The 71,513-nt window shown below is 47.5% G+C and overlaps 5 protein-coding genes across 5 annotated transcripts; 4 read left to right on the top strand and 1 right to left on the bottom strand.

The window, feature by feature from the left end:
• Positions 1-11,596: 11,596 nt before the first annotated feature.
• Positions 11,597-11,930, top strand: EsH8_XV_000005 (DNA-binding protein; the record flags this gene model as incomplete). The annotated part of the gene is made up of 2 exons (XM_083274046.1): positions 11,597-11,629; positions 11,685-11,930. The coding sequence occupies 2 exons, from the start codon at positions 11,597-11,599 to the stop codon at positions 11,928-11,930; spliced, it is 279 nt and encodes a 92-aa protein (XP_083120578.1).
• A 5,154-nt stretch (positions 11,931-17,084) lies between these two features.
• EsH8_XV_000004 (uncharacterized protein) lies at positions 17,085-18,514 on the bottom strand (the record flags this gene model as incomplete). Its single annotated transcript, XM_083274045.1, has 3 exons — positions 17,085-17,289; positions 17,921-18,150; positions 18,473-18,514. The coding sequence occupies 3 exons, from the start codon at positions 18,512-18,514 to the stop codon at positions 17,085-17,087; spliced, it is 477 nt and encodes a 158-aa protein (XP_083120577.1).
• Positions 18,515-20,615: 2,101 nt separating this feature from the next.
• EsH8_XV_000003 (uncharacterized protein) lies at positions 20,616-21,746 on the top strand (the record flags this gene model as incomplete). Its single annotated transcript, XM_083274044.1, has 3 exons — positions 20,616-21,017; positions 21,072-21,571; positions 21,629-21,746. The coding sequence occupies 3 exons, from the start codon at positions 20,616-20,618 to the stop codon at positions 21,744-21,746; spliced, it is 1,020 nt and encodes a 339-aa protein (XP_083120576.1).
• A 21,506-nt stretch (positions 21,747-43,252) lies between these two features.
• Positions 43,253-44,987, top strand: EsH8_XV_000002 (uncharacterized protein; the record flags this gene model as incomplete). Its single annotated transcript, XM_083274043.1, has 5 exons — positions 43,253-43,382; positions 43,477-43,609; positions 44,006-44,141; positions 44,604-44,610; positions 44,899-44,987. The coding sequence occupies 5 exons, from the start codon at positions 43,253-43,255 to the stop codon at positions 44,985-44,987; spliced, it is 495 nt and encodes a 164-aa protein (XP_083120575.1).
• Positions 44,988-52,281: 7,294 nt separating this feature from the next.
• On the top strand, positions 52,282-52,917 carry EsH8_XV_000001 (uncharacterized protein; the record flags this gene model as incomplete). Its single annotated transcript, XM_083274042.1, has 1 exon — positions 52,282-52,917. The coding sequence occupies one exon, from the start codon at positions 52,282-52,284 to the stop codon at positions 52,915-52,917; it is 636 nt and encodes a 211-aa protein (XP_083120574.1).
• Between the last annotated feature and the right edge of the window lie 18,596 nt (positions 52,918-71,513).

Raw genomic sequence — 71,513 nt, 5'->3', positions numbered from 1 at the left:
AGGGATTCAGACGACTATGAGATGCAGATGTAGAAGAACATGGTCATGTGGTGTCGTTGCAGGTGGTTGGTTATACAAAGAGATACTCAGTCCGAATTTATGGGCACAAATGCTCCTCGGGCGCTGCGCGTCACCGCCATAACTGTTCAGGTGAACTTGAAAGAAAGAGCTGGAAATACTTGAAATGCTTTATAGATAGAGTTTTGCCCGAAGTGGGAAATAACTCCAAGGTGGTTGACGCAGCATTGGTATGAAAACACACACACCAGTAATGCGAAAATCTGACGTGGAAAAAAACCCAAGCATTCGTATACAGCTCAGGAATTTTTTATTTAGAACACAGCGATTTGGCCCAGTCTGGGCAATGCTGGGACGGAGGAACATTGTCGCACATTACACTTCTGCCCAAAACCACACTTCTATTGACTTGCATATTTCCTGGAAGCTTTGTTTCTATTAAATGCCCCCTTCCCCAACAATCGGCTTCGCAGATGCAACAGCTCATTATAGTATTCAAAGGGACTCTCCAGAATGAGCCGTAAAAAGCATGGTTGCGAGGCATGTCTTGTGATTTTCCATGAGCCCCCATCCCCCTGTGGCCGCTTGCTTGGTGGATTCTTCTGCGCAGAGGGCACATCCTACACCTCGGCGACCATATTGTGAGCACGTCTTCAGTATCAGGTACGTACAATCAGCTACCAGCAATAAGGGTAAGTAGTAGCTCGCCATCATGATCTCGGGCCCGCCCCGCAGTCCTGTTCTGACTCGAACCACATGCTGCCGGCCCGCTTCGGGAAGAAGCGCTAACTTGACACTCCGATTATCCATGGCAATTTACGTACTTTCTTGGCTTTTCTCCTTACGTTCCTTTTATTCTTCAATCGTTCACACCCAAAGACGAACAGAGCCAGCAAGTAATCATTAACAAACCACAATGAGTACACCTTTGTCCACGTGCCAGGTACTTGGCAACGTTTGTTGTCAAAAGACGATGTTTTGTAGAGCAAAATGTGGTGACATTTCTGACATTGCCGCCTACACAGGTCAGCCGTCACACAATGCCGGGAATGCCACTCAACCAGCCAATATGAAACGAGTGTAGGTGATGCCGTGCTGGAGGGTTGCGGATCGGCTTTTAAACTGGATGCAGCTTTTGTGCCATGTTCGGGGTTCTGGACGGTGCTGTGAGCAACCTGATGTCGGGCTGCGAACTTTTCAGGGGTCCGCGCGTCCACAACAACCAAATGACGCTGCATTGTGGTTGAGGTTCAACCGTGGAGGCCACAGTTGAGGGAGTCTGTAGCATCATTTTCGGCGTTGCGGACCAAGATGAGAGATGGGAAGAAGAGGAGACCGAGAGTGGCAGGCAGGTCAACAAGCGTCTATACCTATACCACCAATGCAAATAGGACGTACTATACCACCTAGCGGGCTTTTGGCTATGAGAAATGTGTAATTTGTAGGATATCCAAGGGAGCCCATCTTGGAACCCAATTCGGGGAACCGCTTGGGATTTACCCGAACTCTTTGTCCCCCGCGCGTGCAGCATTTCCACATGATATGACTGGTTTCCACCCGCCAATGGACAATGTAACAAGATTAGAGGTGATATCTCCAAGGGGCAGCTCGGTAGGAAGTTCTAGTTTCAGTCTTGAAAGGCAAGCAGGAAGTGCAAAATCAAAACTAGGGAAAGACATGATGTTGTAATAAAGTTGGGTTCCGGCGGCTAGGGCTTGATTAGCGTGGAGCTAATTCATCCGGCCATTCCAAGATAAGATACTGTGAGAATTCATACGGAAAGTCTAGGTTAGGGGCATTAATCCATTCTGTTCAGTGTAGCCCATCTGGCGTCAACGTTTTGGCACCAGGGCCAGTGGGGGGAGGCTGAGAAGCTAGAGATTTAAGTGATGGAGACGAGGAAGATAAAGTTTGGGGCCGATCATTCTGATACGCCGAATAGTATAGCTAACTTAGACCAAAGGTCAAGGTCGATAGGATGATGCATTTCGACTAATGCAGGAATGCGTACGCCGGAGGCAGATATATCTTGATGCAAAACATTCCAGCACTCAAACTTCCACCGTGGCCCTATCTAAATAAGAAGCAGAGCTTCGATGAGCTAGGCTAGAGCCCCAATCATGAATCTTGCAAGGGATTTATGGATACCTTGCAGCAATCTGTCATTTTCAGTCAATTTATGAGGAAGATACAAACAGTCCTACACAGGTTATACCTGATCCAATAACCGGGCGTTGATCTTTAGCGCATTTCCTGTAGCGCGATGTCGTCTTATGTGGATGCTGGAAGAATGTTTTGTCCAGACTGTAAACTACAGTCGTCACTAAGGGGGGCGTCTCTGGAGATCATCCCAAGCCTAGACCGCTGAATTGTAACGGCATCGCATTTTGCGGAGACCGCCCTTTTAATTCTGGGGGTGATGAATGCAATAGACATACGTTTGCTAGAGTCGTGTCAAATAGGTGATGCAACATTAGTTTCCAAAGAAGGAGAGAAGACGAGAAACCCATACACTTGAAAACATTAAACACTCACTCGCTAATCTAAAATATTGAGGACTGGTTCATCTTCACTGTGCACTAGAGGTCCAAGTCAGTCTGACTCGGAAGAGTCGTTGAATTATCCATCGCGAAGCCTTTCTCTCTCGTCTTGATCGTGGAAGGGAATAATTGACTCACGCATCAATCACCGATAACCATCTCGGTAGCCTGATTTCTTTATCTCAAAAGCTTCCAGGAATACGTCATGTTACTTTGCTCCTGAGTACGTTCGTCTTGCTGCTTCTGTGCAACCAGTTAAACTCAAACCAATGTGTCCGTCAATGGAAAGCCCTGGAATGAAGCACCTCTCAACGGACACAATGATGAACTTATACCTCATGCTTTTTGTACAATGCGCGAGGTTTTTTTTTTGCAGCGTGTGAAGCCTTGTTGGGAAGTCGTCAGTGTATATGGAAGCGAGAACGGTCTCGATTCGGGTACCGAAGACGACGTTGATAAATCGGGTCCAGGCCACGACTTCATGGCAGATGCCTTGACTGCGCAGACGGAGCCAGTGCTCGTGCCGGAGGCTCTCCTAAAAATTGAGACGGCAGAAGAGGTCGGCTTGGTTGGCAGAGACCGCAGCCTGGATGAGATACCGCACCAATCTCTGGGTCAGCAAGTCATATTCCTCGTCAGGTAGCAGGATCAGTATCGTGATGGGGGCGCGCCGAGGGGCAATTTCTTGCTGGGGAGTTTCCTACACGGGGATAACGATGGAGGGCGTTGCATGTTGCTCCGCGGTTTCCTGTGTGTCGTCAAAGCCTGTTGAGACATTGTTTTGTAGTTTGGATGCAGTTGAATGCTGTGTGTGTGTTTAAAGAAAACAAAAACAAAAAGAAAAGTGTAAAGTAGAAAGAAAATTGAGTCTAGGAGCATAGCACGAAAGGTCTGTAGATGTGGTGGGTATCGCCTGCTGTTTGGATAAAAATCAGGTAGGTTTAAGATAAGAAGAAAAGAAAGCCAAGCTTGCACAACCGGTTCTAGTGAAAAAGCCATTATAACTCTTTAACACATTTTACGTGCGTGGAGTTGCGTGAGTAGGTGTGTTGAGTAGGGGAAACCTTGCATTTTGGAGAGGCAGCCGACAATAAAGTGAAGCTTGATCCAGTGCGTCGTCAATATGTAAACAGAACAACTAATGTTCAATTCTTTACAACAAACTTTATCAAGTATGGGAGCTGAATAAAGAAGAACTCAGTCGATGCGGACACTCGGGCGGAGTCTGACCCTGGGTGGGGGGGGCTTGACGAAGCTTCGGTCTCACTTCACACCTCTCTGCCGGCCGGTCGCAATGATAGAACCTGCCGGTCTGGCCCGGTGATACACATTATCTCCTAGTCATTCTTACAACATCTCTTTTCAACATGCACATTGACTAACCCTCTACCTTCCTGCCTGCTTTTTTTGACGTTTTTATTTTTTTCTCTTTTTCTTAGCCCTTTTTTCTTTTCTTCGGTCACTGACATAATGTCAGCTTCACCCTACGCTACGCCTGTCACGGCATCGAGACCCCGCCCTCGCAATATAAAGGCAAATTGCCTAGACTAACACACCATTTTTAACATCGTCAGCATAACTTTTTTTCATTTTCAATCAAGGACGAATCACATGTAAGTCACCGTGAACGACGATAATATTGACAGCATTGTGGACATTAACAACCATTATGTTTTCTAACTTCGGCCGAGAACCTCGCATCCACTTCCAGAGGCAGCCGGCTTTCCCAGCCTCTCCAGCCCCACCATCACCGATCTCGCAGTCAACTAAGCTAGAAGTGTCTCAGGACTTTTGTCGGAAATAAAGTTCGTGGTCAATTCCTGCGCCTTTTTATATTTTTCCACAATGAACTGTCAATATTCTCACCACGAGCGTCTCCTATAGAGGGAGGTTGGTTAACGTTCTACCCTTACAGGTCTTAGCCAACTACTCTCCCGTCATTCCTCAGGACGCAGAGATCGGTTCCGTTGCATAAGATGAGAGCCTGCGACGAATTATCCCCACTAGAGCTGGCCATGTATTCCTGAAGACACAGGCCAATATCCTCAAGGGCGTGGGGAAGCAACGGTCTAAATTGAAAGAGACACGTGACGCCTCAACCACCTCGTGTTTCTTAACATCGAGTGCTCCAGCTCTTTGTGGACTCTAGACGACGTCAGAGCGGGCCCCAGGGACAAGCAGTGTCTCTTTCCGACAGCCTTACGCCACCTTGTGAGAATCACAAGGCTTGTTGAACTCCACTCGCTCTGAAAAACGGGCGGAATTCTGCGCCAGCTCCCTAAGGACGATTTTAACGACAAGCAAGTGCTCTCCATGGTCAGTTCGATGCCGAAGAAGCTATGGTTTGAGTCGACAACGGCGGTTTCATTGTTTCCTTGACGGCACGAGGAGTTGTGGGAGTCAACTTCATAGCAGCGCGTTTCATGGTAGTGATGTAATGTCCATGGTGAGGATACAACAGGGTGAAGGACGCAATGGCTTTTATTTGCAAATAGGTATTCATCACTGCTAGAATTTGCCCTTCCTTGCTTCTAGGGTCTCCATCACTTCTTTAAATCTTCCCACGGGCTCCTTTGCTGCGTCTGCGGATTGATTCCAGCGTTTGAACCAGCTCTAATCGGAGATAATACCGGGCCATATATCATTTAGAAAGATGACGCGCGGCTTAGCCACACGTACGAGGCCTACGAGTCACAGGTATGTCTGGTGGTCAGTGACATACAATTCATGTAAAACTCGGGGAAACATAGCTGAGCGAAGAAAAGAGCTGGTGAATTTCGTTCAAGACCTCTGGCGTATCCCTTTGCCAACACATGCAAGATGCCGGCCCAAAACTCACTTCCCAGTATCCCTGAGATGATGTCTCCAGACATTGAAGAGATATTCAAGACCTGAAAGGGGTCTGGTCACTGCACCTAGCCTCACCTCACTTTTTATGACATCGATGTCTATATTTTATCCTCCAGTAATACGCCGACTACTTGGCCTCCCAATGGTAAATAAACACATTTCGGGTTCGTATCCCGTAGCGATAAACTCCTTCTCACTTCATGCAGACCTCAGCCGGCATTGAAAGAGACCTGAATCGCCACTAACGTATTATCGGCATGTTGGTCTCGGCCAGGCACCTGATGGCTCCAGCCGACTCTGCACCCTTCTGCTTTTTCCAAGTCAGAGTATCCCCACATCACGATTTCTGTTCCGCTTTCTTCACTTGGACTGCCCATGTTTCGTCAAAGTGCTGGGAACAGGTTATTCTCGATGCTCCGGGCCCGACGATCCGCTGGGAAAACACGGTGACAACGCACCTTCCTAGACATTCTTCATTTGGTCATTAATGGAACGACGAAACTTACTTGGACATAATTTAAGACATTCCCATGATAATGTATGTGCAATATATAAGAAACGGCGCCCAACAGAACGTGCATCGGTCATGTTCACATCTATCACGTCATACATGACAATGATTCACAGCGCATTCGCCTACATACTTCTTGCAGCCGTGTTACTGCATAGCTCCTGCATATGGGCCACAACCTTTCGATGCCCAAGAGCTCAGTCAGGCAGAGTATCAAACGCGTCATGATGTGAGGTACGATGATGGCCCTGCCGTCTTCCCCAGTCACTATATATCTGCGGTCAGTCCTGTGTCCCTATTTACCACTCTCACTTCAAATCGAGGTTGCGATTGGCGAACCCGTTATGGTTGATATTAATTAGGGGAGATCAGGGATGATGGCTAGCCCATCCAGGGTTGATTCGAATCGGCGGCTGTTTTAGTAACAGATCAGTATTGGTTGACTTAAGGGACACTGGCCCTCAACTCCTGTCGTCAGCTGCCTAGTCTTCGAAGCCTAAAGCGCGCGGGAACAATGAACCTTCATTCTTCTCCAGATATGGTTGAGCATTGTCAATTTCCCTGGTATTTTCTATACTGTCTGTCTATTCACTTCCGAAGCCTACAACTCCACTACCCTTCACCCCCATGTGTCCCAGTCTAACTGACATAGCGCATGTTGAGCAGATGCTCACTGCAGCGCCAGATGTTGATGAAAACCCATGTTCGGTTCCTGAAAACCGGCATGACTGCAGAACCCGACGCTTGCAAGCCTGGGCTGCATGACCAGCAGCAATTACTTGATTTGTGATGAAGAATCGCGGAAACGCCCAAGATCAATCTTCAACTATCCGCCAAGCTATCACACACCCCCGAGAACATTGTTCATTGCGTCTTGGAAACATACAGAAACTTTCACGAAATGATACCTAGGCAGCCGAGTAAGGTCAACGTTAAGGCTGATGGCGATTTCGGGTTGAAGAATTATAGTGGACCAGACGGAGTGCGCGGGACCTAGGAGGTCCGCCGGAAACACGAAGCTGGATCACATTATGGCGTATTAGCAGCGACTACAAACACACAGCATGAATCAGCTGTCGAGTCATGTCTATGTCTTTGCGAATTCACATGCCCTTTTGTATGTGTCTGTCACCTAAGCGCATCCATTCACGCACATGTCCCGGTGTATCCCTTCCATGGCAAGTAGTTGTCGGCCGGCACCTAGCAAAAGCCTTGGCTGTGTTGAGCTCGCACCGACGACCGGCCGGCGCAAAACATATATGTATATATATATATCTTCCTTTTATCGAGTGAACGTCAATACCTGGACAGCGCAGTCGAGAAAAAGACAAGGAATATCGCCTCAAATGGGACCGCCATGTTTGGGCCTGCCTTGATGACACTGTTGGAATCACAGGTTACCCGTACGGGAAGTAATCGAACGTAAACAAAAGGTCAAACTGGTACTGTATTCTGGTGGTTATATATGTGTGTAGAAGAGAAAGTAGGTAGGTTGGCAGCAGCAGCAACAGTAGTGTAGATATTGCTGTTGACGGCCCGGAGGTTGGATCTCCGGGTTCCGCTGCCGCGGCCGTTGCCGCGGCCGGCTGCTGCTGCTGGCCAGTTCCTTGTATTCTGGCTGAGTAATCCAACAGACACACTCCAGCAGCGTCGTCAATTTGTTGTACTCGTGTTCCCTAGATTTGACGTCTGTTCTGCTTTGGATCCTCGCATCGTGATTCGACGTCTGTTTTATTGGAGTCGCAACACAGGACTTCGTAGCCGAGGAGGAGGTCAAGGATCCTTAGGAGGTGCTTCGACGCATTTGATGTATCGATCCCATTGTGTGCGAATAGATCTCATTCGTGCCGAGGGCGGAGGAGACCAACTAAATTCATCGTACAAAAATTATAACTCACCAACAAACAACTCAGGAAATAACAGTTTCTAGGGCTGACTCGATAGTCAGCAAGACAAACACTCCATACAACTGCCTGGTTGAGAGCCGGGTTGCGAGGGCTTGGTCTGAACCTCCATATCAAATGACTTTGTTGCTCTGGTCAATCGAGAGGTACAAGCAGCACCCACACGAAATAGGGATTTGATTGGCTTCGGGATTTTCCGACCGGATTTTTCCTGCGCCAAAACTGGTCGGAACGGAATAATCGACCCACTCGGAAGTACTCCAAGATAATGGCAGCTTGCAAGGATTGTCAAAATGCAACAAGCAAAAAGAAATATAAGAATTTCGTTGAAGTTGGGAAACGGCGGCGACAGGCATCGCACCGGAGGGGAGCCGAGCCGCGATATGCAACAATAACGGGAGGCATCAGCTGCGAGGCAAGTCGTGCCAATGCCGATGCCTATGCCGTATGTGCGCGGTGGGATACGCGAGTGATGTGTTGGTGTTGATATTGCCGTGATGAAGCACGGGAAACGACAGATGCGACCGGAACAACTATCATGTAATCCCCATAAGAAAGCATTTCAGAAAAACCCTGATGAAATGTTTACATAAGCTCGGTCAAAACTGGCTCTGGCTTTTGCGGTTCTCGGGACGTCACGGCTGGGCCGACGAAGCCATACTTCCTTTTTATCGTCAACCACACAAGCCCGGCTCGATGCTCAACGCGGCATTTTCCCTCCATGACGAGGCCGTCAAAGACAGTATCGCTACAAGTCCCTAAGATCAATAGATTGATAAAGCCGCCCGTCATGACCATCCCGGCCCGACAACTACGCAACTGTAAGACCAAATCCAGCGCAGTTCATCTCCGCCTCTATCATCGACTACTGTCAAGAAAAGGTAACTTGAAATCATAATCTCAATTTCGCGATCGTCGGCATTTCGCGTCACCGCTTCTCAATCTCAATCTGGACCCGCTCATCTAGAGAAAGTGTATCCTGTATTGGAGTCCCCGTCCCTCACCGACGCATCACGTCGAGAACAGTGAACCGAGATCGAGCGACTGCAGCACCGGCGGCGTTGTTAGAGTTCGCCGCCGCCGGGAAACCGAATAGTTTCATCATAGAAGGGGAGACACAGCCCTTAGCATGGCAGGTTGTGTGCTTTAGCATAGACTACGTGTGATGTGATGTGATCTGCTGACACCAGGAAAGCAAAGCAGGAACTGGTTATGTGAGGAGTGCGTCCAGTTATACGTATAACTAACTACATAGTAAAAGTTATTGCTAAACTACAAGGGCTAAGTGGCTTATCTGCGACGGCTCCTGTTTCCTCGATTTTTCATGATGAAAGAGCCCGCCGCTTTTCCTTTAACCTAAGTGTCTTGGTCTCGATATTTGAGATTGCCGCATCCGCTAACAACGCCATCAAGTACGTTCAGACAGCCCAAACCCTCCTTAAACGAGCGCATGACTGGAATGCCGTAAACACCGTCTACTTTGGCTCCCGTTATGTGCTCCGACTTGTGGATCCCTCGATGCGCCTGAGAGGCAAGACTTGGGAGGCGGTTGCTGGTTCCCCTTGCACTGGAAATCTTCTGTCCTTGTGCCCTGCTGCCGCTCCTCCTTTGGCCAAAATGATTTTAACGTGTGAGATCTTGCAATACGTCTTCTATAGCCCTTTCAATACCTGAAGAAGTCGTTCTGGTGTTTATTGTTTACGGCATCGTACACATAAGTCGATGAGTCCTATCAGAACCGTCTCACTTTCCCTCGTCACCAGTCTTGCCACCTCCAAACTTGAGGCACTCCGCTACCACAAACACCAAGCATACTCCATCCATCGAACACCATACCGTCCGACATTATTCTGTCTCCTCTGTGGCCCATCTACGTATTAAAGAGCTACACCGTATTGCATATCTATAGCGCGTAAGATTCTCCTCTTCCTTCTTCCTTAGCTTGGTGTCAACGGCAACAACTTGGAGGACGATCTTAAGAGGCCTGAAACAGGCTGCATTAAGCGGGGAAACCTCTTCTATCAACTGGATTATGCTTGCAAGCCTAATTTGACATGTCGTTTAGATATATTGTAGCAGGACATCAACCACCTACCCACTCAACCTTGATGCCTGCTGGCGTCGTCTCTGTTGACATGTTTGTCCCGTCGGAAACCCACTAGACTGACCATAATCACCAGACACCACTTCACAGCACTCACCCTTCTTATACGGCAACGAACCGGCGATGGCAGACGTTACCGCACATATCTTGAAGTATTTACGCCAACCCAACCTATGTGGGAAGCTTCGGGCGAATCTGGTAGTAGATCGCGACTGTGGGAATCGTGTGTCGGCTTATTCCGCTCTGTGTTTCCCTTCATGTAGTTCTTCATGCTTCCCTTTTGGTTCGTTTACATCTCCCCTTTTTAGATGGCCTGTAATTTCTCATGCCGAGTAGACCTGAGGGTGTAAAAAGGGAGCACTTAAGGGGAAGGATACTTGCAACGATGACCACCACATGGAGTGATTCATCTCATTAAATGGCGAGGAACCTTATTTGCTCTTGTATATGTCGTGGCCTTCACTGGTACAAGACTTCCTGCGCCGTATGGTTGTTTGATACCGTGGTTAACCATGATGAAGTGTGATGAACTCGTGCACAAACGAGAATGAAGGACCGGTTTGTACTGCACTTTTAATTTGTATGGACAAAAGGATATGTGATATAACCATCTCCGAACCAAGGCAAAATGTACTCCTTAGAGAAACACCGGCTTGTATTGAGGTTTCTTTACTTAAAGGAGACCTGTCTCTCAGGATATTGGGATTCGGGGCGTTCATGTCGCTAGACAGGCCGAGTGACACGCATTGAACGAGCCATTAATCACAGGGTCTGCAAGAAAGTGCGTTAGAAAAAGAGATGCAACAAAACTCGCCATCTTGATGCTAGAAGCTTGGATATCGATGAAATTTTAATTTTGGCTCGCTCGAATCCTGTTGCGGCCGGCCGCTGCGAAGAGGCTCTCGAGCGGATTTGTGGAGCAACGTTAGCTGGTGTCTGGATGGATGTTTTGGCATAGCACCAATAACTCCGCCATCCGAACCAGACTGAGCTTTTGGCATGCAGTTGTGATTGGGACGAAGTGGGACGGGGAATATAGATGATTGAACAGATGGAGAAGAATGTCCCCTCAGAACACCACCTTGAGATGATGGAGGATCAGGATCGGACAAAGAAAACTCTGACGACGGTGCACATTTATCTAGAAGAAGAGGCGAATGTGATAATTTCCAAGCTGTGTGTGATAGAGGGAGAATGAACAAGCTTATATATGTGTGCAGGTGTGTGTGTGCGTGTGTGTGTGTGGTGCGTGGCCCTTGAGGGGTTGTGGAAAAACCGGCTCGAGTTTCCTCTAAACCAGAAAAGCCAGCCAGCCTAGATTCTTCAATGATGACGTCGCTGGTGGATTATCCCCCTTCACCATGAGACGCGGGAGGAAACACTGCTTCATTTCATTGGCTCACCGAGTACCCGTCAAATAATCCATCCCGCCTCGACGCTCACCCGAAGCTCATCGAGGCAGCTGAGGACATTTGTGAAACCAGTCTTGCTTAAATTATTGCCAAGAGAAGTTGTAAAATGATCTGAGTGGTGTTGTAGCACATCCGCAGTATCATGACCAGCGATGGCTACCAAGACTGCGTTGTGATACCTCCGGCCCTACGACACAACGGTGATAAGAAGATGACTTGCACTCGAATACTACCAGGACCACAGAAAGCAAAATTTCATGCTCGTTTGCGTGGTTCGAAGTGTTACGGTAGTATGCTTGTTGAGTGTATGCATGTGTTAGAGTCAGGCGACAAATCCTCAACCAGATCCTGCACCCGGAGGCGGCCGACTGCCTGGGCCGCATCGGCCTCGTCAAGGAACATCGCGTACAGGACGTCGAGAACCGACTCATCATGCTCGCCCAATCAGGCCAGCTGCGCAGCAAGGCCACCGAGACCCAGCTGAAGGAGCTCCTCTCCGCCGTTGCCGAAAAGAAGGAGGAGGAGGAGAAAATTGTCGTCAGCAGACGCAAGGGGTGGGACGGTGACGACGACGCCCTGTTGGATTTATGAGCGAGGTGTTGCCTAGTGGACCGTGGAACATCGAGCACACATTCTCGCCCTCATGCTGGCGGGCAGGCCCTTTGCGGAAAGGAAAGGGCACGAGGTCGGACGGGGCACCGGTGAACGGCGACAGGTGGGTCCACCCCGCCCGCTGGCGTAACCTCATCCGCAACCGCCAAAGTCGACGGGCGCGATTTGGACTCCCGATGAGATGTCTGGGACAGCATAGATACGGTACGGTACCGACTGGCGACATGTGCTGTAAGAACCAAGTCTAACTTGCCGCGTGTGTATTCGATCGTCTGAGCCCACCTCCCTGTGTGTGTGCTGAGTTGCGTCTCAATCAGGCCCCGTTTTAGCCGCTATGGGCGAGATGTTAGCGACTGCCTCAGCCGCGACAGCAGTGACTTCTAGAATACCTGCAAAACTTGGGTCGCTGTGGAATCTGGCTGCTGAAGGACTGAAATCGTCGAGCACCCGACAGATATCTTGACTGAGGCCGAGGGTGAGGCTGCGGCTGGAGGATGAGAGCCGATAATGAAACAATTTCGAACAGCACCAATATGGGAGCCTCCAGACCCCGGGTCATTGCGTCCACCTAAACGTTAAAGTTCTGAGTCTGTGTGAATCCAAATACAACTACCAATTTTTGGGAGAAAATTTAAACCGATTGATAAAGTAGGTTTACTGTGTATTGGAACTAAGTTAAGACGGACAGACGGCAAACACGGAGAAAGGCCATAAGTAGTACTCAACGCATGAGACACCACGGTTGACAACGATATCTTCTGCCTTTGTCCACGCCTAAAAGTACACAACACTACCATTAGGGGTGTGCGTATTATATCGCGGCAGGAGAATATAATAGACTTTACTTGGCTGGCGACTTTACTTGGCTGGCGAATTGTATTGCTGCGGTATCTTGTTTGCATCCATTAATAAATCCACTTCATCCTTAATGCCCGTATGGTATACCCACCAGAAATAAAGATACTATTATGCTGGTATTTTTAAATCAGCAGCTAGACTTAAGAAACCAGGATGCATGAGATAGGACTGAAGATTTTTCTAAATGCATCAAGATTAGCTAAAATATAAAAGAATAGTAGAATTGCAGGGTTGGGGTTAGGGTCAAACCTATTTATTGGCTCCAGCTAGAAATCTTTCAGCTGCAACTAAACATTCTTTGATTGTTGAAATTCTATAAAGAGACGAACCGCTGATAATATCAGCATGTGTCTGGGCTGCTCTTTGGCGCCAGGTCTCCCAGCTTGCAGCTTGTTCAGACCTTTCACCTAACATGTCATCTGATACCATCACATCTCACCTTTACAGACGGAAAAGTTCTGGAACTATCCACAGTATGGATATCTAACAAGGAGAGAAGACATTGTGTCGCACGGAACTATAATGATGTTAATTAGAATAGCGCGGTGAAGAGAATTTATCCATTGAGTTCTAATCTGGGACTTTATGTGATTCATATCGCCTGGGGCTAGGGGAACTGGCTGATAGAAGAGTCAGCCGGCCGTGAGCCTGGTGATTGTCATCCCGTCACGGTAATATGGAAGTCTGACGGCGGTCTGCTCGTTAGAATGTGCGATTCACCAATTAGCCAACATGCTACATGGCTATGCCTGGGGCGATCATCGAGGACTCCAAGAAGAGTGGATTTCCCTTCTGCCGAGATTGAACAAGGTCATTCTTGCTTCACATATTGTGAGACGTCATGTGCATCCATCAATGTCTTCAGAGGCATTTCGGGTGGAGTTGAATTCCCTGTCATTTTAGGCGACTTTTCCAACTTGGAGAAGAAAGCTGACAGGATGTTGACATCCGAAAACTTGTGACAAAGCTGAAGAATTGGGGGCGCTTGCTTGACATCAACCATCAAAATTATTCCGTATATCTTATTTGTCGACGTGACAGGAGCGTTTTCATTCAAGGTAATGGTAGATGTGGGATCGCTCACCGGATCAATATGACCGTTTGAATGGCATTTTTTCATTCCTTAGCGGCTTAGAACGATGGACGAAGGCTCGAATATAGTTAAAAGGCTCATACGTTGCCATTGACATCTTAGTGACACTAGGCCCACCTTAATACTCCTAGTTGCGGCTTGCCTCTCCAAGGGGTCCTTGTCACAGTAGAGCAGGAGACCATCGCAATTCTACATGGCGCGGCGTAGCTGATGGGGATGCGTAACGCCGCATTCATTTCCCTCATCAGTTCTCCGAGTGACATGGCGGAAGTCATAGGGGATCTCCTTTATTTCATCGTTGGATAGCGCGCCAGGATCGACTGGCGGAAGACGGGAGTACGCTGTCGCTGGCGGCGATGCGGCGACCATAACCATGTCATCCGCACCATGTTAACGGCTGAAGCTCCGACGTGAGATATGCATTAAAGGGGTGGCAGAAGATGAAGATTCCGAGCCTGATCAATATCCCGAGCAAGAACTCAACGGCTACGATGACGTTCCCACCACAACAGTCGTCGGCCACGCCCATCCAGGAAGAGAGAGGAAGCATTTGCTTGACACGTGCGTAAATCACCCTGTAAAGAGTTGTAGCTCAGAAGACTGGTTGATTGATCTGGCGTCGACTCTAATGTCAGGGTTGAGTAAAAGACACGACGAAGAATAGAATGGTCGTCATCATCAGTCCTGTAAGGGCGTCCAGGGGAGATACCATATATAAGCCTGCTGGGAGCATAGAGTACTGAGCCCAACCATCATCACTAGCTATCTTATCTCGTTCTTCTCACACTATAGTTTCCATCACTTGACCGACTACCCTCACTTGTTCTCAACCGAAACTGCGCTCTTTCATTTTCATGCTGACTTCACTATCTTAGGGGCACCAACGTTCAGGCCGAGCATGTCGTTCCCGATAATGATAAAAGTAAGCTCGCTACGATTAGTACTGTCTCAACTGCGACTGGTCCACAAGCAGCGACTCAGACTCTCGGCCTGAAGTGATTCTCAAGAACGCCTGTATGCAGTCTGGGATGAAGCCGCCCACAAGAACAGGGAGTGCTGGCTCGGCTCCGGGGACGGCGGGCGGGCTGTTATCGCTGTCAAAATCTTGAACAACTTTGCTTCGCCGAACGACTATGAGGAAATTCTCAGGCACCTCAACTAGTGTTCTGTCAACCTCTAGACGATCCGCGACAACAAGGCCACAAGCCATGTCTTGGACTCTGATGGACAAGATGATGGCCTGCTTGGGTCTCAATCTATCCCATAGGCCGGACTGCGAAATTAAACAACGCTTGTAGCAAAGTGAGCCGAAGGAAGTAGATGACGGAGGCTGGATGAATGCCTGTAGTTGATTCAGGCTTACCCAGCCCTGGCGTGTGCAATCTAGCAAGACTTCCCTCTCCCAGCATCGCTAGCCATTTCACGCGGTAACCCAAGGAGAAGCAAAGCAGTATCACACTGCAGAATGCGATTACAGGTTCCATCAACTCTGGGACTTAGGCAAGCAAAATCTGTTGCTCGGCATCTCCCACTCCGCTCGGGCAACCCTAGCCAAGACTGCTTTGCCTTGCTCTACCCACCCCGCGTGCTCTAAAATTGCGGTGCAGCTTGCAGTCTGTAGCCAGGATTGAGGCAGAAGAAGAAGAAGAAGAAGAAGAAGAAGAAGAATAAAGTTTTGTTGCGTGACTTCCACAACGGCTGTCTATATGCCAACACTTGTTTGTAGTGCCGCCTTTAGGAAACATTAAGCGATGCTGAATGGCACTCAGATGCCGTGGAGACACGTCTCTAGACCTCAACAGACGCTCGTCTTGATTGAGAACAACTAATCCACTCCCTCGTTCAAGCATTGTCTAACCCACTAGAAGCCGCACATGTGCGTAAAGGTCGGCTTGGTTGTAGAAGGCATGGCGTCGGTCTTATAGGCGCTGGCGAAGACGACACACGGTTTCTGCCAAGCTCCCGAGCAACGAACGTGGACTGGGTGGGCGGGCACGCCTCTTCCAGCAACGGACAACACCACTCGTCGCCTCTGCCGCTCTCTTGGATACTTGGTGGCAGATATGGTCGAGCTGGAAGCGCCGGTTGTTGCGGTTCCTCTGCCGCGCCATCAATTGCCCTGCTCGTTCCTGCCACCGCCGCCGCCGCCGTATCTTGCTATCTTGCCGACACCCAACACATCACGAAGCCCATGACATTTCTCGGCGAACTACTCGCTGCCGCGGAGGATTGGGCATCAATTCCTATAAATCAGCTCTTTGCCCTCCACCGACCTCTTCTCGTCAAAGGGGACACCCTTCCTCTGATGCATGGCCGTTACACCCGCGAACGCCTTCGTGACCGATTGCGACAGCAGCGATGGACACGGCCTTGGCCCCGATGACAAGACTCACACTCTCGCGCTTGCCAGCCGACTCGCCGCAGAGCTGCAACATGCAATAGCCGAAGCAGAGTTCATTCGATCCGACTCCGTCTTTGCTTTCCCTCTTCGATAGCAAAACGCATAACGCAGTCTGCCGAGGCTGCCATGAGTGTCTGGGGGAGCTTCGTCTCGAAATCGTGCTTGGCTTCTTATGGTCGCCCAATGTCCTTCAACATCTCGAATAGGTTTACGACCAAGTCCAGCGCGTCAAAGACGCCTCTGTTGCCGACTCCTTCTTTTTTTCCTGCCCGGTGCACAGCCTCGGCCATGTCGTCGCCACCTCTGAAGAGGGGGGACGAAAGGCGAAGGCGACGACGATGACGAACCGCCCATCGTCGCATTGATCCGCCATCCATCTTGCAGTATTCGGCACCAAACTCGACAGTCATCTCGACCTTGCTAGAGACCTAGACCTCTGGGATCCTTTTGCCCCCCAGAAACCAAGCGGCCCAAGACGAAAGCCCACCGTGCACGGCACCCTCGTTTTGAGGCGCGCCATGGTCAGCAAATGGAGAGGTCAGGTCGGATGGCATACGGTATGCGCCCGCGACGTCCAAAAGGGGTGCGCGCGGTAGCCGCGCAGCTGTCGGCAATACGGCTCAAAAGCTCTCTACTCCCAGCTGCTCGATGCCGTCATGGCGTTTGTGTCGGTCCGGGACCTGTGCTGGGCGTCCGCAGGCGTCGGGCCATGGTTCCACCGCCCTTGTTCGATAATCCATGCTTAGCATAGAGCCACTCGTTTGCTATAGACCCCATAAAGTTACTCCATTGCGACCCATGTCTCGTCTTTTGAGCCCTCACGGTCCTCCTCAAGCTTGTCGCATATATTTTGCCTCTCTTCCCCAAGCTTGCCAACTTCCTTCAACCTGTCGTCGGTAAACTCGCTCATCTCCTTTGTCTTGTCCAGCAAGGTCGCCAGTCGAATCGGCGAAGGGTGTGCAATTTCCGGGTCGTCGGCGCCGTTCCTGGTCGTCTTCGTTCTTGGTCGTCTTATGGTCCGAACCACCCGCCCGCTCCAAGACTGGTCATTCCCGCCGACATTCCCTTGTGCAATGATCCCGCCGGGACACGGCGCCACAGCTTCGGATCAAGCTCTGCAGGCGGGTCTCGGCAAGTTGCCTTGAACAAGCGCAAATGATCTTCCGCGCCATCTCCGTGCTACTGTCGGTAGGAAACGAGTCGAACAACCCGATAGATGTTCGCCCTGCACTGCTCCGTATCAATCGTCGCGAGTGCCCAGTGGCTTTCGCAGAGGTGAAGCGGTAGGATGATGAAGTTGCTCTTTGAGAGGTGGTAAAAGCAGACCTCGGCACACGACGTAGTTGTCGTCCACCATTTTCTTTCTTTCGAGAGACTCCACAACAATTACTCCATTAGCGCTGGCCATTTCTGACGTATCGCACATCCAATATGGTGCGTGTATCAGTTGGCTGCCCCGGAATCCAAGTATCATCCTCGGTGATCTTCTGGGCGTCAGAGGCCGACACGGGCGGCGAGAGATTCAGCCGCGGACATTTCTATGAGGTGCTCGTCTTGTATTGGTCTGACATGGTGCCGTTTTCAAGATGAGCCCCCCCCCCCCCCCGTTTAACCCACGATAGGATGTCGAGTAGACCGTGTCGTGCACGTCCGTGTTCGCTGCGTTGGCGTCCGACGTGGCGTTGATCAAATTGATATTCTTGAAACCGCCAGCCTGTCTCCAAGTCGTGGATCTCCTCAGTGTGGGTCTCGAAGTCGTCGAAAACGGCGTTGCCAGCAATGGAGGCGTTGGGAATAAAGTCGCCGATGACGAAGTCGTTGGGAATGTAGTCGATAGCCTCATCAGACTGCCCTTCGGGTAACTGGCACTCTTCCAAGGACGAATATTCTTGTGCTCGTTGCGCCGGATTGTGATGCCCCCCTGTACCCGTTGTCGGTGTCGCTGAAAAGGGACTCGGACTCTTCAATCTCAAAGGGTGCGAAGGTGCTGCTTGGGGAGGGGGGGCGGGGGGGTAGTGGAATGGGTGAACGGGAGCTTTGGCGACGGTGGGAACTGAGAAGGCGAGCCACCAACTACCTCTCGACCTCTCTCGAGTCTGATCAACCTGTCTGTCAGGCTTGTGGCGTACTTGGTCGTCTGTCTTGACCGACGGGGGAAAGGGCACTGACGTGGGTGCGGGATGGGATGGTGTCGAGAAAGCCAAGGTACATGAGGCAGACTTGTTGCGCCCCAGATGTCGCGCGCTTTTCGCAGCTTGGCTACGGTGCAATAGTTCGTGACGGCAAACTCGTCGTCCGGAATGGCAGAAAGTAGAGCAGGAAGGATTTCGTCGGGAACACACGAACGGAGGGTGGCGAGGTCGAGCGACAGCGGGTGATCAACGAATGACGCTTCAAGCTGTTGGAAGCGAGGCCAAACTCGGCCTTTTTTGTGGATGAAGTCTTTAATAAGCTCGACGATCTGATTGTCACATCATTCGATTTGGACCGTCTCTCTATGAGAGGCCGAGGCGGTCATGGATTCGGGGAGTTGCGCGGATGTCGCCATGCATTTGTGGGAGGACTGCTGCTGGGGTGCGCTCTTTGTTGTTGTTGTTGTTGTTGTTGTTGAAGGTCGACGCTGGGCATCAAAAGGGCGGAGGATGCATGTGTGGGAGATGGGGGAGAGGGGGTTGGTTGGTGTTGGTTAGGTAAGACAGCATGGTGCTGCAGGGCGACCAACTCACAGCAGCTGTGGCCCGACCCCGACCCTGACAGACAGACAGCAAGGAGAGAAGGCGTGACCCGGCGCGTGCCGGCCTTCCTCACCGGATGTGATCTGACGTAATCTGCGAGAGAAGAGCCCCAGCTCCTGCTGAGGAAATGGCTATAGGTAGCAAGTGGGTGGTTCACGGCAAGTGTTGGGGTGGAGTCACATGGTGCGTGTGACGCGTGGGACCTGCGATATGTGAGAAGGAGCAGGAGAAGGAGGAAGCAGCAGAATGCTCTGGCGAGTCCGAGTCCGTCTTGTTGCTTCCTTTCGAGTACCCAACCCTCTCATCCAAGTCGAAATCCCCATTAAGCGGGGCTGTATCTAAACGGATAGATGCATGTTGAAATTTCTAATAGCCGTGATTTCCGTATAGCTGGTCTGCATGGGGTGTGATGAGACCAACCACTCGGTCTGTTGTGGCTGCCTTGGAGACCCCCACGCTGGACTGGGCGTTCTCAAGCATGTCGGGTCACCTTGCTGGGAGCTGCATCACCCGCCACGAGACTTATCAACTCTCCCCCTTTTGACGTCGACGGTGCAGGGTTGAAAGATTCTGGGCTCTTGCGTCGGATTGGCGGGTCTTTCTTTTGGAGGTTTGCGGCTGTGTGATGTTGAATGTTGAAGAATCAGGCCATGGTCGAAGCAGCAGCAACGAATTCTTCCAACCAGATTTCTATCGTTTTCTTCTTTTTTACACTGGCTGGCGTGGAAAACGCCCATGTTGGCTTACCTGAGAAACTTGGTCGCCGGAGCGGTTGTCACAAGGATGGATGACGAGTTGTTCTTGGGCTGACCGTATGTTTTGAATCGTTTGCATCTTCTTCGTCTTGGCGAGTGACTCAACGGAAGTTTCAAATAGTGTTTGTCTCCACGTATGACATCGCCCTTCAAGGGAGCGACACACAAGTTCAGCTGGTCGAGGCGTCGTCTCTCATCCGGGCTGATGGATATCGGAACATGCGTAGTATCGTGCTGCCAGGAAGGACGGCGAGCTCAAGTAACCATCTGCAGGCAGGCAGATATCACCGGCACCAAGTACTAATGGCGAAAAGTCCCGGGTTTAAAGGGCAGGAACGGAGAAAATGTTGCTCGGCTGTTGCTTGGGAGTTGGCTTGGCTTGGCTTGACGATACTGAAGCCGAGCGAGCTACTGCGATGCGGGTTGGTTGGCAGCTGGACAACTGTGCGGTGATGACATAAGATAATTAATTGGTACCGCAGCGCACCGCCACGATTAGCCACACATTCACCCCCATCGTGATTTGGTAAGCGTTCGCTTCGCTTCGCTTCTCAGTGTAAGTGAGTGAGTGAAGTGCACTCACTCATCTTTTGTACTCGTTTGTTTCTTTTCTTTTCTCGTCCACCCCTGAACGAACATCTTCTCTTCTTCACCTTTGTCCTTTTCCTTCATCAAAGCAACAGCAGCAGACACTTGTCTATTTATTTATCCCTCCTGCACCACACCACATCACATCGCATCACACAACCCAAGAATTAGTGCCGTCATCCCGTGACCACTTCTTTATACTCTGCCGAGCCCAATCAACTCTCCAACAAGGCGATGTCGCGCGATTCTTCAATCACGACCACGACCAGTAATCCGGCTTCCATCGCTGACATGGATCACGAGCAAGATCACGAGCAAGATCGCGAGCCCAGCCTAGGCCTCCTTCCCGAATCCGTCACCATGCTTCTCTCCTCCTCCTTGTCTTCCTCAGCCTCCTCTGGAACCCTCGACAACGACTGCACCGAGGCCGAGTCCCTTGACCCTCCCGGCTCCTACAGTTCTGCCGTGGCCTCCATCGAAGCAGCCGATAAATCCGACCCGCACCCCATCGTCATACGCCTCCGGCCTGCGGACCTCGCCCGCATTGAGGATTACATCCACAATACCGCCGACGTTTCGCGCTTCTGCTACGATTTCCAGGCCGAGGAGTGCCATCTGGAAATGGCTGAGACTGCAGTCCATCATCTCACCCAGCGTGCCGTCGAGGCCCTCGTTGCCGGCGCCATCTAGGACCTGGCCCTTCGTCTCGAGGGCACTGCCGCCGCCGCGCGACTCCGCCGCGTCCGCCCCTTTGGGACAATCACCATCACGTTCCCAAACATCTGGACTGCCCAGCCCGATTTCTCGTTCCGCGAGCTTGGCGCTTGCTTCCCGGCCATCGTCGCCGAGATCGCCTTCGCACAGTCCACCAAAAGCGTTGAGGGCAAGGCCCGCAAGTGGCTCGAGCACGCCGTCGTCGTCGCCGGCAGCCGCACTCGCGCCGTGCTCATCATTGACATTGCATACCCCAAGGCCGACAAGGCCACTGTCAGCCTCCTCGTCACAGACAACAAGACCGGCAACTCATCGTGGGCCATTCATCGCCAGACCATCTTTGACGACGCCAACCACATCCAGCCCAGCGGCTCGGTCGCCCTGTTCGCATCCGACTTTTTGGGTTCCCTCGATGGCCTCCCCTCCGAGATTATACGACAGTCGCCGGCTCAGCAACAGCTCCCAATGGTGCCCGGGTAAGTTGTTCCGCCCCCTGTTACTATGTTCCCTTTCAAATAACACTCGTGCCCCAGACACGCCCACACCTCCATCTCCCTCGAGGATCTTCGCCTCGCGCTGTATGACGTGTTCTCGGTGACCAGAGACGTAGAGGAAGCTCAAGCGCCGCTCGCCCAGGCCAAGCAGGAGTGAGCGCCCACTACCCGAACGAGCAATTCTCCATTACGCATGACCCAAGATGGTCTTACCCGCAGGGCACCACATCAGCGTTTATGCCTGATACAACATTGAGGATCCCGCCACCGAGTCCGCCTGGATCCTTATCTCATTCAATTGGGCCCAGGAGAGCCCCTCGACCAGCTCTTTCTTTCTCATTACGCGTCCCGACATGCCGATTTCGATGTAGCCGAGCAGCGGGCCGCGGCCCACGGCGGCGGTAGTTTGGGGATGAGGTTTGGCGTCTGGAAAACAAAAAAGAAATATAAAGAGGGTTTGGCGGTGATGGTGGTGTGGTATGGTATGGTATGGCATTGGCAAGGCGTCGTTTGTTTGAGTAGATACCCCGCGAATTTCACATCGTCTGCGTCCTCTTTGAACTTGCCGTCATCCAGTTTGCTCCTGGTCGGGCTTGGCTGTGTAAAAAGTGAGGGGAATTGCCTGGGTTTGAAGCAAGAAGTCAGACCAACCATGATGCAAAGATGGCTTCGTTTGATCGAGATACAGATGCTTGAGAAAACGGAAAAGCAGCGATTGTTTTCTCACTAGCCGGTACGTACCTATGTCTTCCCAGGCACCCCGACCGAGCCCATGTGTTGGTTCCATGTCGAAGTCGATCTTGAGCCTACCTAGTTATTTGCTGGCTGGTTTATCAAGCCAAGGGTTACAGTTTTCTGGCTCGGCGCGGGGGGGCGGCAAGGGTGGCGCATACTAAACCGAGCACTTCCTCACTCCAATCCGACTCGTCACCTCGTCCATTTAGCCTCGATTTCTTTCAGCGTATTCTCCCCATTAAGCGCCCAACCCACCTGGCCCAAGAGCCCTTGATAAGTAATCAGCACAACGGGCGGGGCGTGGCGGAGTGCATGCAGGAAATACTGGCATGTTTGTCGACCGTTGGAGGTGATAAGGGCGGCAACAGGGACCTGTGATATTAGGAAGCAAACACGATTACCGGACCGGGTCTTCGAGACCGAGCTCCGCACCCCCTCTTCAAAGGGCTACCTCCTCCACATACACTATCCCTGGACAATCACCCCGCGCTAAAGCGCCACTTGCTACGGCGCTGGCAGAGCGTTGGTGAGCTGGGAGCTGAGCTGGGCTGCCCGCGAGGGTGCGGCTGGCCGGCCTGTTTCCACTGCAGAGATTGCTGCGGAATCCGCCATGGAATGATATCAGGCTCCTAGATTCTAAAAGCAAAAGACAACCTGCATTGTAGTGAAACGGGATCCTAGCAATTTGCTGCACTTGAACCCCCGACGGGACGTGGCCAGCACACCGATGGTTCGCGTATCGCAAATTCAGCAACCACGGACAAAAACTCCGCGGGGAATCCAACCACGTCGTCGTACGTGGTTCGAGTCCGACAGCTGAGGATTAACGGAGTACCAGGTTAATCCTTAAACACCTATCTCCGATTACCCCTGATTGCCCTGCCGTCGTACGTGCTGTTCAAACACTCCGGATCGTTTCTTTTCCCCCGCCAAAACAAGGTTGTTGTTGGTTGTTGGCTTACACGAAAACAACTCACGAGCTTGCTCTTGCCACTAGCTCCGTCTAGCGATGTCGGGAGCTATGTTCTTTCTTTTTATCCTCTTGGGTGCTGACTGACGGCATTTTTGCCAAGATGCAGTGAATACCAGTCCGATTCACTCCCAGACAGTTTCGTCAAATAGAATGTTTCAAACACATGAGTTTTAGAGAAATACTGGAGAAAATCAAAATGGCGCCAGTCAGCACTTAACGATAAGGTGACGTTTTGGGTTCGCCTTGAGCGAATGCGACGAGACTTTGCGCCCACATGGTGTTCATCAAGCTTTTCGCGCTTGGTGCCGTAGATAGCTGTTAGCCAATATGCAAAGCCTGCCGTGCCAGCTATTTATGAAACTGAGGATGTTTTGATTGTACCACGGCGGTATTTATGCTACCCTAACGCTCTCATCTTGTCACTGGAAACGCTGATATTTGTCAATTGCTGGCTAAGATAATCATTGCATAAAACGACAGATAACTCTTTTCCGTATTCATTCCCCTTTTACAGGTTGGTTTCAATGGCCGTATTTGGAACGTCTCCTCAGCCAGAGTTGTGTAATATTCTTTTTCCGAATCAGCGGCTGAGATAGGCTGGAGATAGTATAGCTGACGTGTCTCGAGAGCTTGCTGTCCTCTCTTTTAGCGACATTAAAGGGTCGCTAATTGCCAATTGTCATGCCAGTATACTAAAGAGCACTCTTGCTTGTGAAGCGTGTGCCTGGAACGCTGTTGCATGGAAGGCCGCTTCAGGAGGTACAACAGTTATGCACGCTACAAGGGCGAAATTAGCAATTGACGATGTCGTCTCTGAGCAGATAAGAGCTTCATAAGTCATTCCCTATCGCAAGTCGCCCAGGAATTTCCCTTGCAGCGTTGTCATCTTATTAGCGTCAAACCCAAACGCCTCCTCAGCTGCCACATCAAATATTCCCATCCAGTTAATGGCGTCGCCACTCCATGAGGATGTTGCGGCCGGGGAACCGCTCCATGATGGTTACAATTTTATCAAAGTTCGTTAATCGTAACCGTTATCCTACAGAAATTGCGAGTTTGCAAGACCAATAGTAGCATTAATATTTCCCCAGTTGAAATAGTGAAGCTCAATAGTGACTTGTTGATATCTTTATGGATAGGTTCTTCTGAAGTTCCAGGAGCTAGACTCACTATTTGTACTACAGAGTTCTGTTGGTACTGGGCTGAAGGATGGGCTCCCGCTAATTCAGAAGTGCCTCAGAAAGTGAGACTTGTCTGTTTGGCTCACGCCCCCCCGGCGGACTCCGGACGGAGGGGAGAGCTACAGCTTTAGCGTGGTTAACAACGAGCTCGGAAGCCTTCCGTAGGCCCCGCCCTGTCAGTTTTCACCGCGTGGAGGCTCGCTCTGACCCCTTCATCAGGTGGAGCAGCTGCACGCTAAGTTGCTTACTGTGGTATTACGCATATGCAACGCGCAGTTTGACAGCTGGCTTCGCTGATCTCCAGTCCAAGAAGGTGATGGGGCGCTACGTGTTGCAAGCCACTGCAAAATGAACACTGACAGCGTACCTTGACTATCCTAATCGCTCAAGGAGAGGACTGGGAAATGGTCTGCGGCCACAGCGTAATGATGCCGCGTCTATCCGGTGACTTGGCCTGGTTGTTCTACAATGTATTCCAAGGTGAATATCAGTAGTGTTGGAAAGTGATTATACATCGAATGTCAACGATCCGTTCAACTTACCTCATGTTGAATCCGCCCTTTCCCCTAGGAAACCTGCCGCCGCGATGACTAGTAAAAGAATCACCAGTAATTGTTAATCAGCAGACTCGGCCCGAATTCACACTAGAGCGAACGCACCAGACCGGGAGGGGATGGGAACTGGTTTGCAAGTGAAGCTGTGGCCGGATTTAAGGGGGTGGCCTTGAGGATGCCGGGAAGACGCTATTTTTGCTAAAGTGGAGAGAATGCCAGGCGGATTCCCTGCTAATATGTGTATTTTGGTGCAATAAGAAATATTTACGTGCAACGTTTGATTGGAGGAATGCCGGGCAAAGTCAAAATGGCGTGTTACTGCACCCGGTGGGATAGATCGCAGAAACGAAATCGCGATGCGAGAACCTAGCTGGGAGTGAAAAGTGTATTCACCTTCTTTCAGTTTCGTGTGAGCCATGTAAAACTTCGTGCTCTATGTTTGGCTGACGTATCAAACCTCCTATCAAAACTGTCGTCAACGGATTAGCCCGCCTGAAGTGAAACACCGCTGCCTACTGCAAATTATAACTTTTTGTCGTCAAGCGCTTCCCGTCATTTATAAACCAAGTTCCCCTCAAGCCCCTAACCGTTAAATTCCAACGATGTAGATCGTGTAGAAGAAGTTGTCGCATATGATTGATATGAAGGTTCGATGGGTCTTAGTACGCTGGCGCATTCAAGTCGATATTGGGCATACATATGTAGTTCACGCAAGGAGAAAGACCATTGTCATCGTCGTTGAGGTGTAGTCTGCAATTATAGGCGTTTTTCAGGTGATTCATCGGGGCTGACACCGTTGCCAATAAATAACCCGGGTTGGTTTTGGCGATGTTTATGGGGAACGGATGCGCGGCAGGTGAGGCAGTGAAATTTACTCCTCCAGCAACAGCAGATGTCTCGTGCTCCGGAAGCGACACTCCGATCGTTCCCCCCTTGACAAGCTCTAGGGCAAGGACAAGGTCGTCGATCGACCTAAGCAAGCGAAGTATTTCAAAGGCCTGGGACTCTGGTGCAGACCTAAGAAGTTTAAGCACTTCTCGAGAATTATGTGGCAATGCCTCAAACTGCTTGACATTCCTCTCAAAATAAGAGCAATCTTTTGATCGCTTTATACACGCCACGCAGTGTCGACGTAATCCATCACACTATACCAAAGAACTCTATGTGATTAGTAAACATTGTAAACTCCGAGAGGAAATGTTTGGGAAGCTAGAACGGGATAGTCAGGTTGTCCTTACGCGTGATTTTCTCGTTATACAGGGGTTACAGGCAACGGCTGTTACTTTCCTTCTTTTCCTGACTCATTGGGCTTGAAAAGAGTTGTGTGGAGATTCACGGCCATCCGTGGACGGCAAAAGCGCCCTCAATCTCTTCAGCATCACCAAGGAAGTGAGTGTAGTCTAGATAGCTAAGAAGGGGAGCAAATCCACAAGCTAACTACCACAGGTAGATGGAGTGATTATTGTGAGGTGAAAGATGATTAGAAGCCTCCCAAGCCAGGTCGGGTGACTGCATCCACACGCAGGTAACAAAAAAAAGGGGGTCACACCTTATCAGGACTTAGTAGAAATGAGCGGGACGAGTCGGACGTAATTCAATAGATGGAGATGGCACCGGCATTAATGGCTGCATTAGCGTAGCAGATGAAATCCGACTAGATTCCGATAGATCCCGACATATTGAAATTTATCTATATAAGAGTGTTAGCTAGAAGGATAAGACCATTCTTTCATGTAATATAGATATACTTCTGTAGGGACTTACTTTTTAATAACTCTTTTAAGTTTTTAATTAGCTTGAACCGTATTATAAATAAGTTTAATTAGTCTATACTAATCTTAGTAAATAGCTATGTATTAGTATCTACCGGGATAGAAGCCTGTAACTACTTTTTAACGTAGTGAAACTGACGCTTAGGTATTGAATAAGTAACAAGTAAGTAGCGTTTCTATCACGATGCCCTCACTTAGGAGAGCTCACTTATTAATAAGGATGTCATGGTGTGGCGTTTGCCACGTGCGTCTATAAGTGACAAACTCACGGCAGTAGTATTTATTCGAGCCTTCTGCTGTATTCCACTTAGATAAAACATAAGATATTTCTCCCTATAGATCTCTTATGCCTGCTGTAAATACACTTGTGACAGTTTCAGAATGTAAGCAGGTTCTAGACATTAAAAAGTTACTTTGTTAGAGAAGAGTAGGACTTGAATTTTGACTTTAGTCTATTGAGAAACTTCACATTAATTCTTAAATATTGTCTAACTATATAATTAGAGTTTACTAAAGGAACTATGCAGTAGGGACAATAGATATATAGCGCCAAGAGTTACCTATTTATACTTAGAGCATTCAAACCAACCTCCTTTGCTTCTTATTCATCTTGAGTTTTACGTAAATTTCTACTACTCTAGCACTCCTCTAACACCTTTGTAATAGGTAAAAGAACGATGCTTATGCTGAGATGGCCGCGCTAGGTCAAGCTTTAGTTTATAGGTATGCTTTCTAGTGATATACAAATGCCTCCTGTATAAGATGAGAAGTTGCCTTTAGCGGAATGCTTCAAGACTTAGTGTAAGCTCCTTAAGGGCCCTATCGAGACTCAACTAAAAAAAACCCTAGCATGTCGCTCGGGGTCGACTATTACTACTGGGGGCTGTAGATAAAAAACCTACCTTCCTTTTAATAACTTTCTTGCTCTTAAAACAACTCTAGAGTTAGCATAGCAAATTCTACAAAGCTTTAGTAACTAAATTCAACAAGGATAAACATCAATATATATTATCTAATAGTCAACAGTGTTTAAAAGAGTCGTACCTTGGTAGGTGCAGGCTTTAGGAAGTAGGAGACTCCTGTTGGCTGTAGATTAAACGCCTTGTCGAGACTATTAGCGTAATACAGCCGATTCAAGATGTCATCCAAGGCACTGCCTCAGCTTGCCTAAAGCAGCTCTAGCTCGAGTCGGCAGCTCGCGTGCGACTTTCTTACGTCGCGAAGCTTCTGTCCTAGAACCTATTTCGATAAGAGGCCCTCAGGGACTAAGTAGTTGCGTTGTACATTTGAAGCCATGCAAGCTCGACAATTAGGTCAGACATCATCAAACTGTTGGAAGTTTCAGCTTAACTTGTTGTGTCGTCTACTATATGGTTGTGCTCGCATGAAAATGAAAGACGGGAAGAAAAACATATCTGACCTTAACCTTTCGGTTCCAACAGCCTTGTGAAAGAATTCGTTGTAGACAAATTAAAAAATATTGATATTATTTATTACTTACTGTTGTATGTAACTACAGTTTGTACTTTTTTGTGTCTTGATACTGTAATGGTTGCGAAATGTTTAGATAGACTAGAGACAACGTGCGGTAATATTAGTCTAAAATAGAGAAAATTTGAAATGATTAGCTATTGCTTAGGTAGAACTTGGAGATGAAAACAAGGATGATTCAAGCCTATCGTTAATCAGCCAGCAGGGTCTAATAAGAGTATCTAAGTATGTAAAAGTCTGCTAAGTAGGTAGGGAGTAAGTTTTTAAGGGAGGTAAAAAAGAAGGCGAAATAGTGTATACTTGCAGTTAGTAAATTGGTAAAGTAAAAATAGATTAAAGGTAGATTAATAGTTTTACTTATAAAGTAACTAATAGGTTGGTTTCTTCGTGATTATATTTAGATTAGCTTAAGTCTAGTATTTCATTTTATATCAAAACGAATGCTTCAACGATAGTGAAAATGCCTAAGAAGCACTATCTCTCAAATAACAAAATCTTATTGTATTAAAATCTCAATCTACTAACCTAAAGACACTCTTAATCCTCTGTTAAACTTAAGGGTAAACCTAACAAATAGAATAAGCAAACTCTTAAACTAGTAGCAGCGAGTGACTAGTATTAGCCTATAGTTATATAGAGGGCTAGGTGCTCATAATTGGAAACTAGAGTTATAAATTACATCATCTCCAATGCCAAACCTGGAATGTGGCGGTCTCATGCAGTTGATTCAGTGTTGACATGTGCCGGCTTCAAGGGACCATTCAGACATGTTTTTTCAGTGCGTGGCCTGCACCTAATAAGGACTTATGCACGTCCTTAAACTTGTATGACGGATCTAACAATTTGTACAACCCTTTCGCTATGTAGAGTGCCATCTGGGTAGTGTTTTTCTTAGTAGACAGACTTTGCTTATCCTAGTCGGACGGCATCTTGATACCTAAAAGATCTGCACTTGCTTATGCAGGCTAATACGATGCGACAGCGACCTTGCCTCTTTTGTGTGTGGTCTGGTTAGCCTGACTCGAGTTAACGCATCTTAGTAGCTTCGCACATGTGATACCGTGCTAATGCGGGTTTGTAGGTCAATTGTAGGCGTTGATACGGTAGAGATAATGCTGGGCAATATGATGGAAACAGAAGGCTTAGACAGTCACAAGCGGGTAGGAAGCACAAGTGCTAGCCACAGAGAAGGCCGTGCTTGTAAAGAGCATAGCGAACAATTATAAAATGACTTTCTAGCTAGGCCTCCATTGGTCTATATAACAGAACTTGTATTGCAATGATTTTGAAGTTGTTTCCATTAACTGACAGGTTAGGTAAGTCATGGATCCAGGGACACAACGTAGGTGTGTTTCTCTAGCAATAAGCGAATCCGCTGTCCATTCCTCTACAAGAGATACTTTCAATATCTACTGTTTGTATTAGTATAGCTCGTACTCCATTGAAAAGAAAGAATCTGGAGAGTCATAGCCCTACAAGCCTATTTCTAAATCTTGGTAGTGACATTACATAGATACTTACATGTGTAAATGAGGGAAGCAGGCTGAAAATAACTCCCACAACACCAGAGAAGATACCATCTAATCAAGACCAAAAGAGACTCATTTGACCTAGGTCCAGGTGTAGCCAGCCAAAAGGTCTTCCTGAGTAGCTAAATAGTTCCCAAGCGACTTAATACCGTATTTGTAACCGGGATTTGCCAATACCCGATCTACTCACTAGGTAGATGAATCAAGTCTGACGATCGGGACTCTAGGGACTATCGCAGCTAAAATGAAGATCTTCCATAGCTTACCTGGTCTTGGAAGACCCTCAAGTCGAGGCACCCAACCAGGACGTGTTCACGCACAAAATCCCTCTTAGCTTGTCAAATGCGTTCCACTAGTCTAACACTAGCAAAATCGCCCACTCTTAAGTCAAGTACAGTCTTAGTGCTACGGCCGGCATATGCATTGGGTCTTCATACGACTAGGATTAGAGCCAATGCTGAGGCAGAGACTGCGATTTACGCACTAGATCTCGATCTCTGGTTCTCTCTCAGGCAGAAAGACTAGAAGTTTAAAAGCCTGACATCCCTTCCTAGAAATATCCTGTCTATCATCTCAACACCCGTTACAAAAGTCAGCAGTAGAAGTTCTCGACCTTTTCGTTCTACACAACCCCCAAACTATTGATTCTACACAGCCACAACTTGTATCACTATGGATCGCTATCCTTGCATAAACAAATTCAAACATGGCACCAACTGCCCAAACTGGGTTAACGTGCACAACACTCGTTGTGAGGATTGTGTGATTGTGAGTTTGACAAGAGTTATAGAAAAACTTTAAATTGACTCTGCTAGTACAATCGATAAGCACACGTAACAAGCTTTTGGCACTAGCAATGTGTGAAAAAGGGCTACATATTCTAGTGCAAACGGGTGCTTGGGAGTAAGTTCAGGGCAAGGAAAGAGGGGGTTACGCAAGTGCAGTGAAGGCGGATTGCAGTGGTGTAGGCCATAGGGCGGCAGGTTGACATGTAGTTATTAAGGGCGGTAAGGAGTAGTACCCTTTAGGGGTAATAGGGTATAAAAAGTAGTAGGGACTGTCACTATATAAGCATTCAATTAGGCGAATATTTCTAGACATTTTAAATCCTATCCATTAAACTTCGACCATAAGGTGACCGACCGCCTTGGTTGCAACGCATCACGGCAGCACGGTCGCGCCCAAGATGCTTTAGGGGTTCAATTGGCTAAAGCATCCTCATTGCAAACTCTGAAAAGTCATATCCCTAGAGTTATATAGATGGTAGATGGGATTCTCGCCAGGGGTCGTCATTCACTTCCATTGATGCCGCTTCGTTGGCAACTGTGGGTTGTTGCATATGTTGCCGCGTTCAAAATGCAATCCCTCATCAGCTACGTGACGCCTTTCTAATGGTTCAGAACGTTGACCCTGGACCAAGCTTTTCGCTGAGAGAGGTCCTTGAAATTAGACGGTTGTCTAATCGTATGAAGATTGTTTTGGTGCACATCGTCGCACAGTCTTTCTGGCAATACTACGATTCTCCATGGATGAGAACAGCATGGAACATTGACTTGATTCACCTTTGTCCGAGTCGCTGGCGAAATATGGCGTCGAATTCCGCAGCTCTCTTTACACCTCGAAACCGTCTCTTGCTGTAAATGTTGAGGCCCATCATAGCCACTCGATGGAATATTGTACCTCCTACGGTATAATATTTTGTTTCCCCTAACTACTAGCCTTGTATCCCATCGGGTTCTGCTTGACGCCATTTTTGCCAAGGGCGGGGTAAAGCCAATTATATTTATTGCCTGGGAATATATAGAAATATTGGCCTAATTAAATACTTCTACATCAGCGCTTTTGGAGTCAAAATGGGTATCTTGGGACTTGGCAAAAATGGCGTCAAGCAGCACCCGATGGGATGCTATGCTAGCGGAGATAGGAAGAGGCCGTAGCTTGTAGGTTAATAGCAAGGGCTCGATTAAAGCGAGTCCGAACAAGATATAGACATTTGTAAAATGGATAACGAAGGCCGCAGAGCTTGCCCGTTATCGACAACAGCGACGACAGCGTTCTCTCCAATACTCGCGATCCCGGGTTCGTTCCTAGGTCGGATGAGTCTGTCGGATGAATATGGAGCATGGATTTGGTGGCGGAAAGTCGGACGCAAATACAACTTCGAGGGCCAAGACTAGTGAGGGAGAGAAGACGCAGACTCCTCACAACGGCATTAAACTTTGAGGTAGTTTTTATGGGTTCTAAAAGCACGAATAAAACCCGTCGGCCCGTTCTCAGTTTCAATCCTGTTGGATTACGTGGCCAGAATACGGGCAGGCGACCAGCAGCAGCGGAACCCTGAGATTATGTCTCCGGGCTGTCAACAGCTACATCTACGATTCTGCTGCTGCTAGAGTTGTCCCAGCACTTCAGAGGGGCACCGGAGAGGGCAGCCTCGGCAATAGTGACACGCTTGCGCTCACCACCAGACACACCACGAATGTACTCGTTACCAACGCGAGTGTTGATAGTGTGCTGCCAACATACTACTTTCTCTTCTACATACCGATTTACAGCTTACGAATATACCACAGAGATATATTCGGCAAGCTCCTACCCGTATGGGTTGTTCTGTTCATCCTGCAGGAGTCCTGTGATTCCTACAGCTTGATCCTTTTTAGTGGGTGTAGGTACTCTGGACTGTTTTCACTAGACAGGTCCACCCTCCAAAAACACTCGTCATACGTAGTTATAGGAAAACTTGCCCTGTCAAAGGTCCGGTGATACCCTCAGAGGGTTACTTGCGGATCAGACCACTTAGCCTGGATAAGCCTCTGTAATACAAAGAGGGCAAAGAAACCACCGAAGACTCCCAAGAAGGTGAACCCTATGAGTAGTGACAGCTAGTTCGTCTATGTTTTCCACTATATTAAAGCGGTCTCTAGTTGTTATACCTCTTCTAAGTTGAGGAGAATGCAAACGATATTCTTATACCCGTTCTACTTTGCGATGAAAACAGCTGTTTATCCCTTAATGTCTTTGAAGTAGGTCTTTACTTCTACAGCTACAAGAATCTTAATAATATCTTTATTACCGTTAGTAGAAGCCTAAAATAGTAGTGATCATCTAGAGGTTAACAGGTAGTTGACGTCAACCTCAACTTATTATACTAAAATTATAACAACCTTTGTTTTCGTATTACTTATAGTAATTTAAAGTGGCGTTTATCTAAAGGCGTCTTTAGTGTTAAAAGGGATTTTTTTTAATAATACTTCTTTAACGTCGTTTATAACACCTATCTAAGCCACATCATAAAGTTGTATAATATCACCTTATATAGAATCTATATCTATATATAATATATAGCTGTAAAGAAGCTTAAGAGAATCCAGTTGGCTATAGGCGGCAGCTATAGAATACACCTAGAAAGTAGTTAAGTTGGTAGTTTCAGCTATCTATTGTTTTAAAAGAAATTCAACAACACTATTACAAGCTAAAGTCTAAACAGCAGCCTTAACAACATCTTCTATAATATAGACCTCGTCTCTACGCTTATCAAGAAGCAGTGCCATGATTTCCTGGCCACTATATACGTTTGCAACTGCTGCCTTGACGACGACTTCTGTGATCTAGACCTCGTCCCCGCACTCTTCGAAAAGCAGCGCTATGATCTTCTGGCCACATCTCAAGTTTCCAGCTACAGCCTCAACGATGTCTTCTGTGATCCAGACCTCATCCCCACGCTTGTCAAGAAGCTGGCCAAGGACAGCGTAGTCAAAGCTTCCTACAATCGTTGCAACCATGCCTTCTGTAATTAGGACCTCATCCCCACGCTTGTCGAGAAGCAGCGCCATGATTTCCTGGCCACATCTCAAGTTTCCAGCTGCAGCCTTGGCAACGCCTTCTGTAATCTAGACCTCATCCCCACACTGATCAAAAAGCAGCGCCATTGTTTGCAGGCCACCACAACCGTTCGCAACTACAGCCTTCATTACGTTCTCATCAGTCGCAAAAGGGATACTCTCTTTTCAAATACACGCCAACAGCCTCCTTTTGCCATAGTCTGCTGTAACAAACTGGTGAAAGTTGCCTAATAAACGAATATCTCTTGCGCTAAGCCTTTTCCATTGTTTTACGCATGGAACTCCTGCCAGATCAAATGCACATAAAACTAACAGTCGCTAAGGAACATGTTTAACGGCATCGTTGAGCTTGCGATGAAACGTCCATAATGGCCCTATTGCCCGTTCAATTAAGCTTTTGACCCTTATTTACCAATCATGAACTGATAGAGCAGCCCGTTCTCCAACGAGAAATTGATGCAATGTTTTTCATAGCATTCCTTCATCTTCCCATAAGCCTGCCTGTGCATGCTCTATTCAAAAAGATAGTACTGTTAAAGCGGCGCTGCATTTATCTACCGGGCCCACTGGTCAACAAGGTCCTGGGAACGAATCGGAAGAAGAAGTCAAGCGGAGCTTCCGGGAGTCTCCATATTTCTCGGTCCCAGGCCGGCACATGGAAGGGTATGAAGGAGCCCGGAGGTCCCGGCTCATCCGGAGGCTCATGAGGCCGGACTGTACTGTTATTGCACCGCTCCGGCGTACAGTCGGTAGTACAGGCGAAAATAAGGTCTTCTGGGCGAATCGTAACAACTATACAGCTCCGTACGGACGTATCGGAGGCACCGGAGGCATCAGAAGCATCAGGATCTCCAACAGATATCGTGACAACAGCTAAATAATAGTTTTGGTGGTGATATGTAGTACGTAAAAAAACATAGGGGTAAATGATGTTTCGTCATGTACCGGCCGAAGTGCGGAGTAAAAGTGGGATGGAGCAGGTCTTTACCCTTTTGGTAGAAATAGGGTCAAGTGGCAGTCGATGGGATAGTCTTGAGCTTTCTTGTGACGCAAACTTGGACTGCTGTTGGAGCTTAGATTACTCTTACACAAGACCTAAGAGAGACGAAGTTGCTATTCCTTACGAAAACACTAGCCAATTAATAAGGCCTGCAGGTCACAATGTTCACGGGTACACGGGCGGCAGGGTCTGCACGTTTCTGTCAATCGCTACTGCTGAATAGTCTCGTACTATAGCAGATCCGCACTTGTTTAAGCGTAATAGCCCAGTATAGAAACGATAGAACGCGGAGCGGACGCTTGCTATTTGACGGCACCAGTGCGTGATTTTACCATCCGACGCATAGCCGTCAATGTGCAAGTCGTCTTTCTCCCGCGCCACATCCATATGGACGGAGCCGCAGTCACAGCGAATAGTTCGGCTGATAGCAGGCCAACTATTATAGTGTAATGGCAAAAACCCCTTGCTGCTTGCCAAACAACAAGGTCAATCACTCACTCTGTCATGGCATAACCCACAGGAATGACTGAAATTGAAACCCAAGGGAGTGCCAAGTCCAGTGCGGCGCAGGAATGGCATGACAATGACATCCGCACATAACTAACAGGACCAACGCTGTCAGGAATAGCATGACCGTACATACATGATATCCACACCAAATTAAGAGGATTAACAACGTTAGGAATGACATGACAGGGATAATCAACACCAAGGTAGGAGGACGAACGCCTTCAGGGATGGCATGACAGTATGATATCTGCACATGGTCGAACGTACGAACGCCGTCAGGGATCACAGGACACAAATAATCAACACTAAGTTAAGAGCATCAACACTTTCAAGGATGGGGTGACAGTACATGATATCAACACCAAATCGCTACAGTAGAAGGCGAATTGGCTGTCGCTGTATGTTTAGTTAACATCTTTAGTGAACGTGGGGTGGGCCTGTGGCTTGTAAGTCTTGGCAGATTACCCTTGTAGCGGCGAGGTATGCAGGAAGCGGTCCCTAACAGAACCAAAACTGGCTGCTAACCGTAGGTAATCCGTTTTTGGGACCACTGCAACTGAAGGGTGGCATGCACTTATTTGCGCTCTCTCCTTCAGTCCGACTACTATATCACTCCCGCCTCACGATGTTTACAGTATGTGTCGTCAGGCTCACAGATTGGATGATACGATTAGATTCGTGAGCCTGCTGGCCAATCCGGAGACTCACTTTGCTTCAACAAGGCGTCTTGGGCCTCATTGAATTCTTTACTATCTATTTTTGAAAGACGGAGCACTTAGCATGTGATCAAGAACGGAGCCAGAGTTGAATGTTGACCCCATTGTATCTTCCAGGTTGGATATGCTCGTCAACATTGCGGAGTGCTTGTCTGCGACCGCCTCTCCCACTCTCTCATCAAGCCTAGGGCATCCTCCAATCGGCCTTGGTTCTCGAATGTCAATGCCAGGTTACCAATGCTGGTAAGCGTGTCGGGATGCCCCTCTCCAAGAACCTTCGTCCTTATCTTCATCACCCGCTCCTCCAGTTCTTCGGCTTCTTCCCATCGGCTTTGGTCGCTAAACATCGACGCGAGGTTACCCATGCTCTTTAACGTCTCGGGATGCTCCTCTCCAAGAACCCGCGTCCTTGTCTCAATCACTTCTAGGCTCAGTTTCTCAGCCTCCCTCCAACAGCCTTGGTTCATATACGTCGATGCCAGATTGGCCATGCTGCTGAGTGTATCGGGATGCTCCTTTCCAAGCATAGCCCGAAAGCCCTCCATTATCAACAGCTGCAACTCCTCGGCCTCTTCCCATCGTTTTTGACACATATACACTGTGGCTAGATTACTCATGCTCGTCAGCGTATCAGGATGCCCCTCTCCCAACAAACTCAGATTCGTTTCCCTCACCAATTTGAACAGCTTTTCAGCCTCCTCGTATCGTTTTTGTTCTATGTAAACTGCTGCTAGGTTGTTTTCGCTCAGCAGTGTGTCAGAGTGCGCTTCTCCAAGCACCTTCTTTCTTATCTCCATCACTTGCACGTTCAGTTCCTCGGCCTTCTTCCATTCACCTTGGTTTAAAAACGTCGACGCGAGATTATCTTTGCTGGTTAGTGTGTTGGAGTGCGCCTCTCCAAACACCCTTATACTCGTCTCCATCACCTGCACCTCTAGCTCCTCGGCATTGTTCCATCGACCTTGATCCCGGTATGTCGACGCCAGGTCAGCCATGCTCGCCAGCGTTGCAGGGTCCTCATTCCCTAGGCGGTCCATCCGTAGATTCACAGACTCGGCTGCACACTTTTCAGCATCTTTCCATTGACCGAGATAAGAGAAATAGCCAGCCATGCGGTGTAAAAGTTTTGCTCTTGAACAATCCTGGGCCCGGCTCCGTGGAATATCTGCCTTGATTTGTAGCACAGCCTTAGCGTGCGGAAGGTAATCACGGCAAACCAGTCGGCTTTCGTATTCGCCATACGGAAATAAATCTGATACTGTTTCCAGAGCATGCTTTGCAAACTTATCTAATTGGCCTTGGTTTGAGAGCCACTTTCGCGTAGCCAGTTGGACGAGCCGATGCGTGTCTATTGTTTCGTTTTGTGCTTCTGATATGAACGAGAAGGCTTTTAGAATGCCCAAAGCCTTAATGACTGCTGCTACATCTGTCTGTAGCGCCAAGTTGAAATGCGTTTCACAGTACCTGGCTATAAATTCCTTGGGAATAGCTTGTCGATCTAGCAAGCTTACCATTGATAAGATCTCGCTAGCAAGCACGCTTTGTTGCTGAATCTGATTGAAGGAGATAATCCATGTAGCTGTGAGCGCATGTGGTGTTGCTGAATCTCTGCCAACAGCCTCAAACGGCTCGCTTAGCAGAGCAGCCAGGCTGCTATCGCCCTCGTCCAATAGCTGGATGTATTTCTTTACGGAGAGGCCGTTTTCGTGTATAAACGCTGCTGCCTGAGCGAGCGCCAGTGGCAGATACTCAAGTCGAGTGGAAAGTAAAAATGTATCCTCAGCGGGAATGTCGTCTTCAAGTAACGCGTGAATGAGCTGCTGTGTTTCGCTGTTGTCCATCTGCTTAACCTCAAGAACCTGCTTCCCCCACACTAGCCTCGATCCAACTTGCTTGTTCCTAGTGGTCATGAGAATTGATCCGTGGCGACACTCGGGAAGGTAGCGCCCAAAGCCACCTTGCGCTTGGACACATTGGTGTGGGTTGATGGTGTCATTCTCCAAAGATGGAAAGAACAACTCCAAGTCGTCAGCGTTGTCAATAACCATAAGCCACTGGCCTCGTGCCACCTTTTCAAGCCAAGTCTTGACGAGCAGGAGTATGTTAGCTTTGGGATCTTTATGTCCAGGGATGCTGCATTCTTCGGCAATAGAGGCGTAAGCTTGACGAAATCGCTCTGCATTGCTTGCATGAACCCAAAACACAGAAAAATTCGGATATGTGTGTTGCAGCCAGAACGCATACGCGAGCGCAATCTGCGTTTTTCTGTGCAAGGTTAGCAAGCAGGAAGGATCTGGGAAGGCAACTCACAGTACCCAATACCTCCTAGCCCATAAAGCGCAACTCTTGACCGCGGTTTTCGAGGCTTGTCTAGATGCTGCTCGTGTCCAAAAAGTCGTCTGATTTGATCAAGAGTTTTAGATCTCCCAACGAAGTCTAGGTTCTCGTTATAAGGAACAAGAACTCGCGCATGTTAGTAAAGACCGCATAGGTGGGTTTGCTACCTACACCATGTGTAAGGAGCTGAAGGACTGTCTGTATGTGTATACTCCTCGAGGACTGCCTTTGTTGTTGACGCCCCTATTGCCGCAGCAAAATGCTGCCATTTGTCGTTCTTGTGACTGTCCGCATAGTCACAAACTGCCTTGACGATGATGCACGGAAACTCATCCCAAACGCCTGCTCCTTCCATCTCAAATGCAACCAGGTCATTCTCTCTAGCAATCCTGTCGCGATCTAATCCATCCCTCATCACAGTATCTCCCGACCCCACACGCCCAACTACTATTTGAACATGTTGCTCTGCCGTGCCATCATTTGTCTGCCCATCCGATGCTTGCGTCCTAGAGAGGCCCCTAGCCACAAGGCGCGAGTGATCGCACTGAAGTGCCTCACATAAGGTGTCCTGGGCTTCCTTACACGCTTCTGATTCGCTGCAGCTACAGTCACGAGAGTCGTAGTGCCTGTGAAGATAGTCTGGCTCGAACAGGCGATCCTCCGTGGCGTTGGGACGTCTGTAGAGATCCTCGCATTCGTCGTTGATCGCCCTTTGTTGGAGCTGCTTCAAGGCCCGACCGGCTCGACGTTGCAGACTACTGCGACCTCTTTTTGTTTGGAAAGTCGCAAGAAGAGAGCGAATATCCTTGTTGGGCCTCCCTAGGCTGTCTTCGATAGTGTCTTTCGGAGCGAATCGGTTCGGATGCTTTCGGCCTAGGTCGTATTGCATGACGCTCTTGCTGATGACCACATCACCTAGGAATACCTCATTGCTAGTTCCAACACCAGGCACTCCGGCGCAAATGCCGGCCAAGATAGCCAGCTTGATCCATCGGTAGGTTGATCTGAGGCTGGCCGCTGCGCTCGTTGCATCTTTTTTCCCCACGCCGGGAAGGAGAAGCAGAACGACATTGTGGCTTCCCATCCGACCGGTGCTGTAAACGTTAGAGTCTCCTGGTGCATTCTTTAACTGCGCTTCATCGTCCTCCCATATCTCATCGCAAGCGAAAACAACGGCATCGTATTCGAGGGGCAGGGCGCATATGACGGCGATCTGGAAGTCCTCGGAGCGGTGTCGAACTTGGCTTGCCATAGCAATCGTCGGCGGTCAGTCGGAAGTTGGGGTTCAAGTTAGACACTGTTGATGAGAGTTACGGGATTTAAGCGAAAGGTTGATGATGGTCGGTTATTTTGGATGGCATTAGTACGTGGCAGTGAAAGGTAGTCACCCCGTAGCATCCTGTAAGATCAGGCTGGCGCTTCACACGATACGCCGATTGGCTCATGTGATTCGCGCCACCCCCACATCCTGCCGCTACACGATGGCGGCCGCATTGGGCTCTGGACGGAGCTGGTCGACATTATCGGGATTCTCCGGCGCGCTGTTGGAAGTGCCAATCCTTAGAAAGTAAGAAATTTTCCTTCAAGAAGACGTTTCTTCCCGCATATTACGAGGCGTTGGTTATCCACACACTAACACTGGTAGTCAGTGCGTGCAGCGCGGACATGGCAGTGGCTCCATACCGGGTAACAAGTGAACCATTCCATGCTTAATTAATTATAGTTCATCCCATGACTTAATCAGGCAGTGTAGCGTCTGCAGAAACATAGTACACAATGCGTAAACGTGTTAGTTTAATGAATAGGTGTCTAGGGAAGAGAATTCTAAGTAGTTTTAATTGATTCAGTGTTGTTGATGTTATTATCTACTTAGCTTAGTATTGTGGTTGCAGCTGGGTGGGCAGCTCGTTTGTCTGTCCAGCTCGCTCATTAACCACGTTACTACCTGTACTCTACCTAGCCAAGTAGCGCTGTATTACCTAAAGCTTATTAAAGTTGTAATATTTTCATAATTGTAGACTACTAGAATTAATAGGTCCTCCTTTTACAGTCATTGAGTACTCTAGTTGCATATGACTACTTATTACAACTGTAGAGTTGAGGGGGAAGGATCGGGCTTTACAGTTGTAAAGAAGAGTAGGTCACGGGCGCAAATAGGAAAGGGGGGGGGTTTAGCAACCTAATATATATTGGGCAGGCGCGGGCACGTACCTTGAACAAAGAAAAGAATTAGTTTACGTCTAATAGAGTAGGTTGAGTCCAGCCTGCTCATGTATATTAAAAACCCTAACTGATCCATCATTGCCGTCAGACAATCTGGATAACCTTCCATTCTGTCTCAACTGCTAAGGACTCCTCGCCATGCATGACCCCTTCAACAACAGCTGGCTGCACTAGAGTATACCGGCCGGTTCCCACAACCGCTCTGAGCACATATGGCAGCTCGCAGCCAGATATAAGAGCTATCGCATCGCCTGACCGGACACTCTTGCCTAATCCCATCCGACCTTTCGCCGTGCTAAAGAGACTGCGGTCGCTAAGCGCAGGCGAACACGTGGTTGATGAGCAACTTTCCGCGTACGTGCTTCTTAATACGTCCTCAACGTCCAAGCGAAAGGAGGAAATACTTGGATCATCCATCCACTTATCAAACGCTGACATCCTCGTTTGTCGCTGCTTTTCTCGCGCTGCCGGAGAGAGATTGCCAAGTTCGTGCGACTTTTCAACATGATGAATTTTGTACACGGTGTTTTCAAGTGGCGTACCGTCTTCGTCTATGACCTGGACCTAAGGATTGTTACAATTGTGTTCCATTTCAAATATGCAAGGCCGAGCCGCAGGAGTAAAACTAACTCGCTCAAGTCTGACGGCCGTGGCGATTTGGGTTGCCATATCTTCTATAGCATTGACGGCGGCGTACAAGATGTAATTCATCGCTTCCACGAAGTTGTGTCGCAGATCATCTCTCGTGTATGCTTTCCAATTTCTCAAAAGACTGCAAACGTCTCTGTGCCACTCTTTCTGACTCTGAAGAGTGTAGTGGGGAAATTCGTCGCTAACCAGAGAGACATAGTCGATAATGGCGCCCCTGACGCATAGAGTTTTTCCGTCCGGCAAGATACGGGCGGTGTTGGGACCGTCATGAGGGACTGTAAACTCGCTTTTGGTACGCCACTTTCCCCAGTAGTGAGTGGTCACATACGGCTGCAGGTCGTGTTGAAGATTCAGGACCCAAGACGGCGCAGAGGTGACAGGAGGACAATGGCAAACAAGATCGAAAAGCTCGGCGATATTTCTAATTCGGGGGATGATTCGAATGGATGCTTCATGCAGAATGTCCGACAGATCCCTGGTGTAATCAACTTCTATTTGTCCGAAGGAATCGGGGAACAAAGCCCTGCATGCGAAAACTAGGTCAAGTGGATTTTTGGCCTTTTTGGATAAGAGAAGGGGTAACGCGTCGCCTATGCTGATGTCCTTCAAAGGTCCATGTAGATAGATAGCCGTGTTGGGGGAACCTCGTTGAAAACTTGCCGGGTATACGTCCTCGGACGCTGAGGGTGTGACTTTCTCAGTCGTCAAGTTCAAGTACCCCTCCACCTCGTACAGCATCACCTTGAAGCTCAACATACTCATCGGCTTGAGTTTGCCAAGGTAAATCCAGCAATTCCCATTCAGGGCGACTTCCTGGACGGTCCAGATCCTTGTCCAGTAAGGATGAAGACAAAGTTGGTGGAACCCGTCTCTGACTTCAGAAATATAGTCTTGGTAAATAACAGTATAAGCAGGAAGCTTCGCCTTAATTGAACCAAAATGAGAACGACTCACTGGTGGGTATGCGGGGAAACTGCAATTCGGGTCCGGCGGTGCGATGTAGATATTCGAATGCCAGTTCCATAGCCGCTGAAGCTTTTGATAGCCAAACATTTACTCGTGTCGCTCGCTCGTATATATACCCCATGTTTGACACTTGGGCAGACTTCTCAGTTTCATCGTCCTGATTTATGCTGATAGCATCAATCCATAGAATCCGCTGCTTTGGTTTGCTGTATCTTAGCCGTCGAAGGGCTAGAAACACATTCTCTGTCACCCGCAACGTTGTGTCATTACAAATTACTTCTTTTGTCGGCCGCTGGTCGTCCCATGAATAAGACAGGGCTTCATATTCAACCATAGAGTCGAGTTTGATTTCTGAAAGCTCGATTTTGATGCCGCCCTCTTGCCGGCGGGCTGGGAAGAGCTTGATGAGACGAGTACTGTTGGTACCGTTTAGAGCATCGTAACGAAAGCGCATACGTGAAGCCATGGATACTTGGATCGGAGCTCAGGAAATAAGGGAGCAGGTTTTCGGCTGTATTTCCAAAGGCTTTGATCGTACTCTCGTTCAGGGACCCTGGGATTACAATTGTCAAGGCTGGTTGCTTCTGTCGATTCTAGTTTCAGTGTTCATCAAGTGCGTTCTTGCAAATCCCTGCCTGTTTTTGAACCCGCGGCTTATGCTTCTGCCTGTTTGTTTATGCATGATCATTAGAATCTAGTTAGCTGTCTTCTCGGTATTGTGGAACCCAGGCTGGCTTGGTAAATATATTTGATAGCCTGCGATATCTGCCTTGCTGCCTGACCCAGGCTGATTTACTCTAGTTTTGGGGGATTGTGGCTGAGTTCCAAGCAGATGAACATCCACATCGCATAAAGTACTTCTTAAACAGGTTGTAAGTTCTGTGCAAACTGTACACCTGAGGAAAGTTACGCTGTTGGGCTACAAAATGCAACGATCCCACCCCACCCCGGTGGAAACATGCCTCGCAATACCATCAGCTACGCCCATCCTCTCGCGCTTCAAGGTCTCCAGAAATTACCCTATAAGCCGCTGTTCAAGTGCAAGGTTCAAGGCTTAGGGAGGGCGCAGCTTGTTTTTGAAATCACGCGTTTGCCAAGTTTTGGCAAAATGTTTAGGCCCCTGCTGATGGGGAACAAATTGATTAGATTGATTAGGTACTGATTGATTAGGCACCGGTTCATCATGTCTCCTCGTTGTTGCGGCCCAGTCACGGTGCTCGAGAGAGTGCAGCCTGATCACTCAGACCTTTTCGGCATCATTGTTGGTGCTGCGCTCGCATGCGTCCTGGGCGTGCGCGCCCAAGGGAAAGGCGGTAAGCATTGATGCCCGCCAGTCCAGCCGTAACTAAAGAAACGATAACCAGATTAAATAGAGTACTTTGGCTAGAGAAGTACCTTAATACATAGCTACCAAGAGGATCATTGGGCTGCCTATCGACGCCGCTACGGTCAGGGTCGACCTCTCTACCTCAGATGGCGTGCCTGGTGTCGTCACCCCAAAGGGCAAGACGCTGTGCTGGGCATGGCTACAGATGAAGAGGTGGCTAACAATGCAAGGGACAAGGCATACTTAGGCATTATCGCGAATAGTGCGCCCGCCGGTGTGAAGCCGCCATGCATAAACGACTGGAAGGCAGCACAATTACAAGCTAAATCATCCTTGCTGCCTCGCATGACTTGCATGCAGCGGGCTTGCAGCCGGTGAATGCAGCCGGTGAATGCAGCTCTGGTCCATATTTGACTGCCGCTAAGGCGAATTATTTGCTAAGAAGTCCCCGTGTCCCATAATCATCACACTTTGCCCGCAGAAAGCGGTATTAATGAGAGGTTCCTGTCAGCATCCTTCAGTCAAGGATGTTCACTATCTTGGGGACCAAAGCTATGCTCTCAGGTGCGATATGGTAGGCAATGTAAGCGGAGACTGGCAGTATGGTAGGAAGAACCTCCGAACGCTACCCAGAGCAACGCCAGCGACGCTCGAGTCCACCCCAGCCCAGGAGCGCATCACCCAACCCTCGACCGCCGGCGCGTGCTCCCTCGCCGAGCGACCCGCCGTGCTGCAGCTCAGCCAGGTGAGGCCTCGACCCATCCCTTCTCGATGCGCCTCCAATACACTGCGGATAGGCATGCGCCACGTGTGTACGGCAGGTTTGATCCTGCCTGGGGATCATGGTCGTTTACGGCCACACGATGCCTGCTGTTCAACACCTGTTCGCCAGGCGTCCACGTCAACTAAGTCACGGGCTGGTGTCAGAGACGACGGCTGCAGGAGAATCGTCTAGTATGTCTACCTCAGAATGCGACAAGCTGTCCTTAATCTTCTCCCAGATTGCTGGCCCTCGAGCCTTTTGTCAACCGGCGCTTAACACCCTCCTAGAACTGACTCTCCTATCTTCTTCTCTTTCCGCATGGTTAAAGAAAAGCTTCCCTTCAGGAATCAACCAGCATGAAACAGTACCAGTACTCTTCGCTCACACTACCATGGAGGCCATACTCACCGAGCCGAACTAGAACACCTGAACCAGAACGTCTAGATCTTGCGTGTGTCAGCCACGATAGTGAACGAGAACACGAGATCCGAGGAGCATCCTGATTGCCATTGACCAACCCTATCGAGCTCGAAGATGACGCATGTGCTGTGAAGGCGACTGTTGCGGCCAAGGAGAACTGATACGCACGGAAGGGAGCTGGCGGTAGGGGCAGTGAAGGATATCAAAGCACTGGGGCCGATGATCCAGGATGTATCGCAGGTAACATGCATCAGCGGATGGTTTGCTAATCGGTCCCTCCGAGCTTGGAAGCGTGATCTGACATGTGCTGGCCTTGTAGGCGGCAGCACCGGCTCCTACCCCGCATCGGTTGTCCACACTGTCCACAGCTCCGTTTCTGATAGCCTACGATGGTACCAGGCAAAGTAAAAGCTCCCTGTCAGGTATTTCCTCCCCACACCTCCCTACACCCCCATACTAATAGTACTTCTGCTACCCTTCTAGACTGTTAGTCAACCTTCCCTCCTATCTATTAACACTATGGCTTATTTTTATTGCTAGCCTGGCTGCTATACAAAGCAGCTTACAGACAGAGATTGCATACGCATTTGCACCCTCTATTTTGATGCCTATTTTAACAGACAAGAGATATGCAGGCAGACTGGCATGTCTATAGCCTAGGTTAGACAGGCCCTTAAGTTGGAGACTGTCTAGCCTTGATCTGGGCGCCCTTATGCCCTTAGTCAGCAGGAGGAGGAAGAGCTGGTTGAATATGTGACCTTCTCTTAATAGGGGCGCCTTGCCAGCTTCCTTAAGCTCTCTACAACCCTCTTTAATGGGGTATATGGAGAGTATGCTATTCGGAGCACCCTCCGACGCCTTGGATATAGGCGATATGTGGCCAGGCAGAAACCTCTCCTATCTGAAGCAACCCGTCAGAAACGCCTTGCCTGGGCTCTAGCCTATGTTAACTGGCCCCTTGAGGAATGGAAAAGGGTCCTCTGGACTGATGAGACTTGGGTCCTTGGAGGCAACTATAGGAAGGTCTATGTGACTAGGAGGGCTGAGGAGGAGCTAGACCCGACCTGCATTGTCTAGAGGCCTAAGAGAAGGCAAGGCTGGATGTTCTGGGGGTCCTTTGCAGGCAGCATAAATGGCCCAGGCATAGTATGGGATATAGAGAGCTGGGGGACTATCACAGCTGAGTCCTATTAGCAGCATATTGTCCCTCTCATCCATGGGTTTATCTCCCTGCTGGAGGGCAGGCTGGAGGGCAGGAGGATTATCCTTATGCAGGATGGTGCCCCCTCTTACTCTGCAGCCAGCACTCTAGAGGAGCTGGCCAGCAGGGGCATAGAGGTCATTGAATTCCCCCCATACTCTCCAGATCTCAACCTAATAGAGCCCTGCTAAAACTGGATGAAGGACTATATCCAGCATCACTATGGGCATCAGTATTACCAGCATCCATCTTGTGATACCCTCTATAGATGGGTACAGGAGGCATGGGACGCACTTCTAGAGGAGTATTGTGGGCAGCTCCTAGAGAGTATGGGACAGAGATGCCAGGCAGTGATTGATGCGAATGGTGGCCATACTAGATTCTGACTTTTGGCTGGGCTGGGCAGCAAAAGAATAGGATAGAACATGTACTGTGATTCCATTAGTCATGACGTGGCATGTGGGAATGGACATGACAGGGGGCTTTTACTTACCCCTGTAACTAAGTACTAATCAACAGAGGGGAGTACTGACCGGGGACATCCTGGCTTTTGAAGTCGAAGGGCTGGCGTTCCGATCATGTCGACAAACTCCTATCGGCCCCACTTCCGTTGGCTTCCCCCATCCACACCCACACCCGGCTCATCGCTAAATTGCAGTATCGATGGCCTCAGAACTGTGCGCAACAGCAGAGGAAGTGTATAATCGTTTCTGCCGCTTAGTTTTGTGTTATCTATCACAGGCCTGTGTCTTCCGGAATGTGGTGGAGGGAAGAAGCCAGCGCTGAGGAAAGAAGCACCGTTTTGCCCGCCATGGAAAATGAGCTAACAGCTTCTGTCGCCCATTCGGTATAGTGTGTTGGGTGGTGACGAATGCTATGAAACTGTAACAGAAACCTAACGCATGTCGAAAATTCATGGTCAGCATCGCAATTATACTTCAAGCGCAGTCGCATACAGCTTTTATAGTCTTGCGTGATGATGAAATGACTATAAAACCCTTACCAATATATCCAGAATCCAGGGCCAGGGATCAAAACAAGAATCGCCGATAATCTCGACGCCGAAGCGCTCGCTGCCCGATCGAAGAGGGTCTGAGCGCCCGGCTTCTAGCGGATCCGAAGCCCCACCTCAGCCAGCTCCGCCATCTGCCTCGAGCCACCTACAAGTGTCGCCTGTTCTTACTTACATCGCCAGCCTTCGTAGGAGTCTGATCATGCGTCATTAAAGGCTTACGAGACCCGATAGAAGGCGATTCAATCTCTCCTTGTCGTCAACCGCAAGCGGCCGATGCTCTTTCGCCCGAGGTTCAGCAGAAGGTCTTAGCGGCAACATACTTTCTCTAGGTGTCTCCGAAATGAGACGCAGCTGGAGAAACGGGTGCTGTTTTACAAGGTCGGGATGATGCTGTCAAACTTGTAGAATGCATGTTCACACTTCGGTTGAATGTATAGTTGCCTATTAGAAGACAAACAGATTCATTGTAAACTATTAGCTACATTGTAGATGTAACATCAAACACTGGTCTTTGAGACATGCGTTCCAGTAGTCGCCATTCGGTCTGGCATCTAAATTATTTGGAGAGGTGAGCTCTAACCCTAATTATATAAAATTCTCTAATTAGGTCGATTTTTCCACCCCTGGTCCCTATTCCAGGGTTCACAGTGACCTTAACCCTTCCTTCAACGTGTCCGTCGAGTGGGTGAATTTGCCTCTGTCTCTAACTTGAGCGACGTATCCGGAAACCATTGTCGTCGATAAGCTCTGCGAATCGTCGAGGACTATCTCTTAGTAGCCGGGCTGAGGATGGTAACGCAGAGAAACCCCGCCCGGCAGCAATGATGTTGGCTCGCCCCGAGCCTCTGTCTCTCATCGCAGACCTACTTCTCTATAACCCTTCAAATTGCTGTTTGCTGATTACCAACGATGACTTCAACTAACATGGACTGTAAGTACTGTCATTTACGCTCCGAACCCATGCAAGGGTACTTGGTAACGAACTACTATGTTCATTCGGTGCCACTGGGTGTACGGAGTCTAGCTGACACAAAACTTTCCGCGAAGACAACCTCCCTAGTACCTTAGTTCAATCGCTTTCTACGCTTTCACTACGCTCTAGTGTCAGTGAAAGAGGGAGAGTTGTGAACGACATTCTAGAGCCAAGTCTACGCGCTGCTTCTGAATTCCAACTTATCACGGAAAACGACGATTGTTTCGAGCCAGCTCGACGATTTCGGGACCGGTGGGCCATACAGCCTAACCAGTGGCACAACTTCACCCGTCTCCTCTGTGGCAGTCGATACATACCTCTCATATTACTGCAGAACCCAAGCAATGCACATTCGAAAAGCTACGATGAGATGATACAGTGCGATACGATCGACTACATATCTCATCTACTCGAACGTTCTGCTCTTCCGATGAGGCTGGTACCTATCCTGGATGTGTGTAGCCTTTTCAGTGACGAAGATTTGCAAGCGATGGATGGAACGCGGCGACGGGAGGCTGTTGAAGCTGCCTACAAATTGACCGAGGATACCCTGGCGACTCTGAAACCTAAGCTTATCATCTGCTGCCAGTGTGCAACACGAAGCGGAGCCTGGAAAGAGGAAGGCGATGGGGCCCACGACGAAGAGGTGCTTGTGCGTTTGTTCAAGGACATCTATGAGCCGTGTAAGCTCTGGAAGGCCAGATTGATGATCGCCATATTGGACCAAACGATCAGCGAGGCCAATGAGTTTGCCGTGGATCTGGAAGCTCGGAAGTCTGAGTTCGAGTGTGTCTGCCTGAAAAGTACTATAGCCCATTCAGTCTCGGACCAGATTGCCAAGTTGACAGACTTCAACGAGAGACTGATGGATATCAGATCAAAGGTGAATGAGGTAGGAAATTGAATTATCCGACGAAAAGAGGTTTTTGCTCTATGCTCTACGTCAGGGTTAACAGGGATGTGAAATCTGGCCAGAGCGCAATGGAAAACAATGGATCTGAAGGGCCGACCGCGGTGGCAGGTGATAACTCGGACTTCGAGATAGTGGTTACGATGTGATGGTCACCCAAGCGACCATGATTTTCGAAGAATTGAAAGCTTCTAGTGGGGTGTATTCTGTTTTTGTTATTCACAAGCAGTCGTTGCCAAGCTCTCCTGCGAGATCTCTAACCTCCCATAGAGCTCTGCCCAACAAGCAAAATGCCGAGACTTATCTGATCTTAGAATCTGCTGATCCATCCCTCACGTCTGAACTAGACGAAATATTCTGCGGAATCAGCGCACAAGTTACGAAGGCTTTATCAGGGGCCGGCACGGCGAGTCACAGTGGCCCCATCGATAACATGTCGGCAGCAATCCGCATGGTTTCCGCTGCCGTCAGTATTTTTTTTGTGACAGAAACCCACACGAGTAGCGTCCATGTCATGTCTGATATCTAACCCTGACCCTATCAGCCATTGTTATCCATTTGATACAACTCGATTATAGAAGCCTCACCCTATCTTGAGGTCGGAGGGTGTACCAAAGCTATCTTGCGGCTGTATCAATATATCATCGTGAGATTGACAGTTAGTCAATTGAGGTTTGACTGGTGAAAACAGTCAGGGCAACGAGAAATTGGACGACTATATGCCGGCATACATAGGCAACGGCATGGATACAGAACAGGTATCCACGCCGCTGCAGGCGTTTGGCTGGCAGCTGGTGGAAGCAGCCTCGCAGAACAGTCTGTCGCCTCGAACTGCTCAGAACACCCCATTGCAGGCGTGGTCGAAAGCAGCAGTGACCAGACGCTCTGACGTGTCCAGGTCGGACCCAACCGCGCACCTAGAGAGCGTGACGCCTCTGTGCGGTTATGCAACCAACACGAATGTGACAATACCCCTGCGGGCCATGTGTGCATTTGTGAGACGCATTCGAAGCCCCGCATGCATGCAACGCTGTAAGTGGCGCCAGCAAGAACGGCGAGGCAGGCAAAGTAGAAGAAGTTCCCAATTTACTTGCAGTTGCGGTATGTACTGTATGTACGCCTACTGCGTAATTAGTAAGAAATGCACCCTTCGGTGGTGCAACTCGTGTGCTACGCATCAGATTGTGCCCATTCGACGGACCTCGAAGCGCTTCTTTTGCCTGCGGCCGCGTCAGGGCTGCCCTTCGGCCGGTTCCATCACTTGCTGGGCTGCCCCCGCAGGGGCACACTCCTTGCCCAAGGCAGACACCTCTAGGCGTTTTTGGCAGGGTTCGATGAAGCCGGGCAAGATATTGCAGGATCACAGGGTTGGGTTTGAGAACATGCTGCGAATATACCAGGCCTCTTGCCGTGCATTGCTGGGAGGATACGAACGAGCATTGCACATGACGAGCCTGGACGGCGGATGGTTCACAGCCTTCCCGTATCCTTACTGGATCCGCTTGAGTGAGCGCGCTTTAACGATGTTTGCAGGGCGTCGAACGGACGACGAAATGGGCGAGGGCGACGTCATTTACGTCCGATGCCTGCGTACATTTCGCTGGCCAGGCTAGAGCCTGGCAACGAACGGGGGCAGTTGCCGCTATCCACGGAGCCCATGACGGCCAACGGTGTCGATGGAGAAATCCACATCAGCCAGACGAGCTTGGGAGTGTCAGTAAGCAGCATTTGCTGCAGTTGCTACTGCGTGCGTGTGACTACGTAGAATCAGATGACGCCCAGGTTGTTTGTGCGGAGCCAAATTAGGGGTGTTGGGGCACGTCGCCCACTCGTAAAGGCCTGAAAGTTAGTTGGGGTTGGAGCACAGCTTTGCGCCTCATTGAGAAGCCAGAGAGCGACGTAAGGTAGTCAGCAAAAATTAGCTGCGTCTTGTCTGCCAACGGCAACCTCATGGGCAGTAGTGATCAGTGTGGCCTCCAGGCGCCCGGGCTCTGGAAAGGCGACCCCGCGGCAAGCCCCGTTTAGTACACACCAGCACTAATAGCTGCGTAGTGTTTCGGGAGGGTCGATGACGGACCACTCAGCAATATCCAGCTTCGCACCGCCTCGGGTAATGCACCTCACGAACCACCGGAGCGTCTAGATAGCAGAAGTTGGGGCTGATGGCAGCGCCCATCAGAGCATGCGAAGCAGATTGCGGCTCCGATGGGGCCGACGATAGAAGGAAAAGGACGGATGAGACCATGGCCCTTCAGTCCTTGTGACATCCAATCAACTCGGGTTGGCCGCTGCGGCGGGCAAACAGGAGTCTCCATGGCACAGGTTGTGTGCCCCAGCACCATGCAAGCCGGAAAGATCACTCACCGTTGCGGCGCCCAGTGACGATGGTAGCAAAGCTCGGCTGTGGTACATGGCTTGCCGCCGGCTGCGCCTTCACGTTACTGTAACGTATCGCGGCCCTCTGACTCTGTGCCTAAGGAATTCCGGCTGCCGTAGAAGAGTCGGTGCTCCCCGCCGGCACCAGAACGCGCCGCACTGACCCTCGCCAATTGAGGTGGCTAACCTCGCTAGTCGTGTCAACGCTGCCAACACTGAATTCGCTCTCGCCTCTGCCTGCTGTAGTGTCGCGTGGCCACCCAATTACCAATAAACACAAATGTAACAACAACAAGAGCAGCGGCAGCCAGCAGCCCGACGATGGAGAACACAGTGAAGCCATAAGACGCCACTTGAAAGACCGCATTACTCTGAAGCGCTTCCGCGGCAAGATCGACCTGCATCAGGGCTCATCTTAAAGCAATCAATCAATCAAAATCGAGTCTGCCCTTCCACTAGCCAATCAAATTTGACGTCAAATTTGATTGATTGCTTTGAGATGAGCCCTGACCTGCATCGCCGTCAGGACGACACCCATGTAGACCGTCGAGCTGGCCAGCAGCACGAAGTTGTCGTGGAAGAACGAGCCGTACTGGTTCCAGCGAGACATGTAGCCGTGGAGCGGTGTCTTCAAGAAGAAGTCGAAATGTCGGTCGACACAGTGGTGGAAGAGACGGCCAGTAGCTGTACGACGGCAATCCTCCACGCCGCCCACTGCAGGTCTTCAGGTATGAGGCGCGTCTCCTTCGCAATGCGGAAGTCGCTCTCGTGCGTCACAAGCTCCGCGTACGAGAAGAGGAAACCAAGCTAGCGATGGCTAGCAGCAAATTCAAAATAGCATCCTTGGTTCCGCGAGAATCAAACCCAACGGGCTCAAAAGATTTGCGGAGAAGCGGTTTTCCATAAGCACAGCCATTCGTCTGGTGTTGGGAAGCTTGGGAACGTACACAAAACTCAATCTCGTGAAAGGACTTTGGTGGCCTCCTTTTTGAAGCCTAGAACATGTTTGACTTCTACGACTGCGGAGTACGCCCAATCACGACAGCCTGATGGCGTGATAGATACACTTAATCCAATGAGTTTCTCACGACTGTCTCCTGATTCCGAGGTGAGGTCTGAATGCGAGCCTGTCAGGAGAGAAACGAATAAAGCTCGACGCGCGTGCTAGAGGCGTTCTTTCCAATTGATCCCACACCATAGCGAAGCTTTACGACAATTCCGCCGACAATGGGTCAACTAACTGATGCATTCCACCGCTGGCATCTTGCAGCCCCGGAATTCAACCAGCTACTCAACATCATATGCCCCAAGTATCTGACCAGAAAGGAAGCAGAGGAAATCATGCGTCAATTTAATGAGAGTTGGATTGATGAGAAGCAGGTTCTTTGGAGCGGCGTAGCTCATGCCACGGTCGAAGAATGGGCAGACCAGCGTGGGATGCAAACGCTTACCAGTGCCATGGGCGATTTGATGAACTGGACCCATCCAAAGTGCAAAAGACCCCACAAGACGAGCGCACAATGGACGAAATACATGAAGGGAGTCTCCGCGATCTTCGCCTGGAAGATTGCCCAAGGACATACCGTCACCCTGTTGACGCCTCCGCCGCCCGTCCGCTTTCACCCGTCGGGGTTAACAAACTACCAAGACATTGAAGAGCCGATTCTCAAAGGGGCAGTTGACGGTACTGTTGTTGGCAAGATTGTTGTGATACATCCAGAGGTTGAAGGAGCCGAGGACATGGCATATGAATACTGGCCCAAAGACAAGGTGGCCAGATGGTACGCGAAGTGTGATTCCAAAGGTCACGGGGCCAAGATCTGGCGAACGATAAGTCCCAAGAGACGTAAGACCCTGATTTGACTGTCTTAGAAACCCGGCCCTAATCGGAATAGGTGCTATGATCTGGCCAGCCAAGGTAGATATCTTTTCCGACCCTTTTGAGACGACGATATTGGAAGAAATGGAGGTCTTCATGATCATCGGCTTACTTCTCTCCGCCGAAGTTTGCATGCACTTAGTTGTTTCACTGGGAATGCTGGGGTACCACTTTTCTCCCACGTTGTGCCTACGAAATCGTGAGTACAGTTGTGGGCACGATGAGCCTCAATGGCTCGTCATCACTCAGAAGAGTGATGCAGACCTCAAAGTTAACGTTGAAGAAGAATCCGATCCGGCTTTCCTGCTCCTTTCTGTGCCTCGGCCATCCCCCATGAAGACTGTTGAGTCTGTCGTGGAGAATTTCATGAGACCCAGAAGCACCAACGTACATCGGTATACCTCCAGCGGTGGCAAAAGAAACAGAATGAAACGGCCGAAGAGAAAGCGGCGACGAGATTCGAAAGGGGGAGTTGCAAGAATGAAAAACTAGGAGACATTGTCTCAACAGATGGAATTGGGGAAGCTGGACAAAAGTGAGGTCACTTACATAGCCACTCTCATTATAGTAGAAAGCCAGGGACTACTAGTGTTTCTTGGCCGTAGTGTAGGGCTCTATACTACTGTTTATAGAGCGAAAGGATAGAAGGCAAATGTTATAGGAAAATACGTATTTTTTTTAAACATATGGTTTATCACAGCAGTACTTAGTAAGTTTTACGTCTTTCTATATTGAAGTGAAATAGTAGGGATGGATGGATGCAAAACACCACAACACACCCAATACTGCCACGCACCCTAGGTTCCGCCTACCATAGAGTGACTTCCCATCCGCAGAGCAACAGGAGTGTCAATTGTCTGATCAGAATAGGCCTGATCAGGCCTTTACCCTAATGCGCGGGGCGGCGCGCGGCTAGCGCGGTGCGGGGCGCGGCGCCGGTGCGGGGCTAGCGCGGTTCGCGGCGCACCCGGGTGGGGCGGTCTGCAGCCAACGGCGCGCTGATTAGCGCAGGGGCCCTCCCTCTATGCTGACTTAACCACCAGGCTGAGCTGCTGTTTAGTATAAGTAACTACTCGGTAGGGCTGATCAGCTATTGCCAACACAGTTGAATAGACCACCAGGCTTTCAGCTATAGAGTATAATCAACTAATAGGCTGGCTGTAAAGATAGTGTAAGCAACCACTAGGCAGGGCTAATCAGCTGTCGCTACTATAGTAGGCTAGACCACTATACTATCGCCTGTAAAGTATAATCAACCACCAGGCCGACTATAATACAGTATATATAACCACTTAGTAGGCCTGATCAGGTATTACTAATACGGTTGTATAGACCACTAGGCTGTTACCTGTAAAGTGTAATCAACTACTAGGCCGGCTGTAAATACAGTATATATAACCACTTAGTAGGCCTAATTAGGTATTACCAACACGGTTGTATAGACCGCCAGGCTGTCACCTAGAAAGTATAATCAACCACTAGGCCGGTTGTATATATAGTGTATATAACCACTAGGCAGGGCTAATTAGCTATTACTAATACCGTTATATAGGCCGCTAGGCTGTTACATGTAAAGTATAATTAACTACTAGGCCGGCTGTAAATACAGTGTATATAACCACTTAGTAGGCCTAATCAGGTATTACTAATACGGTTGTATAAACCGCCAGGCTGTCACCTAGAAAGTGTAATCAACCACTAGGCCGGTTGTATATATAGTATATATAACCACCAGGCAGGGCTGATTAGCTATTACTAATACTACTATATAGACTGCTAGGCTGTTACCTATAAAGTATAATCAACCACCAGGCCGGCTGTAAATATAGTATATATAACCACTTAGTAGGCTTAATCAGGTACTACCAACACAGTTGTATAGACTGCTAGGTTGTTACCTGTAAAGTATAATTAACTACCAGGCTGGTTGTATATATAGTGTATATAAACACCAGGTAGGGCTGATTAACTATTACTAATACCGTTATATAGACTACTAGGCTGTCACCTAAAGAGTATAATTAACCACCAGGCTGGTTGTATATATAGTATAAGTAACTACTTAGTAGGGCTGATTAAGTATTACTAATACCGTTATATAGACCGCTAGGCTGTCACCTAAAGAGTATAATTAACTACTAGGCCGGTTGTATATACAGTATAAGTAACTACTTAGTAGGCCTAATCAGCTATTACTAATACCGTTATATAGACTACTAGGCTGTCACTTATAAAATACAATCAACTACTAGGCTAGTTGTAAATCTTAATTAACTACTAGGTAGGGCTGATTAACTATTAACAATATAGTAGGCTGGATTATTAGGTTGGCTAACTATATAGTATAACTAACAACTAGGTAAGGCTGATTAACCGTTACTAGTATAGTAGGCTAGACTACTAGGCCGGCTGCTTGTATAGTGTAATTAAGAACCAGGCAGGCCTAATCAACTGTTATAGTATTATTAACAGCCTAGAGACAACCGCCTATATAGCTAAATTAGCAGCTAGCCCCAGGCTGTAGAGTTAGTAACAGCCTAGATATAACCGCCTGCCTTAGCTAAATTAGCAGCTAGGCCGGCTGCCTATATAGTGTAAGTTACTACTAGGTAGGGCTGATCAGCCGTCGCCCATATAGTAGGCCGGACTATTAGGCCGGCTGCTAATACAGTGTAAGTCACCACCAGGCAGGGCTGATCAGCCGTCGCCTATACAGTAGGCTAGACCTTTAGGCTGGCTGCCGATATAATGCAAGTTACTACCAGGTAGGGCCGGACTATTAGGCTGGCTGCCGATATAGTATAAGTTACCACTAGGCAGGGCTAATCAGCCGTCGCCTATATAGTAGGCCGGACTATTAGGCCGGCTGCTAATACAGTATAAGTCACCACCAGGCAGGGCTAATTAGCCGTCGCCTATATAGTAGGCCGGACCTTTAGGCTGGCTGCCGATATAATACAAGTCACCACCAGGTAGGGCTAGACTATTAGGCTGGCTGCTAATATAGTGTAAGTCACTACCAGATAGGGCTAATCAGCCGTCACTTATACAGTAGGCCGGACTATTAGGCCGGCTGCTAATATAGTGTAAGTTACTACCAGGCAGGGCTGATTAGCTGTCGCCTATACAGTAGGCCGGACCTTTAGGCTAGCCGCTAATATAGTATAAGTTACTACTAGGTAGGGCCAGACTATTAGGCTGGCTGCCGATATAGTATAAGTTACTACCAGGCAGGGCTAATCAGCCGTCACCTATACAGTAGGCCGGACTATTAGGCCGGCTGCTAATATAGTGTAAGTCACCACCAGGCAGGGCTAATTAGCTGTCGCCTATACAGTAAGCCGGACTATTAGGCTGGCTGCCGATATAGTATAAGTTACCACCAGGCAGGGCTAATCAGCCGTCACCCGTACAGTAGGCCGGACTATTAGGCCGGCCGCTAATATAGTATAAGTTACTACTAGGCAGGGCTAATCAGCTGTTACCCGTACAGTAGGCCGGACTATTAGGTGTTACAGTCAGATATCCGACAGTAGGGTTTGTGTTAACAGGCGTTGAGGTTGATACTGAGAATAGTGGTCGTACGTGCTGTAAGTCGTTGGACTAGATCTAGGCTTCAGAAGGTATGGTGATTAATTATATAATCAATAAGGTCGTGGTGCTAGTGATATTACTTAATGAAGGATATTGAGAGTTATATGAGAATGAATTACAAGTTGATTGCTGAAGAGCTATGGAAGTCTGATCTCAGGCCTTCTTGAGTTCATCCTATATATAAGTCCTGATTACCTTTTGGCGTAATCTAGTGATTGTTACTGTGGGTATTCTGTGATTGCTTATGGATCTACTTTGTGAGTGCTTATACATGCCAAGCTATGATTGCTTATAGATTCTCTACTTGACTGATTATTATCTTTATTTTATCTTTACGTAACTTGTACTATAGTTCTTCTGTGTCTGATTGAGACCTGCTTACTCTTTGTGCTTATATCCTGCTTAGCCGCTAGTTTCCTGGTGGGGTGTACCCTGGTTGGTTATGTTTGTTTCTAACGGGTTGTAATATTAGGTCTCTCCTTAAAAGGTCTGGTCCTTTAGACTAATATAAGTAGGTTGCATCCTCTTAGGTTTAGAGGGTTGCTAAATTTTGCTGTCGTCTTTGATTATGCTGCTGATAATATGTTGGAAGAATTTGTGATTCCGTCTTCTAATACTAGTGCCGTCTATTTTTGTCGTCTCTGTTGTTCCTTACGGATTGCTGAGGAGGGTATTAACGTTATGCCTTGTACTTGTTGTTGCTTGAAGGGGTATTAGTACAAGATGTTGCCTGGATCCTTAATTTATAGTAAGTGCGTTTATTCTAGCAAGACTGTAAAGGTCTGTAATGTGTTGGAAGATGCGATTTGTACTTGTAGGTTTTCTTAGGGTTCTTTTTGTTTTTTTTCTTTACTGATTTTTCCTTGTAGTTAAGCGTTTGCTGGTGGAATTACGTCGTCTTGATGCTGAAGAGGAAGCTACTGAGGAAGTGTTTTGTAAAAGAATGGAAGCTCTATAGAAAGTGTAGGCTGATGTAAATGAAGCGCTTGTAAAGTTGGAGTATGTACGTAAAGAGAAGTAAATGGTTTTTAAGAAGGGTTGGGGTGTATCTGATGTAGTTGGTGAGGATCCTGTAGTAGAGTCCTTTAAGTCTCCTTTAGCTTGGGAGGTGTAGTCTACTAGCGTTTTCAACGTAATTGATTAGGGTGTTGTGGGTTTAGATGGTGAGCTGGCTGATTTTGATTTTAGTACTCTTGGAGTACCTGCTGGGAGTGTTAGAGGTTCTTAACTGGTTTCTAGGAATTATCTTTATGCCTGTAGCCTTTCTATTTGATTAGGTATTATTCTTTGTTGTTTTCTGTGTGGTGGTTGATAATTTGTTTGACTTTGTATTCTAGCTTATTTGGTTCTATAATAATGTAATCTTCTGTATAAGATCCTTATAGTGCTGGTTTAAGGAGTGAGATGTGAAAAACGGGGTGGTATTTCATTATGTTTGGAAGTTTAAGCTTATAGTTGACTAGTGAGATTTTTTTAAGAATTTTAAAAGGTCTAAGTTTTTTATAGTCCAACTTGTTGCTTGGTTGTTTTGTTTTAATGTTTCGTTGTATAAGATACATGCTATCCCCCTCTTTAAAGGTTGGTTCTTTAATCCTTAAGGTGTTAGCGTATTTTTTTATTTATTGTCTAATAAATTCTAAATCTTGCTTGACTCTATTCTAGATCTTGTGGATCTTGGTAATATCTGCTACAGCCTTTAGGGCTTGTGGTCCTGCCTGTAGTTTGCTGTATGTAGTAGGTTGGTAGCTGTAGTTGAGGTAGAAAGGTGAGTTAAGCGTGCTTTCCCCTGTAGTGCTGTTGTATGTAAATTGCGCTAGTGGTAATAGTAATATCTAGTTGTTCTAATTGTAGTTTATATAGCATCTTAGGTATTATTTTAATATCTAGTTTGTTTGTTCTATTTGTCTGTCGGTTTGCAGGTAGAAAGAGGTTGATAGTTTGTAATCTACCCTAAGCTGTAAAATTAGAGATTTCTAGAACTTAAATGTAAACAGTTTATCCCTATCTGATATAATTTCTTTAGGTAATCTGTAGTTGCTGATAATGTATTTTAAGAAGGTGTAGGTAAGTTCTTCTACTGTACTTGCTTTAAGGTATAGGATAAAGTAGGCGTACTTAGTGAGTCTGTCTACTATAACTAGTATGCTGTTGTACTATACTTTACTGAGTGGTTCTTGTGACTTAGGTAGTTTGATGATGAAGTCTAGCGAGATTAAGTGCTATGCTTCAGGTGGTACTGATAATGGTTGTAGTTCTCTATAGGGTTTGTAAGGGCTGTTTTTGCTCTTCTTGTAGAGTTTGCAGTCTTTAATGGCTGCTGCTACTTCTGCCCTTGTGATGCGCTTGTTATAGTGTTGTTGGATGCGTTTGAATGTCTTGGTGACTCCTTAGTGACTATGTGCTGGTGCATTGTAAATCTTTATGATTGCTTTACTTGTTATTCTGCTAGTTGAGCTGGTACTAATATAAGTGCTAATTATTAGAAGCTTTTGTACTAGTATAAGGTCTCCTTGTTGGTCTTGTTTAAGGATTACTAATGTTTCTTTAGGTACTAGTGTTTTATAGTCTGGTCTTTAGCTTAAGGCGTCTGCTCGTCTGTTTTCTGTTCCTTTAATATAGATAATTCTGAAGTTGAATTTAGATAAGAATTTAGACTATCTAATCTGTTGTTTGTTAAGGACTTTTAATGTAGTGAAGTAAGCTAGGTTCTTGTGGTCTGTATAAACCTTGACTTTATGTTTTATTCCGGATAATTATAGTTTCTATTTCTTAAATGCTTTAATAATTACTATAAGTTTTTTGTTGTGGATTTAGTAATTTAGCTTGGGTCTGTTGAGTTTTCTAGAGAAAAAGGCGTAAGGATGTAGTCTTCTTTCTTTATTATGCTGCCTGAGTTGTCTACTAATAGTATAGTTTGAGGCGTCGGTTTTAAGTTTAAAAGGTTTAGTAGGGTCTAGAATAACTAAAACTGGTTCTAATAGTACTTGTTGCTTGATTTTATAGAATGTAGTTTCTTGTTCTTTTATCTATTTAAAAGGGGTGTCTTTTCTAGTGAGTTTAATAAGTAGGTTGATTTTGCTGGAATATCCCTTAAGGAATTGTTGGTAAAAGTTGACGAATCTAAGGAATACTTGGATGTCTTTAACCGTTTTTAGTTGCAGCTAGTCCTTAACTGTAGTAACTTTTCCTTCTTTTATACGGATTTCGCCTAGGGTGATAGTAAATCCTAAGAAGTTGACTTTCTTGTTGTGGAATTCTGTTTTTTTGAGTTCCACTAGGAGTTTAGCGTCCTGTAGCTTTTGTAATACCTTGTGTATGTGTTCCTTATGGAGTTCTAAGGTGGGCGAGAAGATAAGGATGTCATCTAGGTAGATGACTATAAAGATGTCTAGGAATTCTCTTAGGATGTAGTTGATTATAGTTTAAAAGGAGGCGGGTGCGTTTATAAGTCTGAAGGGTATTACAAGGTATTTAAAATGTCCTTTCCTTGTGTGGAATACTGTTTTTTATTCTTTGCCTTCTTTAATCTAGATGAGGTTGTAGGCTCCTTTTAGGTTGAGAGCTGTAAACTATTTAGTGTTGTACAGCTGGTCTCTAAGTTTTAAGATTAGGGGTAATAGGTAGTAGTTTTTTATAGTGATTTTATTAAGTTGTTGGTAGTTGATATAGAGTTGTAATTTCCTATTCTTTTTAGGTATAAACAGGATGGGGTATCCTGCTGGTGATGTTGAGGGTCTAATGTAGCCCTTTTTTAGGTTTTCTTTAAGGTACTTATTGAGTGCTTCTCGCTTGGTTTCGTTAAGTCTGTATATTTAGTGAAACTTTGGGTGTATCCCTTCTTTAAGGGGTATCTTGTAGTTGTAGGAACTGTGTTCTAGTAATCCTGTTTCTAGTTCTCTAGTAAATAGTTTGTAGTACTTGTAGTACTCTTTTGGGATAGCTAAGAGTAGATCAGTTGGCGTTTCGATTTCTGCTGCTGCTAACGTCCTGACTAGGTCTCCTGCCCTTCTGATGTATGCGATATATCTCTATCTAGGAGTTGCTAAAGGCTTGTTTAAGGACTGGCTCCTGTAGTGCTGCTTAGTAACTAAGTCTTCCTATTAGAGTTGGCCTGTTCTCTAATCTATCTGTAGGTTGTGCTTTTGTAACTATAGCATCCCTAGGATGACGTTTATATCTCCTATCGTTGTAATGTTGAAACTGAGTTGTTTGTGTTGGCTATAGGTAACTAAAGGGAGTTATGCTGTTTCTGAATTAATAGTGCCTCTACTGTACTTAACTGTTGCTCCTTTAATGTTGCGTAGCGTATATATGTATTGCTTCTTGTTCTATAGTATGTTTAGTTGGTTTACTATTTCTAGTGATATAAAGTTTCCTTATGCTCTGCTGTCGATTACTGTAGCTACCTTTTGTCTGTTAATAAGGATTTTAATCCTTAGGTGTTTGTTGTTTCTGCCTGTAGTGGTATATAGGGATTTAGTTGTTGTAGTTGGCTGTAGTCCCTTTACAGGTGACGTCTTAAGTTTTTTACTATTCTTTTAGCGTCTGTTGTAGCTTGTACCTTAAGTTGTAGAGGGCTAGGTCGGCCTTCCTTTGCTTCTTCTGTATGCCTCCAGGCGGCTGCCTTAGGAATATAGTGGACCTTATACTAGTCCTTTTTGTAGTTTTCCTAGTATAGGTTACTGCTATTAATGTAGCGTATGGGGTATTCAGGTGAAGGGGTGAAGGTTGTAAGTCCTCCTTTTATTCTTATAAGTGCCTATTTAGGTAGCTGTTGGTTTAGGTAGATTTCTTCTCTAAGATAGGCTTTAAATCGATAGGGAAAGAATTAATGATTGTGTTTCTCTAGCAGGTGGAGGGGGTATTTGTCCTGTATACATTCTGCCTAGAATATAGTGTAGTGATGTTGGTATCCTGGCTGTAGGCGTTTATAGTTGCCTTTAGTGAGGTGTCTGCTAGGGAATGCTCTCCAGCCTGTTGGCGGAACTCTATAGAATTAGACTTCTTGCTTATCGTTATAAGGGTTGATGTCCTTCTTAGTAATCTTAATGGGTATGTCGTACTTATCTTCTTCCTTGTCTTCTATTTCTAAGTGTTTGTTACTAAGGAGTTTATGTTGGTAGTTATTAGTATATTTGATAATCTCTTGTTGTAGTTCGGGTTGTAAGGTTTCTAAGTATGTACCTGCGTGTTGCTGGTCCTGGAGCATTTCGTCTAGTTGCTTTGTGGCTTTCCTAGTGAATCTAAAGCCTATTGTAAGGGTCTTAGTTGGTTGTTCTTTATTAGAAGTAGTGTTCTTTTAAATCTATAAGCGTGGATTACTTACTTCCTCTAGAGTAAGGGTGTTTAAGCTTAGTGTAAGTTGTCTGTTGAAAATGGCTATTGTTATGATTCCTTTGATTTAAGCTTCTTCTTTCTTGCTGGGTTTCTGTAGGAAGTTCTGGGATTTAATAGCCTCTTCTTGTACGGCCTTCTAGAGGTTGTTTGTAAGTTGTAACTGTTTTAGGGGGCTTCCCTGGGCTGAGATTCTAGCTTGTAGTTGGCTTTTAATGGCTTTTAGGGTGTCTTTTATATGTAGCTTGTCTAGCTGTGTGGCAGCTTGTTCTTTTGTAATAACTAGCTTTATAATAAGTTTTTAGTTCTCTTCTTTAAGTTGTTGGATGAGTTCTTGGTTTTTATCTGGTTTTTATTTAAGGGAGCAGCTTCTAATAGCTAGGATCTTGCTTGTCGGTTTTAGGTACTAGCCTGATTGTTCCTTGCTGTCCTAATGGGTGGTATAGTCGTCGTTAAAACAGGTTGTCTAGGAGAGTTGTTTATAGGGTGTTGCCTTTTAGGTGACTACTGCTTTATAGGCGGGTTTAGTAGCGTCTGTAGTAGTGACGTTTAGTCTTCTGGTAGCAACGTTGGCGTACTTAGTTTTTTTAGGTACAGGCTGAAAGGCTAGTCGCTTAGGTTGTCTGTATTCCCGTGCTATATGCTCTATCTGGTTGTAATTATAGCACTTAGTGTTCTTTACGTCTCTAGGGGGTTGTTTGTCGTTGTAAATGCCTATACTTAGGTCTATTAGTCTGCTGTAGTGCCTATAAGTAGTACTTTGTTGTAGTTGGTTGGGGTTCTAGAATCTTCTCCTTCCGTTTTAGTTGTTGTTCCTGTAGTTGAATGGCGTGTATTTTTTAGATGAATTAGCGGGGGGCCTCCTGTTTTCTTCTTGCTCCTTGCGGCGTTTGTACAGCTGGTTATTAATCTTAATAGCGAGTTTAACGTACTCTAGAAAGTCATTAGGTCTGTTAAGTTTAATGATTTCGTCTTTAACGTCATCCTTAAGGTTCTAGTAGAATATAAAGATCTTGGATTCATCTGTTAAGTTAAGTTGGGTGCTAAGTCGTTGGAATTCAGCAGTATAGTGTGTAGCTAATTTAGTTTGTTTGAGGCTAGTAAGGTCTCGTTTAGCTTGTTGTTTTTCATCCGGGTCCTAGAATAGGGACCTTAAGGCGTCTTTAAAGCTTTAGAAGCTTTTAAACATGCTTTAGGTTTTACTGGAGTAGTGTTCCAGCTGTTCTGTGTTAAGGAATTCTTCCTGGAAAGGTTTAAACTACTGTAGGGCTTATCCCCTAAGGAAGGTAGTAGTGTGGATTATACGCTTGGTTCTGTTGTAAAAGTTCCCTTTGTGGAAGCTTTAGTAATTCTTAACCTGAATTAGGAATCCCTTTAGGGTTCTTGTAGTTCCGTTGTAGGTGACGGGTGAGTTCAGCTTGAGTTTCTTACGTCCGTCTGTAGGGGTAGTAATAATATTGGCTGCGGCCTTAAGGGTCTAAACCTCCTGCTGGAGTGTTTCGGCCTGGTCGGCCTTAGCCTTAAGTAGCTCTGTATGTTGCATGAGTTTGTTGATGAGGTTCTAGGTGGCGGCTAGGTTATTGTCGTTGCATCCCAGCTTAGTGCGGATTTGTTTGTAGACTTTGCTGGTGATGGTTACTTCTCTGTTGGTGTCCGGTTTGAGTTCCGGTAGGAGATAGTCTTTTATAGTTTAATCCTCAGCGAGTTCTTTAGCTAGGCTTTTAGGTCTAACTGACGCGTTGGAAGAGCTGGGGGTGGGTGACTTGGCTGAGGTGTAGGAAGACATGTTTGTTGTGTTTTACTGTCTGTTAGTATTAAGGTTAACTTACTGAACAGGAGCAATTAAAGTGTTACGGTTAGATATCTAATAGTAGGGTTTGTGTTAACAGGCGTTAAGGTTGATACTGAGAATAGTGGTTGTACGTACTGTAAGTCGTTAGACTAGATCTAGGCTTTAGAAGGTATAGTGATTAATTATATAATTAATAAGGTTGTAGTGCTAGTAATATCACTTAATAAAGGATATTAAGAGTTATATAAGAATGAATTACAAGTTGATTGCTGAAGAGCTATAGAAGTCTGATCTCAGGCCTTCCTGAGTTCATCCTATATATAAGTCCTAATTACCCTTTAGTGTAATCTAGTAATCGTTACTGTAGGTATTCTGTAATTACTTATAGATCTACTTTGTAAGCACTTATACATGCTAAGCTATAATTGCTTATAGATTCTCTACTTAACTAATTATTATCTTTATCTTATCTTTACGTGACTTGTACTATAGTTCTTCTGTATCCGATTGAGACCTGCTTACTCTTCGTGCTTATATCCTGCTTAGCCGCTAGTTCCCCGGTGGGGTGTACCCTAGTCGGTTATGTTTGTTTCCAACGGGTTGTAACATTAGGCTGGCTGCTAATATAGTGTAAGTTACTACCAGGCTTAGTTAATCAGCCGTTACTAGTATAGGGGACTTAACTACTAGGCTGACTGCTTATACAACTAATTATTAGGTAAGGCTGATTAACTAGTACTAGCATAGTAGGCTGGACTACTAGGCCGGCTACTTATATAGTGTAAGTAAACACTAGGTAAGAAAGGCTGATTAGCTGTAGCTAGTATAGTAGGTAAGACTACTAGTCTACTACCTGTAAAGTGTAATTAACTACTAGGCTAGCTGTAAATCTAATGTAAGTAGCTAGTTAGTAAGGCTGATTAGCTGTCGCTAGTATAGCAGGCCGGACTACTATACCGGCTGCCTGTATAGTGTAATTAAGAACCAGGCAGGCCTAATCAACTATTGTAAAGTTGGTGCCAGCCTAGAAACAATTACCCGCCTAGCTGAATTAGCAGCTGGCTCCAGGCTGTAGAGTTAGTAACAGCCTAAAGACAATTACCTATTTAGCTGAATTAGCAGCTGGCTCTAGGCTGTAGAGTTAGTAACAGCCTAGAGACGATTACCCGCTTAGCTGAATTAGCAGTTAGCTCTAGGCTGCAGCGTTAGTGCCAGCCTAAGGACGATTACCCGCTTAGCTGAATTAGCAGCTAGCCCCAGGCTGTAGAGTTAGTAACAGCCTAGAGACGATTACCTGTTTAGCTGAATTAGCAGCTGGCTTCAGGCTGTAGAGTTAGTGCCAGCCTAGAGATAATTACCTACTTAGCTGAATTAGCAGCTAGCTCTAGGCTGTAGAGTTAGTAACAGCCTAGAGACGACCGCCTATATAGCTGAATTCCCCAGCCTAGAGACGACCGCCCGTTTAGCTGAATTAGCAGCTAGCTCTAGGCTGTAGAATTAATACCAGCCTAGAGACGATTACCTGCTTAGCTGAATTAGCAGCTAGCTCTAGGCTGTAGAGTTAGTAACAGCCTAGAGACGATTACCCGTTTAGCTGAATTAGCAGCTAGCTCCAGGCTGTAGAGTTAGTAACAGCCTAGAGATAACTGCCTGTATAGCTGAATTCCCCAGCCTAGAGACGACTACCCGTTTAGCTGAATTAGCAGCTAGCCCCAAGCTGTAAAGTTAGTAACAGCCTGGAGACGATTACCCATTTAGCTAAATTAGCAGCTAGCCTTAGGCTGTAGAGTTAGTAACAGCCTAGAGACGATTACCCGTTTAGCTGAATTAGCAGCTAGCCTTAGGCTGTAGAGTTAGTACCAGCCTGGAGACGATTACCCGCTTAGCTGAATTAGCAGCTGGCTCTAGGCTGTAGAGTTAGTAACAGCCTAGAGACGACTACCTGTATAGCTGAATTCCCCAACCTGGAGACGACCGCCCGTTTAGCTGAATTAGCAGCTAGCTCTAGGCTGTAAAGTTAATACCAGCCTGGGGATAATTACCCGCTTAGCTGAATTAGCAGCTAGCTTTAGGCTGTAGAGTTAGTAACAGCCTAGAGACGATTACCTATTTAGCTAAATTAGCAGCTAGCCTTAAGCTGTAGAGTTAGTAACAGCCTAGAGACGACCGCCTATATAGCTAATGTTACAGTTAGATATCCGACAGTAGAGTTTGTATTAACAGGCGTTAAGGTCGATACTAAGAATAGTAGTCGTACGTGCTGTAAGTCGTTAGGCTAGATCTAGGCTTCAGAAGGTATAGTAATTAATTATATAATCAACAAGGTAAGGGTACTAGTAATATTACTAATAAAGGATATTAAGAGTTATATAAGGATAAATTACAAGTTGATTACTAAAGAGCTAAGGGAAGTATTCTATCTAGTTCTAGTCTTAGAGTCTTATACTCTTTTATAATTCCTGTAGTGTGCCTAGAACTAACGCTTAGAAGTCGGTCCTAATGTTAGACCGCCCTTAGCGTATTAGTCCACCCCTATTAGACTACTTCCCGTCTGTTAGTCCTACCCTGTAGGACTACTTATCGTTCGTTAGTCCTTTATTATTACGTAACCTCCTGTAGTTCTTCTGTTTACTAATTAGGCTGAGCCTAATCCCTATATTCCTTTATATATAAATACTTATGCTGCCTGCATCCTTACTACTAGGTGGGGCGTTATATCTAGTAACTTGTTGGGTTGTAACATTAGGTCTTCTCTAATATAGCGTTAACAATAAACTGTAGTAGAGTTTATTAAAACAACTAGCTAAATTAAAGTGGAGACCCTAAAGACAGGGGGTATAGTTTATTGAAAATAGGCAAGTAGAGTTTATTGTGTTTTTCAGCTGTAAATTTAATAAAAAGTATATACATTAAAAGCTGGCGTTCTAGAGAAGCCGTATTACAGTTTTATAACGTAGTAGTTTTATAGAAGAGGAGGAAATAGAGGTTTAAGATTAAGGAGGAAATAGGGATGTAGTCGGTATTCAAGTGTGTACGGGCCTGTTGAATCCGGAAAGGCAGGCCACCTAGTAAATCATTTTATACGCCGGACGATAAGGGAGAAATAAAGGAGGTAGGAACAGAGGAAAAAGAAAAGGTTAAATAGTATAAGGAGGCAGGAGAGACGGAGTATATAGAATAGAGTAGAGCTGCAGGTTTAGCTATTAGAAGTAGATAATTTATTATTATTAGAAACTAGTATAAGTGCTGGAGATGGAACCGTTTATCTACAACCTGTAGTATGCTGTCGTAATTTATATAATATACTAATTCGCTGTAGTCGCTAATAAGGTAACAACCTATTTAAGATTATAGCACCCATCCATCCCTGTCACCAAGAGAGCCTGCATCACAGAGGCTATCTATAGTACACTAGGGATTATATAAATACAAGCTGAGTTAGCAACGTTCCGTTACCTAAAGCCAAGCATACAGCTAATCCTGTATATCGCCTTGCTACAGCCCGACGGAATACGGTGTGTAGCGTGCCTGTACGTTTGCCGGCAGTTGCAGGTGATCTAGAGGCATTACCGGGAAGCGTACGGATGGAAGAACGAGTAGCAGAAGGGAGGACCTATCTGCAGAAAGGCTAAGGCGGCAAGAGAGGTGCTATAGACGACAGGCGTGTTATGCCAGTAGTTTTTCCTGTTGCAGGCCGGCAGCCGGTGGTTTAAGGTCGGGTAGGGCTATATAATATCTGCCGACGGGAGCAGGTCGACGGAGCTGAGGGCGGATGACATTATGTAGTTTGTAGCGTTACACGACGAGCAGGAGAAGCGGTTTAAGGCCGGTGTACGTAAGGAGGTAAGTGCGTTAGACGAAAAGTTGGAGCTAAACAGTTGGTTGTTTAGGGTCGGGTGGACTAAGGATTTAGAGGGGTTGAACAAGACGAGATTACAAGAGGCCACACGGCCGATTAAGGACGAGGAGGAGACGTTAGGTGCGATGTAGAGGGTGTTTAAGAGCGTCGCCAAGTAGGCCTAAAGCACGGCATCACCACATAAGGTCGGGCACGATGTATTATTTAAGGCTGAAAGGAAAGAGATCAGCAAGAAGCTAGTGCAGCCGTTCAACAACCGCATAGAGGCCGATACGTAGTAACAGTATAAGGAGGTTTAGCGTAAGATGTTGTATATATAGTTCCGTATAGATAAGTAGGCAGACGAGGAGCAGCCGCCGTACCGGTTTACCATCCGGCAGGGGAGGTTGTAGGATGTATTCACCAGCTGGGTAGAGACGGACGTTAAGGGCAGGTAGGACGAGCGGAAGTAGAAGGAAGAGGTGGAGCAGATGTATCTAGATGCTGTTGTAGTATTTATTAAGGACCCGTACAAGCAGTGCTACAAGGAGAACGCTATTATCAGCATGTTGTTAGTATTAGGTATCCGTAAGGACGGGGGGTGGCACTAGGCGATAGAGTATATAACGAATTACTTAGCGGTAATTAAGGTGGTAAGGATGTTAGTTGTATACTAGGTGTAGTTAGAGCAGCAGGACGAGGTGGTGGAGATAAGCAAGACGAAAGGGGTAGAGTTAGCGTACAATGAGGCTAGAAGCGTATTTCATCTTATATAGGATAAGGTGCAGCGGTTTATAACGAGCATGGCCGGGCGGGACGACGACAAGACTAGGGTGATAAATTAGATTTATAATGTATATACGTTCAGCATGTACATCTAGTTTAACACGTTAGCAGTAGGGGTGGTGGATTAAAGCGGCAACCGGTTGTTATTCTAGCGGGTGTAGGTCTAGGTGTATAAGTTAGTAGATGCGTTCTACAGGTTGGTGCAGGAGGCACAGGTGTTGTTAGCCTAGTTAGGGTTGGTTGAGGAGGGGGGCGAGGCGGCGTAGAGAGGCCGGTCGGTATTAGCGGTGGTATTACCAGCAATTATGTAGTTAGGCATGCAGGACGACTACAGCCAGGACCAGGCGGGGTATTCGTTTCTATAGGACGACTGCAATAAGGGGTAGGTAAGTAAGGGTAGGTAGTAGGTGGCGCAGTAGATTACAGGATTAAAGGCGAGGCGGCGGTTGTAGTAGTCGATGCAGTTGGCGGCAGCAGCAGTAGAGGTAGCAATTGTATCAGGCGGGCGGCAGCAGCAGCACCTATACTGCAAGAGGGCAGTATAAGGATATAAATAGAGGTTAGAGGCGTTCTAGAAGCAGTTATAGATGTTGATGCATATAGTAGGCAGGCAGCCGGGGCGGGCGCTAGAGTTAGTAGGGATCTAGTACGCTAATACGGTTAACAGCAGGGTGTAGAACGTGTTTATATATAACAGCATAATGTATTTTGTTATATCGTACTACAAGAATTACTAGCAGATAGGGAAGAGCAAGGTGATCTACTAGTATTTACTGTAGGAGGTAGGTAAGTTGTTAGTGTAGTATCTGTAGTTGGTATTACCGTTTTAGCAGCAGGTGTAAGGGATTATATATAGGATGGACTACAAGAGCGCGTTTTTATAGGCGGATGAGGTGGTTATTAAGAGGGAGGAGGCGGGGGGGTTAGGGTTAGGCAGCAGGGGTGTAGGAGATAAGGGGGGTAAGGGAGATAAAGGAGGCGGTAGCAGCAGTAGTAAGGATAACGATAAAGGCAGCAGCAGCAACAGCAGTTAGAATGGAGGTAGGGTTATATAGGCGTAGAAGGAGGAGAGGATGTAGATATCAGACAAGGCAAGGTGGATTATACAGCAGCACAGCAAGCAGTTGTTAGGGAGCAAGATTAACATTAGTGAATAGAGGCATATAGCGATTGCAATTGCTAACCGGTATTTAAACGAGGCGTTTAGGCGTAGCAACGAGAAGGGGGGTGGAGAGGAGGAGGAGGAGGATAACGACAGGGTTGGGGTAGAAGACAGCGCAGTAGATTTACAGGTAGGGTACAGCATACAGTTAGTAGGGATAATATACGTACGGTTGTACTAGGAGGCGCCGTTTAGTATAGCGCCGTTATAGGAGAGGTTTTAAGGCGTCAGCTAGTAGTAGCACCGGTTGTTAGGGTTTAGGGTGGAGGATGGAGGTGGGGGCGTATCGATAAAGCGGCGGACGGCGTTCGACGAGGCGTAGGAGGAGGCGTACTACAAGCGGTTCCAGTAGTTGTAGGGGGCTAACATCAGCAGGGCGTTGCAGTAGATAACGGGGAACGTATAGGTGGGGTTCTAGGGCGGGTAGGAGCAGGTGATTTAGTTGATTATATAGGGTGAGGACCTAATCGTGTAGGTAATAGGCATGGGGGGCGGCAAGAGTTTGTTGTTTATATTACCAGCATACTGTATACTAGACGGGGTGACGATTATAGTAACGCTGTTAGTGGCGTTACGTAGGGATATAAACGAGCGGTGTATATAGTTGGGGATTAAGTTAGTAGTGTAGTAAGGCGGGGGGCAGGCGAACGTATCAGCAAGCGTGGTGTTAGTAACGCCGGAGTTAGTAGTAACGGAGGGGTTCCAGGAGTTTGTCAGGCAGTTGTAACAGCAGCAGCAGTTAGACCAGGTGGTAGTAGACGAATGCTACGTGGTGTTAGACGGGGCATGGGGGTTCCAGCTGACGTTATAGGGGTTAAGACGGGCGTTGCAAGAGTTTGGGGTGCAGTTAGTATGTTTAACGGCAACGTTACTGCTGGCGGAGGAGGAGGCGTTTTTCATAGTAATAGGGATACAGCAAGAGCAAGTCTGGTTGTTCTATAAGGCAATAATACAGAAGAACATTAAGTACCAGGTGGTAGTAATAGAAGAGAGCAGGGTGGGTGAGGCTAGCAGCAGCAGTAGGCGTCGTAGTGGTAGTAGTAGTAGCAGCAGCAGCCGGCGGCGTTGTAGAAGGAAGTAGGATTAGCAGTAGCAGTAATGTTTAGAGTCAGACAAGACAGAAGGGTTAGAGTTAAGCGCAGTAGAGGAGTACAGCCGGCAGGCCGTCTAGATGTAGTTACGGCAAGGGGGTAGGGGTAAGGCGGTAGTATACAGCTGGACGATTAAGGGGGTGGAGTAGATAGTAAAGGCGTTAGGATGCCTGGCGTTTTACAGTATAGTAGATATAATAGAGGGTAAGGCGTTACGGTTGGAGGTATAAAGGAAGGGCGACAGGCAGGTAGGCGGGATTATATTAGTAATAAACGCGTTAAGGTTAGGAATTAACGTAGCTAACGTACAGTTGGTAGTGTATATAGGAATACTGTTGCAGTTGCAAGATTTCGTATAGGAAAGCAGGCAAGGCAGGCGGGACGGTTTATAGAGCGGATTAGTTGTAGTTTGCAGCCAAGCGGTATTTATAAGGACGGTAGAGGAGGAGGAGGAGGATAAGGGGGGGGAGGCGGGGCTAAAGAGAAGGAGGGGGTAAGGGTAGCAGTAGCAGGCAGGTTGGGTTAAAGGTAAACGGGAGGAAGGAATAAGGAGATTTATTTATAGTAACAAGTACTAGCGGGTGGTGTTAGATAAGGTAATAGACAGGCGGATGGACTAGTTTGCATGTAAGGAGGGTAAAGAGGCATGCAACGTATACTAGATAAGGGTATAAGAAAGGATCCAGGACGGCAAGGAGGTAGCAGATAGGACGGTAGGGTTTAAGGTGGTAGCAGTAGGGGGGGGCGAGAATAAAGAGGAGGAGGAGGAGGAGGAGGAGGAGGAGGAGATAGCCAACAAGGCGTTATTCCAGTATATACGTAGGGCGGTGGGGTTCTAGTAGTAGCAGATACAGTAGGAGTATAAGCGGTTGGTATAAGAGATAGAGGTATTCTAAAGTTAGTTGGAAAGGTAGGCAGGGCGGTATGTATATTACTACAGTAAGGGGGAGGACGGGGAGGGGTATAAGATGGCGGAATATCTA

The sequence above is a fragment of the Colletotrichum jinshuiense genome, chromosome 15, assembly GCF_051148585.1.
Source record: "Colletotrichum jinshuiense chromosome 15, complete sequence".
Lineage (NCBI taxonomy): Eukaryota > Fungi > Ascomycota > Sordariomycetes > Glomerellales > Glomerellaceae > Colletotrichum > Colletotrichum jinshuiense.
This window is presented reverse-complemented; position numbering and strand designations above follow the sequence as displayed.